This window comes from Mercurialis annua, linkage group LG1-X (assembly GCF_937616625.2).
Source record: "Mercurialis annua linkage group LG1-X, ddMerAnnu1.2, whole genome shotgun sequence".
NCBI classification, from domain to species: domain Eukaryota; kingdom Viridiplantae; phylum Streptophyta; class Magnoliopsida; order Malpighiales; family Euphorbiaceae; genus Mercurialis; species Mercurialis annua.
In genome coordinates this window covers 45,439,375-45,511,273 of record NC_065570.1, presented here as the reverse complement: position 1 = coordinate 45,511,273, position 71,899 = coordinate 45,439,375, and the positions used below count along the sequence as shown (strand labels likewise).

Genomic DNA, 71,899 nt, shown 5'->3' with positions numbered 1-71,899 from the left:
CTGATACATCTATTTCCATAGAGGCTGTTGACTCAACGTCAGCATGTGACATGGACATATGGGAGGATGCTATTGGAGTGGAGGAATTATAGAGAATTTTGAATGAGGACATAATTAGTACTGGAAATAGCCATAGCTCTGTATCTGAATCGACAGCTACACCAGCTTATCTGGGATTTAAGGTAAAAGAGTTCTTAGTTGAGGTGGACCATCTAAAGAGGGTTCAACAACAAATAAGACACTCGTCGAGTCAATCGTGGGAATACGTGAGCAAGTGGGAGATGCAGGAGAACCAAAGTCTTGATAGGCTGAGGGATTATATGGATAAATATACAAGAGAGGATTTGAACGTAGAGGCATACACTATCGAGTTTATGTGTATATGCGAGGAAGTACCTGAGCTTGTTCATGATGGTGAGGAAGTTGCGATTAGGTATGTTAGAGGTTTTCTGGCTGGACGTGCGAAGCAAATTGAGCACAAATTGAGAAGGAATAACATACCCCTCCAGCCATTCTATTATACCAAACCTGAAAAACTTATTGCTACATTTCCTAGGGTAGGAAACTCTGGACTCGCGAGGCAGTACAACCCCTATTTTGTTCCGCGAGGGGGAAAGGAAATGAAAATTGAAATTCTGCAGAGGGCATGGTAAAGGCCCGATGATTTGTGAAGGCGTTTCAGTCTCGACGATCATCGTCAAGTAATGTTTAGTTATGTGTTAATGTTTAAGTTAGTATGTTTATGTGTTTTCAATATTCGCGTTAGAATTGAAAAACATAAACTACAGATATAAATCATATCCTTAAACAAAAAGAAATACACATACCAGTAAACATTAAAAAGAGTATATGATAAACGAGAAATGAACATGTTAGGGATGTTAAGAAACGTACATCCTTAAATAGAAATCAATAACTATTGATAATCAACCAAATGATGTGAAGAAATAATAATCCTAATGTGAGGATAAAGTATTAGGATTAAGAAACTTGAAATGTTACGGAGAAGTAGTTTAAAAGAAGCTTACAGAGTGAGTATATAGTTTTGTTTTAAAAGAAGGTATTATTGTGCTCAAATGCATCATGAATGCGCATTGCAACGATCACTAAAGAAAAAGAAATATCTGAATTCCATATACTTATACAAAATGATTTTGTTAGGACATGCATCATGTATATTAGTATATCAAAGAGAAAGTGGATTGTATAGCAATTCTTTGGGGATGAGAGATGTCATCACTCTGAGCTACAATTGTACAAAAGTCTTGAAATATGAATTGTTAGATTCACAGCTTGAAGAGATGAATTTAAAGAAAATCCAGCTGGTACACACATATATTTATATATGTGATTGAATATGTGTGTATATGCACATATGTTTGAAACAATTGGTTTGTGAAACCATTTATTTATAAAACAAAAATTTTATAAAATAAATTGTTTGGGACAATTTGTTTTACAGAAGGAACTGTATTTGTGTTAAATGTAAACATAACTGAACGAAAACTTTGTAATAAATTCAAGGTAGGATAAAAGATAGTGGAGATAAGATGTTGTGATTTTTACTGTTCATAACAAACAATAAAGATCCGGATTCTAGTGTTTCATTCCGAAACATTAGAAATCAATAAGGATTGAGATGAATAGGAAGTGAGAATTTATATTCTTACTCTGAGATAGACTGAGATGTAAGTCTAGTGATGGACTTTTGTGATAAATAAAAGTTCAAGAGTAGATAATAGAAGCTTACCACGATTAAGATAAGAGAGAGTAGGATCTAATTGAACACAACTCGGTTAGTTTGACTTCAAGTAATTGTCGGTGAACAAAGTCATACGCATGTGTTTAATTAAAATAGACCTGAGATTGGTTTTACAGACAAAGCAGATGTAAGTAATGGACATATCTCTTGAATCCAAACGAGTGGTTAGATGAACCGAAACTCATAAATCTGAGAGGAGTAAACCTCAGCATTTAAACAATAAACAACAATGGATTAATTAAAAGATAGATGATGAGAAAGAACTCTTATGTTCTCAGAACCAAGTAGTTACACTACTAGTTCTGATTTGAATAAAGAGGTTATTGATTGTGTTAACGACTGACAGACTTTGTGAAGTCGTGTCAAACAAAGTATTCATTAATAAATAATTATCAAACTATCTAATGTATAAACAATATACTTAAATAGTATAATAAACCTTGGACTAACATAAGATAGAAATGTTATCAAGGTGAGGAGGAGGTGAAAATAGTGAACCGAAGGAGTAAGTTTCAGATGTTATCTGGAAACTAACAGAGTGTAGTAAAACCTTAATAACTAGTGATCGAACTGTTAGATCGGTTTGATATTGGGATATGATAGTCCCAGGACGGTTATCTAAGTTTTAACCGTTGCGATCGACGAAAGGAGAGATAGATGATGCTCGAAGATGGAGTTGTTGTTGTGAAACTTGTGTGAATTTTTGGCAGTGATACAAAAATGCAAGTGATCACGATAATAAGTGTAAATTTTAATTAGCTTGGAATTGTCAACATAAGCTCCATATATGTATAAAAAGAATTTGAAAACTGTATTGAGACAGTAATTTCAAAAGATAAAATTCCGAGGATCGAGCCTTATGACTGTGAAGTTTAGGCTGAAAGGTAACAAAATATACATATAGTGTACATGTATTTTGACTGTCGGGCCAAAAATGCGTAAAGCATGGTCAACTAAAAGTGAAAATTATTTAATAAACATTTGTTTCTAACGTGAAATGTTTTGAAAGTGGATCTCAAGTTGATAGTTAGTTAATTAAACCCGATAGTAACAGCTATAGTACAGTTATGAAAACTGTTAGCTGTGAACAAGGAGGCTATGTATTTGGAAAAGAAGTTAAGAAGTCAAGTTAACATTGGAAAATACCAAAAATTAGTAATGGAAATATAGTTTTGCGGTGATCTGTAAAGAAAGTTAAAAGGTGTCCTATGGTGAAATAGTTAGATTATAACCACACCCACACCTATATAACCACATTCCGGTAAGAGAGAAGATCAATTACCCAATCGGTAACAGGAAGTTACTATAGATTGAGGAGGAGGTAAAGGACATTCTATACAAGGTATAGAAATGTAAGGAAAGTAAAAGATGAGTGGTTAGTTTATGAAACATTAATCATAAAATATACTAAAAGCCATCTCAATAACTAGATGAGTCGTAAGGTTGAGAAGAAAACCTAAAGAAAGGAAAGTAAAATAAATTAAAATAAGTAAGAAAGCAATGAAAATTGTTTAAAATCTTTGAATTACCTGAAGTGGGTAACAAAGATACAGTTTTCAATAATTAAGAAAACAAGTTGGATTGTGTTTTGCGATAAGATAGATGGGTTATGATTTATATCGCATAATAAAGTAAAAACCAACCAACTGGTGATTTAAATGTATAACAAAGATGATGTTAAAGATAAATGAAAATGTGTGACAAAAGTAGTATACGAAGAGTGGTGTTATTGAAAACTAGTGGAGATAACCTATTTTTACGATAACCATGGAATAAGTTAAATGCACTACTAAAATGTTTGCTTTTAGCGACGGATTTTTCCGTCGCTAAAAGCATGAAATCCGTCGGGAAAACGTTTCCTTGACGGATTTCCCGACGGATTCAATCCGTCGGCAAAATCCTCGTCGTTAAATTTTTGGCGACGGACCAAAAAATTTGGCGACGGATTTTTCAGAAATTGCCGACGGATTTTAGCGACGGATTTAAATCCGTCGCTAATTACCGACAGATTTTAGCGACAGATTTAAATCCGTCACTAATTACCAAAAAAAAAAATTAAATCGTAAATTAAATTATTATTATTTAATCGGTCACACACCCGTCACACTAAGTCAACCTCCGTCCCCCACCCGTCCCCGTCGCCCTCGGTTACCCATCCGTTGCCTCCATCACCCACTCGCAATTTTTACAAACTTCTCAGTAGGTCACCCATCCTTCCCACTGCTCCCACTCATTGCTCTTTAACTTTGAAGTTCTCCCGCGCGTATCTCTACCTGAACCAGCTCAGCTTCTTGTTATATATATATATGTATATTTATATTTAAATGTAACTAAAAATGACAAATACTTCCTCCCACATTTTAATATAATTATTTTTTATAATTAATAGTTATTTTAAATAATTATTAATGAATAAATAAATAACAATATTTTCAATATATATATTTATGTTATATTTAAATAATATTATATATAATTAAAAAAATAATTATTATTTTTTCTTTAATAATTATTTTTCTAAATAATTTTTTGATAAAAAAATTATTTAATTTAATAATTTTTTTACGATTTTTTTTATTTTTTGGTAATTAGTGACGGATTTAAATCCGTCGGTAATTAGCGACGGATTTAAATCCGTCGCTAAAAACAGATTTTACGACGGATTTGAAATCCGTCGCTAAATACATCAAAAATAATTGGCGGGAGTGTTCACGCCAAATTTAGCGACGGATTTTCCGTCGCTAAAGTTGGCGGGAACACTCCCGCCAATTTAAATAACAATTTAGCGACGGATTTCAAATCCGTCGGTAAAAAAAAATTAGCGACGGATTTTGAATCCGTCGCTAAAATCCGTCGGTAAAACACAGTTTTTTTAGTAGTGATGGTGCCAACTTAAACTTACACACTTGGATCGCTTGGCAAAAGAGAAACAATAGAGATTAGTCCTTGGAATGCGTTGCAGGACGCTAAGCTAAGGAGTAAAAGGTATTCTATACAAGTTATAGGATCAAGAGCAGTATACAAAGTGGATAATCTGTTTGTAGAACGGGAGATCAGATAGATGATAAGAGTAACATTGTAAGTTAATAAGCTGAAAAGCTTAAGTAACAAAAGTGAGATTAAGTTCACAGTTAGTGCTGTTCGTAGAGGAAAGTACTACGGAAGAAAGAGTAGTAGGAAAACAGTAAGAAGAAAGATATGATTGATGATGCCAGTCAGGATGACGTTATGTTTTGCAAAGCATAAATTGAGATTAAGTGTAATTGAAGTTTGGATTATAAGTGAAAAGTAAGTATATGTAAATTCGAGGACGAATTTATATAAGGGGGGAGAAAATGTAATAACCCGGAAATTTAAGGGATAAAATATAGCCACATGTCTAATATTTTATTAGATAGGAGTAGGTAAATTAAATTTAAAAATAAATTTAATTTACAAGTGTCCCTAAATTTATATTATGGCTATAGGATTGCAAATTTAAATTATTAGAATTTAAATTTGATTAACTGCGTAGTTAACGAGGACAATATGGATTTATAAATTGAATGTATAATAATTCATAAGTACCTAGCGAATAATTTTGGTGCAATATTCGCGAAATATTTTAGAAAGGTTATCGCGAAAATTTGGTAAAATTTGGAAGCATAAATTTTATCAACCGCAGTCAATGCAGATTTAATAAATCAAAAATGATTTATTAAGAATAAAGTATAAGTCGGATGGGAATAAAAATTATATTTTTATTCTTATTATATTTTATTTTATTTTTGGTAAACTTTTCACGAAATTCGGAAATCGTTTTCGTTTGGGCTACAAACGACTAGTTTAGAAGTTGGTTTAATGCGTGATTGAACTAGTACTAAAGCGCACTTTAGCCATTAAGTATATATAACATTCTTATGTTAAGAAATAGAGGCAGAGCCTCATTTCTTTCTTCAGAAAGAAAATAATTGAACTGCTAAGCTCTGAAGACTTCGGCGATTAGGTTTCCGCGCCGCTTCGTCCGTTTCTTCAACGATTACTCAAGTAATCGAGGTAGTATACCCGTATTAAACGTTTATTTTGATATTTTTGATATATTTCGAATATATATTCGTTTATAAATGGTTACCATATCGAATCGATATACGTACTGTTTTTACGTTATGAATGTGAATATGGATAGATTGGATTGTGCATACGTGTTAGGGGCGGAAAAGCGGGGTTAAAGCACGTCGGAAATCCCGGGAAATCAATTTTCCCGCGGCTGTGCACGCGGGTGCACGAACGTGCACCATTTGGAGGTGCACGAACGTGCACCATCGAGGGTGCACGACCGTACACCAATGTGGGGTGCACGAACGTGCACAATCGTGCACCATGCCGAGACACCGATAGGAGAGGACTTTTCGCGGCTTTTTGCCCTATGAACTTGACGTAGTTTCGTCGAATTAAAACGTTTAAAAACGATAACTTATTTTGGAAGAAAGTGAAAAGAGTTTTATAACCTAAACCTAAAGAATTTTAAAAGGAGATATTAAAAGTAAAGTTAAACGTTTATAACAGACTTTAAAAGAGTTAAAGTCGACGTTTAAACGGTTTTAAAGATTTAGCAAATGGTGTTGCTAAATACATAGTATATGATTGAGAATTGTTTTGACAATTAGGTCTATACTATAAATGGTTTTCTTTAGGCATCGTGATACCTAAAATAACTTCAAGAGAGAAGTTTGAACGTTTTCTCAAAACAAAAATTTATAATATGGTTTTAATAGAAAAGAGACCATAAGTGTTACGTGTTTATATGATTATATGTTTAACCTAGAACTTGGTTTATGGACCTAGAAATTTTAAAGGAAACATATATTGATGTGTTTTATCCTGTTTGCTTTGTGAGTTTAGTCCGACCAGCTAGCCAACAGTCTGACCTCAACCACAGGATTAAGTTCCAAACTTAGCAGTGTTTATGAGTTCATTTGTTTACTTTTGAATATTAGTATTCAATTACTTTTAAATCCAGAAATCGCACTAAGTATGAAACTTAGCCAAGGAAGATCCATTGAAACGAGCTATCTATTGGGCAACAATAGAACTGTGTGATCATTGTGTTAATGAACTAGATGAGAGGTAAATATTATAAGCATATATGTTGAGATTGGGTTGTTAAGCCAGATTCTTGTAAAGCGGCTTAAACCTAACGGGTAGTTCTGAGGTGGCAGTGACTTAGGTTCCGTCCCAACAACCCTATACAGAGTTAAGATGGCTGTGATACACAAGTATACAATCCATCCTGTATCAAACAAGAGTTGAGCATATGCATTATATATGATAGCATTATAACGTAACAGGACTAGGGTTTCATTTGGATCGAGGACTGGTAATATTTTTATATACTGATATTTTATCTATATGCGATTTTGGTATTTAATTGTAAACCTATCTACTCACTCACAAATATTTAAATTTCTGACTCCGTTGTTATTTATCACTTTCAGGTACCTGGATATCAGGTCTGATCGAGCTTCCACCCTTTTCTATCAGGGAAGCGTATTTTGTGAATATGTAAATAACACTTTAAACTCTTAAATGCTGCAATAGTGTATATAGGTGTGCTATGCCTGTGGCCATGTCAGGGTTCCTCTGTAAATATACTCTGATAGGAACCTGACTTTGTCTAACTCTACTAGGTGGCTACCTAATAGGCATATGGCATTTCTACGGTTAGGCCAAGCTTCGTGTCTTTGGTGTGCAGAGACACTGTGATAATTTTGGTGGCCTTACGTTTGTGTGCCTGCTGTGCATATTTTAAATATGTTTGATATAACGCTTTGAAAGGGAAAGTGTTCGATATATTTTATTAAACATATTGTTCGGATGCGTGGTTTGGGATAGGGCTGCCTGTGAGGCAAGGCACGTGAGCTAAGTCCTTGGACCACCGCACCGGTTTTCAGAAATGCGTGTGGGTCAGAATAACTAGGGTTATTCAACCAGCATTTCTGAAAACGTGATTTCGCTATATGAATATTTTTAAAATTATTCTTATGATTAAACGAAAAAATGTTTTAATGGTTTTTTCTGAAAACGGGTCGTACGCGAGGTACGATCTAGATTTATATTTTCAAAAAACTTATAGAGGTTTTAGGCTGGCTACGGGTTTCGGAACAACCATTCCCATTCCCTAGCGCCGGCCGACTCGAGTTTTGGGGTGGAAATCGGGTCCTGACACAGATGCTCCAAATGCAGACTCCTCAGACGCTCTTGCAGTTTCAGACGCTTCATAAGCTCTAGCAATTTTAGACGCTCTAGACGATCTAAAAGAATTTTTCAAAATTATTTTTGAATGTATGAGTATTACGTATCCCCAAGCATTGTGATCATAGACTTACATCTAGGCTCCAAAATCCAACCATTAAAAGTCTCTGCCAGGTTGTTGTCAGCCACATCACATTTGATTGACGTGTCAAAGTAGACCTTGCTCCAGGTCTCTATTTCATAGCCTAAGTCATCATTGACTATGTTGTTCCCCAAGGTTCCCAGGTGTTTTAATCTCAAATTCAAATCTAACCTTGTACTGGCCTTCGCACAGCTCCAAAAAGCCTTCTTTCTCTCATCAGCCCTCCATTTCTTGGCCCGGTTTGCATACACATTGCTGGCACATCTTTTGTATGCTGCCTGGGGAAGTATGTCTTTTAGTGCACTCTCAAGATCCTGCATCAGAATACATAACTAAAAAATAGCAAAAAAAGACCTGTAATTGTAACTTAAACAACACAAAAAAAGGTTCACTTTACATTTTGTATATCTAATATGACTACATAGCCTTCTCCATATTCAAGTTGTAGGTCATACGGAATCATCCTCAGAAACCAACTCCAATTGTCTTTATTCTCAACAAGAACCCCTCCTCCCCAAAAAAAGTATTGGAAACATTTGATTGTTTCCATCCTTACCCACAGCAATCAATAACTGCCCCTTACATATTCCTTCTAAAAAACACCAATCTATGCCTATGACCTTTCTGCTACCCTCAAGCAAATCCCTTTTGCAAGAAGAAAAGCACACATAAAACCTATGGAATTCCTGTTTACCTTCAGGATTTTTAGAGGTGGATTTCACAAAACATGTTGTGCCTGGGTTGGTATGGCAAATGACCTCACCATAGTCATTCAGAGTTGCATAGTCCTCCCTATAAAAGCCCATCAACTCAGCTATAATTTTTTGTCTTTGCATGTATGCACACATTCAAACTCACACTCTGTTTCAGCTCACTCCTAATAATGGACTTGAAGTCCTTCAGTTTGATGCAATGTAAGTTGGTGACCATTGTTTTGTACCTCTTGGCTAAGAAGTTACTGTCACAAAATTTCACCTTGTTGCTTCTAGTACACCTATGTTCAGGTTGGTAGCTTTTAATGGTCCAGTTTTGGTCTGAATTGTGAGGGCTCACTTGCATCACCCATGGACAGCCCACTATGACCTGTGACAATGGCACATTACCACTAGGTTTACCTTCCCCCTCTTTGCTGGGTTGTTTGTCCTAAGCTAGGAATTTTGTGTGATCTACACAAACATACAATGTTGTTTCATTGTAATCTAGAAGTTGTTTCCAGAATCCTAAAACACATCTGTCATTTTCAAACTTAAATAAATCTATCATATTGGACTTACATATCCCTTTTTCTATCTCAAAATAATGAAGATATGACAAAATATTGAAGAATGACAGTTTATCTAAGCTAAATGCGGGATCACCTATCTCCTCTTCCCCACCCTTATAAGCTAATATACCCTCTTTCAATTCTATTCTACTCCCATAACATAACACAAGTTTTACAATCTTGGCATCCAACCTGCCAGAACCTAAATAGAAAAGCAAAATAAATAAATAAGTGGTTCTAAGTGGTCTTGTACATAAAAAAAGCAAGTGAGAACATGGTAGTACACATAAAGGTTCACTAACCCAACCAACAAAAAAAATAACAATAATAAAAACCTAACAGCATGGGAACCATTTACAGGAATTGAAAAATGTGTCATTCTCAAACTTAGTTAACTATGTACATCACGTTCCAAAATTTAATCAATATACCCAACAATACATCCAACAATATCAGACAACTTTTGGCAGCAATTTAGGACAAATAAGAAATTGAGTTTACCAACAGTCAAATAATTAATTTTGGCAGCAATTTAGGGACAAGTTACAAATTACAATAATGTCAAACAAGAGAAAACATTCAACTAACCTGGTCCGACCACAACTTCTTCTTTTTGTTTTCCCTTCGCAGAAATTGGGGTAGTTTTTTTCCTAGCCGACTTTTTCTTCATCTTCGGGTCGTTATTCTGCTCCTCCTCGTTACATAGTGAGTAGACCTTGATGTCTTCAATCTCAATTGGGGACATGTTGCCTTCAATTTGAATTGGGGACTGTCAGTTTAGGGTTAGATTTAGGGGAAGTAGAAAATGCTCGATGAATTGGGGGGATTGAGAAAAAGATGTTTAAGTTGTCAAATTTTACATTCTACCCTAAGTTAAATGAGATGGCTGATGTGGCAGGATGAGTTGGCTGGCAAGATGAGTTGGCTTATTTGTTGTGAGGTGGACGAATGAAGACGTTGAGGATTCGCAGTGACCAATACGTGCAAGACACTAGCCAACTTCTATCAATGGAGGGATCACGGGCTGCTGAGTTAAGTAGTGCAGAGGTTTATAATAGGGGTGATGAAGTGCGGGGACCTCCGATGCAAAAAATAAGAAGTGCAGGAACATGGCTATGTATTATGTCTTATTTGTTTTTGAAACATAATTACCTCGCTACCCATATTTTGGACCCCTTTTCATTTAATACCTTTTTAATTTACCAAAATAACCTTGTTTAATTTTTTAATTTAAAAAATATTTTTTTACTTTTTTATGTTTTGTCTTTTTTATAGATTTTTTTATTTATTTGTATTTTGTGGTGGTGATTTTCTGGTTTTTTTTCTATGGTGTTTTAATAGTGTGTTTATGGTGTTTTTAGTGTAAATACACCATAAAACACCATAAAACACCATAAAACATAAATCAATTCGTTGTGTATGAAATCAATAGCAAAACACCATAAAATACCATAAAAACATCATAAACACACCACAAAACCATCATAAAAATATAAACCAATTCGTTGTATACGAAATTAGTAGTATCAAAATAAGAGAACAATTATATAAAATAAAAAAAGAACAATTATATTAACAAGAGAACCATAGATCTATAGTAATCTGTGTACAAAATATTTAAGCAATCACAAAAAACCTAAAGTAATCTTTACAATCACAAAAATCTAAATGGCGGAAGAACGACGATGATGAAACCACCAGAAGAAAAACGAAAAAACCAACAAAAGAAAGACAACAACGATGAAACCACCAGAAGAAAGACGACGACGATGAAATCACCGGAAACAAACGACAACTATGAGATAACCGGAAATAAAACAACGACGTTGCGGTCGTAGATCTGAAAGGCGATGGTTATTTTTATGTTCGTAAATGTGAAAGGAAAAAAAAAGATGAATTTAAGAGAAATAGAGAAAAAAAGAAGAAAGAGATTGGAGAAGAATGAGAAAAAGATGCGACGACTGTGTGAGGAAAATGAAAGAGAATGAAAAAAATCCTAATTAAAAAAAAATTAATTTTAAAAAAGTGGATATCAAATAAAACTACATAAATATGTTCTAAATTATTGTAATTATTTTTTAAATAGAATATTTTATAAATAGTCCATCAAAAGTTTTATTCTTTCATTTTTTTCTTTAAACTTTTTCATTTTGAGTAGACAAATTCATTTAAAAATTGATGGAGTCTGCCTTCTGAACCGGTGAGTGAACCTGCAAAACAGGGTAGAAGCTAACCGGACGGTGGTTGTCCGATTAACTCTCCGATGCTAAAGTCAGTCTAGAGCTTTGAGCAGCGTTTTGAGTATGTGAATGTCATTCTGATTCTAGGCATACCTCGTGCTCCTTTTATAGTAGTCGAATATACCTAGTAGAGTTGTATTAGGCAGGTGAATCCTACTTTGTAGGGATTCGGCCGTATCGTAGGGATTCTCCTGATTTGTCGAGATCTACCTTAATCTGATAAGAGTCCTATTTAGGAACGTCTTCCTAAATAGTCTTATCTTCCTAAAGTAGAGCTTATCCTTCCATATGTAGTGTTTGTGTCCAAATAGGACAATGTTTCCATATTCAGTCGTTTACCCGAATCCCGGACCTGACGCGCTCTTGGCGGATCATGTGGGATTCGGTCTTTATTAGTGTATTACCGAATCTTAGAGATTCGGCATCTCCTCCGTATCTTTCGGTCTTCAGGGGGAGTCCGGCGTCGCCTGAGAGTGGATCCCCTGCAACTCGGCTCCATTATACTTTCAGTAGGATTCGGTATCCATCATTAGCCCCCCCGCAAGTGAGCTGAAGTAGTTTGGCATTTATGCCTTAGTGGATTTTAGCTCTTTTGGAGCTGAGTTCTTTTATACGGGCGAGTCGTTTCGTATTCCGGGCGAGTCGTTTCATATGTTTGTGGACGGCGTTTCATCTTTAGTAAGATTCTGCGTTGCCACGTGTTGGCATTTAATGATTAAACGGTTAATGATTCAAAAGCGTTTTGTATTTAATCTCTTCGCATTTCTTCTTTTCCCTCTTACTTTGCTTTTCGAATTTACTCTCATTTCTTGTAGCTATTTCCTTTTCGTTCTTCGTTTGATTATTTGATTCTTCGTGACTTGTTTTCTCCAGATTTTTCAGGTATGTCTTCTTTCGTTGTTTGGATATTAATATGGCTTTCTTCTTTGTATATTCTCCATGCTTTGTGTTTTGGAAATTTCTTCTGTACTTGTTGTTCTTTGATGTGTTCTTCAACGTGTTCTTCAATATATTTTTTGTTTGATCCTTATTTTGTGTTTATGTTTGTGATTCCCTGTTCTAGGATGCCTCTTAGTCGAGTGGAAGATGCTTGCGCTGCTATGGCTTTTACCCGATCGAAGCTTCGTAGGGATGAAGTCTTAGATATTTATTTTAAGTATAGTTTTCCTTTTGATTATAGGGTAATATTACCCGGTGCCGATATGGCTGCGTCTGATTCTCCCGGATCTTCTTGTAGGGCGGTTCTTTTTGAAGAGCAATTTGCTGCTGGTCTTAGGTTTCCTTTGGATCCATTTTTAGTAGAAGTGTGTAGGGATTTAAAGGTTGCTCTAGGGCAACTTTACCCTGGTACGATTAGAGTAGTGCTCGCCTTTTCGGAGGCATGTAGGCTCCGGGGCTGTGCCCCTTCTCTCAAAGTGTTATATCATTTTGTAGATTTTAGGAAGTGTGATGGCTGCTTCGTTTTCGCCCTTGGTAGAGAAGGGCGATCTCGTATTTATCTTCCTTGTCTAACCAGTCGCTGGCGAAGGCGTTTCTTTATTGTCTATCATAAATTTGCTTTTCTTCATTTTTCGGATGGTTTTTCTTCTCATCCAGTTCGGAGCTGTTCTTCTCCTTTAAGTTTATCCGAGTCAAAACTTGCTTTTGACATATCTTCTTGTAGTATTGTGTCTCGTCCCATTTTAGATGTCTTGGTTAATAGTCATCTTCGGAGTCGATGGTTTCCTTTGGAGGATCCTCCTCGAGGCTTGGCGGATCTTTGCTACTCTTTTGTTCAAGGTATATTAATTTGCTTAAGTTCTTTTTAATGTTTCTTTTGTAGGATGTCTTCTTCTTCTGACGATTTCCTTTCCGGATTTCAAGTAGATTTGGACGTTCCGATGGGTGGTCCTGACGTTCCTGTTGCCAACGTTATTCCTGGCGACATTGTCGTGGATGGAGCTCCTGTTGATATCCCCCTAGCTTCCGCCGAGGTAGCGTTGCCTGAGGTTATTGTTATAAATGATGATGATGGTGATGACTCGGCTGTTCCAGTCGGCGACGAGGCGATTCCGTCACTACTTCCCCCTCTAGCATCATCTATCGTTTCGGGGGGAGTTGGGGGTGTGGCCTCAGAGGGGCCTGTTGTTGCTGATTCGGGAGAGATTTCTCTAGGTCGAGACCCGGATTCTCCGTCTAGAAAAAGACGTCGAGTTGTCGATGATTCTCCACCGAGGGAGAGTTTTCCTGGAAGCTCTTCTTCTGCTCCAGACTTGGTTCAATGGGTCGAAGGTCAGGATCCTGCCAGTTTGCTGAATCCGAGAGTGCTAGCGGAATATATCCGGACTTTGGCGATTCCTGATGATGTCACGTGGTTCTGTGGTAGGCCGGGTCAGGAGCTTTCCGATCTGGCTTGTTTTCATGGTTTCTCTGTAAGTGCTTTCTTTCTTGAGTATAATATGTTTTTTGTATTCAGTTGCTTTCTTATTTGTTTATTTCTGGTGTGTAGGCCCTTCAATCTGTTCTGGTATTGAACGACCGCCGACAGTGTGCCGAGGAGGAGGTCGAGCGTCTGTCTGCTCTTTTGGCGACTTCCGAGTCTGAAAGGGCGAAATTGAAGGCCTCTTTGGAAGAGCATGATTCCCTTCTGGCGCAACTCAAGGCGCAGGATGCGATTAATGATCGCCAAGTGAAAGTGATTGAGAAAAAGACCGATGACTTGACTCAAGAGATTGAGGAGCTCATTCGGATCAATTCCCTTGTTGGTGGGGAGAGGGATAGTCTTAGATCGGAGGTTGAAGGTCTTCACATCCGTCTGCTAGATACGAAGGCTTTTTACTCTGCTCTGATAAGCGAGTATCGCCTTGCGATTGGGAAGAAGCTTCTGGAGCAGAATCCCAATATTGATCTTTCTGGGGTTAACGGGTTGGATCCCCAGGCCATCGCCCGTGATCTCCTCGTCAAGATTTCTAAAGACCGTGTCTAGTAGTTTTCTTTTGATTGTATTTGCTGATGTATTAATTTTGCTTTTTGTAATTCGCAATTTATGAATATATTTTCTTCGTTTTTCTTCGAAATGTGCTTTTGCCTTATCTTTATGTACTTGTCTTGCCTCGAGGGTTATTCTAAACCCTGTTCTTGGCGTTGCTTTTTGTAGAGTTAATCTAAACTCTTTTTATTTTTGTTTTTGTTTCGAGTTAATCTAAACTCTTTTTTGGCGATTTGCCTTTTCTGAGTTAATCTAAACTCATTTTTAGCCTTTCGTGGCGATCTGCCTGGTTCGGCTATTTTGCTTTGAGTTAATTTAAACTCATTTTCTTGGCTCTTAGACTTTCGTGGCGATTTGCCTGGTTCGGCGATTTTGCTTTGAGTTAATTTAAACTCATTTTCTTGGCTTTTAGCTTTTCTTGAGTTTGATCTTTAATTTATTTTTTCTTCTTTCGTCTTTGATTTAATCATTCGTGGCTGTTCTTGATTTTTATTTCTTTATTGGTTCGTCTGGCTAATCAGATGGTAGCGAAATTGAATTTTTATTGATAAAAAGATGGCATACAAAGCATTAAAGATAGATTTGACGCCATCTGGTAAGACGGAGAGTCGTTACCGATGATGGGTCGTTTTTCATTCCTATTCTTCCTTCTTTTCGGTCTTGTTTTCTTGGAGATCCACCACTGACTCATCATAGCACTTCTTGGCTATTCCTTGGTCTCCTCTCAGCGTCACTACTCCCTTTTCAGTCGGTACCTTCATTGCCAGTGCTCTGATGCTGGTTACCGCTGCCGAGTCATGGAGGAAAGGTCTTCCTAGGATGGCATTATATGTCAATTCCATGTCCACTATGTTAAATAGTGACATGATTTTCTTGTTCATTCCTCTTTCTGGGCCGATTATTACTTCCAAGGTGACTGCTCCCAGCGGGGTGATGGAGGGTCCACCGAGTCCTGATAGCGGAATTGGGACTCGGCGTAACCTTGACGCTGTTCCTCCCAACATTTTGTATGCTGCATTTGTCATGAGGTTTACTGCACTTCCTTCGTCGATAAGGATCCGCTCCATGTTCCAATTTTCAATGATAGTAGTCACTACCAAAGCATCGCTGTGAGGTGCTTTGACGTGTTCATAGTCTTCTACATCGAAGATCACTGGCGGCATGTGAGTTTCTCGTATGTTCATTACTTCCTTCCTCTGCTTCCTCCTGATCGTGGAGCTACTATGCCCTCCACCATTAATCATGTGTATGGTTCCCAGAATTTTGGATGGGCGCTCGTCTTCTTTTGGCTTGTCTTCTCTGTTTCTTTTTTCTCCCTTGTCATTGCTCTTCTCTTTTCGGGCCACAAATTTCCTCAGTTCGCCTGTGTCGATCATTCTTTCGATCTCGACTTTTAAGTCTCTGCAGCTATCCGTTTCGTGTCCGTAATCGTCGTGAAATTTGCAGTACTTTCTGGTGTCTCTTGCTTCTGCTTTCATTTTGGGTGGCCATACCACGTTTTTGATGTTTTCTTTGATCCACATGAGGACATTAGTTCGGCTGGTGTTTAATGGAGTGAAGTTATTCTCATCATCTCTGGGATCGTATCTCGATTCATATCTTGTCTGGGGGGCGAATCGTCTGCTTTCTTCGGGTCTTCCTCTCCTGTCATCAGGTTTGGACTTGGTTTTTTCTCTGGATCTCTCTTTTGATTCTTTTCCTTTTGCTTCCTTTCCGCGAATCGCCCTTCGCCCTTCGTCTAACTCGAAGTATTTCTGAGCTATGCCCATTAAGTTCGAGAAAGTTGTGGGTTTATTGACTAGCAGCTTGTCCACCAGCTTTCCGAATCGCGTCCCGTCTCGCAATGCTTCTGTTGCCATGTCGACGTTCAGGTTGTCTATCTTCATAGCTTGCTTGTTGAATCGTTCGATGTAGCTTCGCAGGGTTTCTCCTTCTTCTTGGATACAGGCTCTTAGGATACTGGTAGTGGTTTTAGCTGGGATGTTTGTGAGATATCTGTTGAGGAATTCTGTTGAAAGCGAAGCGAAGCTTTTGATCGAGCCTGGTTTTAATTTGTTATACCATCTCTGGGCTGTGCCCGTGAGCGTGGTAGGGAAAACCCTGCAAAGGATGGCGTCCGATACGCTGAGTAGCCCCATGGTCGCTGTGAACCTAGAGGTATGGTCTCGGGGGTCTCCTTCCCCATTGAAAATTGGCAAGGTCGGCAGCTTCATGCTGTGCGGGATGGTTTCCTCCATGATCTCGGGCGAGAGGGGTGATCCTTTCAACCTGAGGTCCTCTATGTCCAATTCTTCAGATTTTAGTTTTTTGAGCGCTTTGGCGATCTTCTCTTCTAAATCTTCTTCCACCACATATGTGGCTTTGCTTTTTTGGGGTGTCTCTGACGATTCGCCCTCTCCTTCTTGGTGTTTTTTCTTATTTTGTTCTTTCCCTGCATCTCTTTCTTGTCGCTTACTCCTTGGTGGGGCGTCTTCTTTTTCCTTCTCCCTTCGTTCGTCTCTTTTCGTATTCAGACCGCTTCGGGCGTCCTCCTGGTTGTGCTCATTTCTGGGTGCCTCCGGTGATTCCTCGTTAGATTTTTCTCTGTCAGGACTTTCCTCTTCGCTGGTTTCCTTTCCTCGCTGGTTTCTTGCTTCGTTCCTTTCTTCGTTTCCTCTGGTCCGAGGTTCCTTGCTTTTGTTGTTTTCTGCCCTTGTCTCCCGTCGGCCTGGGTTTGCATTTCCTGTTCTTTCTCTTCTTCTGGGAGCTGTAGGGCTGAAGTTTTCCCTTAGCATTTTCATAGTTTCTTCGTGCCTGTCGTTTGTTCTTTTGGCCTCATTAGCCAATCTGTCAAGATTTGCCTGTACAGATTCTAGTATCTTTTTCAGCATTTCGCTGTGTGGATCTTGTGCCGCTGCATTTGGTGCTTGTTCTTCAGTGCTTAGGTTGAAAGCAATTGGGATGCTTCCTCTTATTGGATTAGTTTGGTACTGGGGTGTTGAGAAAGAGAGCCCTCCGGTGTTGCTTTTTTCCCCGGAGTTGAGAAGCCCGTCTTCCGTCACGTTGATTATCTCCGGAGTGCTCTTTGGGTCCATTGGTTGTTTGTCTTTCAGGTTTACTCTTTCAGAAGTCATCTTCTTCAATGAGATTTGTTTTTGAGTTCAGAAAAGCTCCTTCTTTTGAAGTTTAGTTAAGCTTTTCCCACAGACGGCGCCAATTGATGGAGTCTGCCTTCTGAACCGGTGAGTGAACCTGCAAAACAGGGTAGAAGCTAACCGGATGGTGGTTGTCCGATTAACTCTCCGATGCTAAAGTCAGTCTAGAGCTTTGAGCAGCGTTTTGAGTATGTGAATGTCATTCTGATTCTAGGCATACCTCGTGCTCCTTTTATAGTAGTCGAATATACCTAGTAGAGTTGTATTAGGCAGGTGAATCCTACTTTGTAGGGATTCGGCCGTATCGTAGGGATTCTCCTGATTTGTCGAGATCTACCTTAATCTGATAAGAGTCCTATTTAGGAACGTCTTCCTAAATAGTCTTATCTTCCTAAAGTAGAGCTTATCCTTCCATATGTAGTGTTTGTGTCCAAATAGGACAATGTTTCCATATTCAGTCGTTTACCCGAATCCCGGACCTGACGCGCTCTTGGCGGATCATGTGGGATTCGGTCTTTATTAGTGTATTACCGAATCTTAGAGATTCGGCATCTCCTCCGTATCTTTCGGTCTTCAGGGGGAGTCCGGCGTCGCCTGAGAGTGGATCCCCTGCAACTCGGCTCCATTATACTTTCAGTAGGATTCGGTATCCATCAGACGATACCTTCATTGCGGTCGTAGATCTGAAAGGCGATGGTTATTTTTATGTTCGTAAATGTGAAAGGAAAAAAAAAAGATGAATTTAAGAGAAATAGAGAAAAAAAGAAGAAAGAGATTGGAGAAGAATGAGAAAAGGATGCGACGACTGTGTGAGGAAAATGAAAGAGAATGAAAAAAATCCTAATTAAAAAAAAATTAATTTTAAAAAAGTGGATATCAAATAAAACTACATAAATATGTTCTAAATTATTGTAATTATTTTTTAAATAGAATATTTTATAAATAGTCCATCAAAAGTTTTATTCTTTCATTTTTTTCTTTAAACTTTTTCATTTTGAGTAGACAAATTCATTTAAAAATGAAGGCAAAACCTATTTTAAAATTTTTGTACTTTTTATTTTTTTTATTTCATCTCTAAACGTTTTTGTTTTTTTACTTGATTTTTATACTTTCAAAAATAATTTTATACAATTTTTTTATTAATAAAAATACAAAAGTGTGAGGGATCAAGTAAAATTATTTTTAAAAGTACAAGAATTAAATAAAAAAACAAAAAAAATTAATAAAATTATTTGCGAATGTATGAGTATCAAATATAATAAGAAAAACAACCAGAGATGAAGTAAAAAAAAAACGACCTTTAGATAGGTTAAATAAGAAATGAAAAACTTAATTACTCAATAAACCCCTACCTTGTATTTTTTTCATTTATATTCTGATTTATGACAAAGTTCAATTGTACCTTTTTAGTTTTTACCCAAATAATATAGGAATATTTGCACTCTATACCATAATAAGGTAAAATATTTACAAATATGTTATCTTATATTTTCTCTTTACAAGAGTATTTTCCATATTTCTAAATATACCATCTTATTTCTTTTATTACTAAAAATACATTCTCTCTTCTTTATTCTTCAAAACCCTAATTTCTTTTTTTCTTTTCTTCTTCCATTAATCTCCACAACCCATTATCAAACTTTATTTTTCAAAGCACACAACCACCATCCTTCTACCGCCGCCGCCGGTCGTCCCCTCCACGCCGCCGCCGCTGTGCCTTCACGTCCACGCCGCCGCCGCTGTACACTCCACGTGTTATTCCCTCTCGCCCAAGCCGCCGTCGTTGTTCCCTCTCGCCCAAGCCGCCGCCGCTGCCCCTCCACGACCACGCCGTAGCCGCTATCTCCTCCACTCCGCCGCCATTTGAGTGTAATATTTTAAAATTATATTTATATGTATAGATCTAGTATTTTATATGTGTAGATCTATAACTTGTGTGTATAAATTTATGATTTGTGTGTATAGATTTAGGATTTATTATTGTATGTATAGATCTATTCAGTTTGTTTTTTGATTTTCAGTTTGGCTTCATCTTCATCTTCTCCGTTTTTCAGATTTGATATTTTCATTCTCAGATCTATTTTTTTTAAAAAAAACGTATATAATTCGTATATAATACGAATTATATACGGATTATATACAAAATTAATGAATTACATATAGATTATATACGTATTATATACCAAACATATATAAAATCTGGAAAATTGAATTTTATATAAAACATGTATTTTCGTAATTATTTTTAAAAAAATTGTACTTTTGTAATTATTTTTTGTATTTCTGTTAAGAAAAAATATATGTTGCATTTTTGTAAATATTTTCGTTTTCCCAGTATTTGTAAAAAAAACTCAATAATATAATTGAACTATTTTTATTTGAAAAATGGTTCAAAATAATCCTTCAAAAAATAATAATAATCCTTTATTTTTAAATTAATTTTTCTATTAATTATTAGAAGATATTTGAATAATTTTAAAGTTATTTTTTTATGTATTCTTTCAAAATAAAAAAATATATGATGTAATTCTTTTATTTAGTTGGTTTTAGTGATTTTATCTTTAAATTAATTATATTATCAATTATACTCTTCATCTGTAAAAGTGAAACATAAACTCAAGGGTATAATTGAACTTTTTTTTGAGTCAGGTTATAAATTAAAAAAAGTACAAGTTGAGATTTTTTTAATAATAAAGGCTTAATCACTTAAAACTCCCTCGCCTTTTACCCGTTTTGCAATTATATCCTGACGTAGGAAATTTTTCAATTATACCTTAATTTAGCTTTTTATATTTCAATTGTACCCCAAAACATTAAATTGACCTCTTTTTACTTAGAAAATAGTTTAAATAATCTTTAATTTTTTATATTATTAATAATATTAGAGCCTAATTGAAATATATGCTAAAAATGAAGAATTATTTTAATTTTTTTTGGTACAATTAAAATACAAAATGACAAATTAGGGTAAAATTAAAAAAATTACTACGTCGGAGTATAATTGCAAAAAGGGATAAAGGTGAGGGGTTTTGAGTGATTATGCCATAATTAAACCAAAATGAAATGGAAATTGTAGACTCATTTACTCCAATCTATATTCTAATAAGTCAATAACCTTTGGGTCGTTCATTTTTGTTTTTATTATATTTCTCACTCTCTTTCTCTTTTCTCGAAAAAGAAAAAAGAAAAAAAACTCTTCTTCTTCCTTGCTTGAGTAAACCCTCACTAACACTTCCAATCAATCCAACAAATTCACTTTCTGCAATAACCCTTTTCATTTCTTCGACATTTTCCCAAAACCCATCTCAAAAAACCCACAATAATGGATCGAAAGCTGGTCTCTTCACCCGTTTTATGGAAACTTTCTGATCTGCTAGTCAACGAGTCAGTTCCATTTCTGGGGTTAGAAGATCAGCTAGAGAGCATCGAAAGCAAGCTACGAGATATTGTGAATTCCGAGTACTTTGACTGCAAGAGAGACGTTGCTTATGACATTGAAGAAGCCATTGATTTCTTGCTGCATACAGCTGAAAAGAAGAGCCAAAGAGGTACCCTTTTGTGTTATTTGCTTGCTTTGGTTGATTCCATTGATCAGAATAAACTGCGTAAGAAGTTGGATCGTATTAGGCTTGAAATTTTTAGAGCAACTGATAAAGTGAGTCGAAAAAAAGGGATGGACCCTTGGTCTAGTAGCTCAAGTAGCTCTGCGTCGGGTTCGAGACGGCAGGTTGATGTTGGTGAGAGTATTATGAGTCCTGTTATTAGGAAAGTTATTGCCTTGGCTAGTCAAGAACAGATTAGTGCCTCTGTTAGGAGACAAGCTAGGTGGGTTCGAGATGAAATGAGATTGTTGCATATTTATGTTAAGGATTTGGAGTCGAAAGAGCTTAGGGGGGAAGAGATGGCTTGGATGGAAGAAGTGAACTTGTTTTCGCGATCGGCGGATGATGTTATTGGGTTGTTCTTGTGTGAGAAGGGGAAATCGGATTGTGGCCGAAAAGGGTCTTTTGAGATTAAGTCGCAGAGGAAGATTCGGAAGGAGATGGATCAAATGAAGATTAAACTTCAGGAGATTATCAAAAGGTTTGGTAAACTTCCGCACCAAATGTATATGCCGCCTCCTAGGTTTCCGCCAAATTTACCTCATCCTCCTCCAATTCCGTTTCAACCGAATTTCCCTGGTAGGTTTGTTCCTAATATACCAGGAGATGCTACTTCGTTGTCTTCTTTTGATGATGACGACTTTGATGAATTTGATGAAATAGATGATGGAACACCCCCATCTTCTGGTAATGATGAACAAAACCAGCAAGCTGATTTTAATAGCTTTGATAGCAATGCTGCTGCTGCTTCATCATCGTCCTCTTCTGCTGGTAGGGCTGAAATTCCTGATACAACTGGTTTTGATAGCAATTTGAATGATATTATGGGATTGTTGCTTAGAGATGATACAAATTGCCTTACAGCTTCAGTTCTAGGAATGGAAGGCATTGGCAAGACGAAGCTTGTTAAGTCAGTCTATGATAATCCTGTTATTAGAGATCATTTCCCTCATCGTGTTTGGGTTAATTGGGTGCGTGACTCGAATATTAACCGCGTCATGGAACAGATAGTGGGTGCCCGATATTTGAATGTTAGGCTTTTTAATGGAGATTGGGATGACTATTTGTGCAAGTTGAGGATAATGCTGAATGATTTCTTGATGGATAAGAAGTATCTCATTGTTATTGACGGGGTATCATCCAAAGTCTTGTGGAATCAACTTGGGGCTGCTTTTGACGGCCTGTCAGGTGGGACGAGAGTCATTTTTATTGCTTCCAAGTTAGGAATAACTCCTGAAAGCAATGAGAGAAACTTCACTTACAGATTGCAGTTATGGAGTGATGATGAGAGTTGGGCTTTGTTTGTTCGTTCTCTGAATGCTAACATTCCCATAGAGCTTCTAGAATTGAAGAAGGGGGAAATCCTAAGAATTTCCGGTGGATTGCCCAAGGCAATTGTCAAACTTGCAGAACTTTTAGCCAGGGAAAATTTATTTGCGGAGGACTGGTCAAGGGTGCTTGAGAAGTTCAATAAAGATGAAGGACCTTGGTTGGGAACTTTGCAGGAGATGAACAAGAGTTTGCCATTGTATCTGAGGAGATGTCTCTTTTATCTGCGATTGTTTCCGGATCATTTTGAAGTCCCTGTGAGAAGATTAATTGGATTATGGGTTGCGGAAGGTTATGGGAAGAACGATACAGAGTCTCCAGAGCATGTTTCAGAGAAATGCTTAATAGAATTGGTTAGCAGGAACATAATTCAAGTGACTAAGAAGAAGATGAATGGAAAATTTAAAACATGTCGCCTGCCTGATGCTCTACGAGTTCACTGGCTGTTAAAATCCAAGGAAGCTAATTTTCTTCAACATAATGGCCATATCGGTGACAACTTGTCTTCAAGCACCTGTGCAATGCACCGTCTAGTCGACCATCTTGACCATAGGCATGCCAGCTTTGATCATATCCATGGAGACAGCACATCACCCTCATCTTTGTACTCTTGTTATAGAGAAACAGTTTCTTTTCTATCTTTTGATACTCGAGAAGGAAGCAGACCCGGGGAAGATGTAGGGAATTTTATTCAACGATGCATCTCTAGTAAGTGTTTTAGTGCTCTATGGGTTCTCGATCTTGAGCATGTTTACAAACCAAAATTGCCGAAGGCATTAGGTCAACTAACACGATTGAGGTACTTTGGCTTGAGGTCTACTTACCTGGAGATGCTTCCATTGTTCATCAACAAATTGCTGAAGCTCCAAACACTAGATTTGAAGCACACACATGTCAATACGCTCCCTAATTCAATCTGGACGATGGAGGAACTGCGACACTTATTCCTTGACGAGAGTTCGTGTTGCAAATTTGTGCCTCGACCAAAAGGAAGCTGCTTAGAGAATTTACAAACGTTATGGGGTGCATTTGTAGATGAATGTAGCCCAGTGAAAGATGGTCTGGACACATTTCTGGACATCAAAAAATTGGGTCTGACATGCAAAATATCTGAGCCATCTCAGAATGAGGAAATGTCTTCACAACTGGATGCTGTTGCAAATTGGGTTCAAAACCTAAATCATCTTCAGTTTTTGAAGTTGAAATCATTTAATGAATCGAGTGAGCCTGCGGACATACGCTTACAGTCTTTATCAGGGCACATGGATCTCTCCAGCGTACATTTGTTTGGAAACTTGGTGAATCAAAATGTTGTTTCCGAGCTCCCACAAAACCTCAAGGTCCTTACTTTATCAGCATCTGGGCTGGCGGAAGACCCAATGCAGATGTTGTCCCGACTTCCTAACCTGATAAACTTGAGATTATTCCCCGGGTCCTTCACAGGACAGAAAATGGTTTGCAATTCCAGAGGATTTCCTAAGCTCCAAGTTCTCAAGTTAGCGGAGCTTCATGCGCTAGACGAATGGAGCATAGAGGAAGGCGCACTGCCTAGTCTAAAATGTTTGGAGATCAAATCTTGTCAACATTTGGAGATGCTACCTGATGGGTTGCAGCATGTTAAGACTCTCTGCAAACTGAAATTAACAAATGTGCCTGTGTTGTCAGCAAGAATTAAGGATAATGAGGGCGAGGATTGCGATAAAGTTGCTCATGTGCTCAATGTCTATGTCGAGAACTGCTGATGCAAAAGATTCTACCAATAACAGAAAGTATGTATGACTCTTACCTCTTGTCCTTTCAATAAATAGTGTTTTATTTCTGTTTATGCTGCTAATGATTATTTGTGTTCGATATGTAGGTATCTGTCTTTCCAATTCGTGATTTGGATCTATTTATTGGCAGTAGTTTGATGCACGTGGAGTACTCGACTTCTTTTTTTGTATTATCATGTATATAGGAATTATTATCTGCTAGATGATATAACCGTATATATAACACTGACAGCGCCTTTGATATGGCGAAAGCTGGTGGTAAGACGAGGTTTGATGAACTTTTTTGGGTGTCAATTTTAATTTACGAGCATTACTGCTTCTTTACTTAAGTTCTCATTTCGATCATTACGATCAACTACAAGCTGTGGCTATTGTCGTGTCATTTTGGATGTCGCTGCTCTCCGGTCTTTTGTCGTTTGATGTCGCAGATATTTGTCCTTGCCTATGTTACTCTTTTTGCTGTAACTCTACTCTACCACTGTAATGACATAATGAGTTGATAGCTATGACCTTTACAATATCATATCAAAATCAGATTTGGTTCACTAGCAACATTTCAGTTATTATTGTTAAAGATTCTCTTTTTAGTCTTCATTTGCTATGATGTTGGTTCTCCTGAAAATATCAACATTAAGGTTGCTGTTGCTAATGAGTCGCTGTTTACAAATTTGTCACTGAACTCTGCTAGTTTCTATGCAGTACTGAATAAAAATAACACCCTTGATTGTTTTTAAATTTTTTTATAGCACAATTTTTCAAAAGAAATCATATAGCATAAATTGCATGAGTGAGGTCAGGTTATACATTAAAGACTATACCATAATAATCAAATTCAATGTGGTCATTTAAGCTGTGAAATCCCAATTATGAATTTAACTTTGATGGAGAATTAATAATTGTATTAGTAATAAGAATATTATGGGAGAAATTAGTCAAAAGAACACTGAATTCATATGGGTAAATTTAAATTAGTCAAAAAAACACTGAATTCATAATTAAATTTAATTTTTTTAGCAAGTAAATTAAGATTAAAAAAAAGCAAGTGAGTTAATTATTCAAATATATTTTCTTTTTTTACATTGAAATTTTAGAAAAATAAAATAAAATTAGAGCCCCCAGAAAAAGGGAGCGCATGAGATAGGTGAAAGTGGGAAGTACGTCAGGCTGCCACCTGACACCTGTTGATCAGTTGGATTTGATTAACAGCTGTTTATTTGCAGACCAATCTTGCTTTGCTTTATTAATAATAAGATAAAATAATTCACATTTTAAAAACAATAAAATAAGACAATTATTTCTCATTTTTCATTGACAATAAAATAAGACAATTTAATTGTCCAAAGCTGTCAATACTTGTCTCAATAAATCAAAAATAATTTAATAAATTAGAGTGGGATCTAATGCCTCTTATTTATCAGGGTTCTTGAAGAATCACATAATTCTTGACTTCCCCCTTTCTTCTCTTTGAATTAAAGGTTAGAGCTTGATGTCTTATTTTGTTTTCCATTTCTATATTATTTTGGTTAATATAATTGGAATTTTGTTTCTATCAATTTATGTTTGTCTGTTTTTTTTTTATGTTTGGAAGCTTCTTCTTTGTGGGTTTGTTCCTAAATTGAGAATTTTTACACTTTATATCCACGCCTGTGTTTTATTTGGTTGAAAGTTTGAAGCTTTAATTAGGAAATTTGGTAGCTTGTTGAAGTATTTGCAGGCTTTGTTTGATTATTTTTGTGTGGGTTTTTGTGTTGTGGCGGATTCTTTGGTTATTTTTATTTCGCTGCTTGATTTTGGTGGCAATATATGATTGATTTGAATATGTTTAATCCTTTTAGCTGAAAAAGCTTAAGGTTTTGGAAATTTTATGTAGGAGAGATTGTTTCTTTGCAGTCTAAAGCTGATTACATAAGCATATTATGTGCTCAGCAAATGTTTATTTCTTGATGGTCAGCACTTAGCACTCTACTTTGAGCTCAAACCCACCCTTGAACTTTCTTTTACTTCAAGTGATTTGGAGATTAGGGATAAATAGCAATTGGTTTTTCTTTCCTTCTTGTATGCTGTAATGAGTGTCGAAAGAGCAATAAATTGGCTATGTTTCTACATTTAGATTTTGATCGGTGCAATGCTGCTGTTTTTTCATCATTCATGGTATGAGCTTTTGATTTAGAAAGACGACGTTTTCACTATTAGCAAGTCCTGTGATGAATCTATGGTATGACAAATTGCACAAATACAATGATCTGTGTACCTAAGACTAATAGAGGTACTCTATATTTGAATGGGATGAATAATGTTTATCTGGAGCTATATGAATGGGGTAAGTTCCCCATGAAACTGTGAAGCTTATATTCCATTTTCATTTCTTGTTGTTCTTTTATGCTCAATAAATCTGGTTCTTAACTCAACCAGATAAGGTCCAACGTTTTACTATTTAAAATCTGCTAGCATGATTTTGCGACTCATTTCGTTCTTTCTTTTCATTCTTTTCGGAACTCTTTGTTGTTTGAATGGGTGAGTTGTGTGGAATAGGGACGCCGTTTTATGTGATATAATGCTAACGAACAATGGAGCATCCTCTTTTGCACTATGTGATGGTATGAATCGGGTGCATAGTTTAGCTATTCTGCATTTAGTGCATTTTCTTTTTCTCATATGTTGTTGCCATTTTTTTTATATTTGTTTGTGGAATGTCGTGCTGATTGCACGTCATGGTGGGTATAACAAAAGCAGACAGAAACCATATATGCTGTCTCTTGTTGCTTGTGTAATTTTATGTAGACGGCGAGATTCATGTGTGTGTTGCCTCTTGTTGCTTTTATTCTTACTGCATCATGCTTTTCTTCTTCGCCTTACAGGAACACATGTCTGTCGTTGGTAACAGAAGTGAGCATAAATATGTAGAGAAGATTAAATCTGAGGGAGCGGTACGCCTACTTGAACCGGATAATTGTCCAAATGGTTGGGCTTGTCCGCCTGGAGATATATTCAAGGTAAGAGGTCCAGACTATTTGACAACAAAGGTTAAAATTCAGGCTGGAGACTATGTTCTAAAGCCGATTGGATTTGACTGGATTAAAGGTTCTGCAAAGATTGCGGAGGTTTTAAAAAATCCAAATAGCCGTGTGAGAAAGGTTATTGATGACGAGTTTCAGACAGGTGATAAGCCTTTTATTTGGGCATTCAATCTACAAGTTCCTAGTAAGGATAATTATAGTGCTGTAGCTTATTTTGTTGCCACCGAACCATTTCCAGAGGGATCTTTGATTGACCAGTTCTTGAAAGGGGATGACGTGTTCAGAAATTCAAGGCTTAAGCTTATTGCAAACATTGTCAAAGGCCCCTGGATTGTTAGAAAGGCTGTTGGGGAGCAGGCTGTGTGCATAATTGGGCGTGCCCTTACCTGTAAATACTGTGTAACGGAGAATTTTTTCGAAGTAGATGTAGATATTGGATCATCTGTGGTTGCCAGTGCAATAGTTCATCTCGCATTTGGTTACATCACAATGCTGACTGTAGACATAGCCTTTCTCATTGAGGGTCAAACGGAGTCTGAGCTGCCAGAAAAACTCTTAGGCGCTTTCAGATTTTCTGATCTGAACCCTGCTTCTGCTCATTCATTTGAGTCGTCATCTTACGAAAGTTCCGATAGTTTACAAACATCATTACCAACGCGATTTTGGAAGTCTCTTGGACAGGGATTTTCCCAGCTTCTTCATCCTGGTGCTCAAGACAGTCCTACCGCTATCATGGCCCATGCTAATGGAAATTCCAAGCATGAAGATGATAATGAAGTTGTCAAGAAATGGTAAGAGTTGCCAGTCATGATTATTTTGGCAACGGTAAATAATTTGAATTTCAGTTTACATATGCTACTTTGAATATTGTACTACATGAAAAGCTTTTGACATATTCTGTGTTAAGTCCTGGTATGATGATTCATACGAAAATGCTCCATTTGTTAGATGCTTTGTTGTACAGAAACAATGAAACGGAAAATGCTGAAATGGAAAATGGCAAAATCACAGTTTTTATAAGGCTAAGTTATAAATATAAAGTTTCGGAAATTCATAAGCGTTTACAGGCAACATTATGTTAGTTGCTTTTGTCATCTTGAAATATAGTATAACTGGTTTTCTGTAATGCCTCATTAGCTGCATCATTTTGGCGTAAGAAAAATCCGTAATTTTTCATTTGGTCGGAAAATGGAACAATCACTGATTGGCTTTTCTGTTATGCCTCGTTACAAACCTAAGCAAGTAAAAATGCAATTTAGCTCAAGTTAGCTTTAGGATAATCTTAATGATAGGAAAGCATATGCATTAGCAATTAGCACAGCTAAAAGTCCATGTTTGGCATTTACATTTTTTTCCTGCTTTGCAAGAGATTCGGAAGTATTGCTGCCCATGATTAAGATTCCAGATAACAAACAGTAGTTCGAGTTTATGAGCATGTACTTGTGCATTCATTTTTTAATGTTTTCTTTACCTAGATTTTTTTTCTGAACTGTTTATGTCTTGGAATTAAGTTTGCTTGTTGCTGAATTATGTTAACATCAAAAGGTTTTAAAACCAAAGTTTTGTTATTTTCAGAAAACAGATGAATTGGCTGCTCTTGTTGGATTGTAAAAACATCGCCTTGCTACTGTGAATCATCCAATGTTCGTAGCATCTGTGCTGCTCGATCTGTAGCAAATCTCATTTGATATTTGCAGTTGGTAGATGATTGTATTGGCAGTGAACTAGTTCTTATATGTTTTGTTGGCAGGATAGAAAATGTATCGATAGGTCGTTGATTTAATAATTATCTCTGTGTCTATATAATTGAATCATTGATGAATTAACAGCAGTGCACTGCTATATTTGAAAACTGAGGTTTATTGTTTCAAGTAGTGCAGTGTTGCTTGATTTGGATATCAGGGACTAAATTGGACATTTTTATACAGAAATTTGTATATTAGTATTTATTCAGGAATGTCTGACCAAATTCTGACTTTTAATGGAAATTTGGCATACTTATATTTGAATAGAAAAAAAAACCTGTTTTTTTTTCTTTTTTCAGTTTCAAATAGTAATATACTAATCTAACTCTCGTGGTGCAACTATTTTAATGACGTGTTATAATGTGATAGGTTAGTTCACGGATGACGTGGTAGACTGAGTCTATCTAAAAATCTCTGGTAGTTGCAAATAGCTGATACGTGAGTATTAAAAAATTGCTGGATATACTTTCCTGAAGTTTGTAATTATTATCCCATTATTCAATTATTACATTCACCTTGATGATGGGATTTACTGCTATGCAATCAATAAATATTTTTATTTCTTTTCTCAAATCAAACCGATTACATTTTGTTAACCATGCCATGTCTCATTTCAAGCTTTCTATGAACTTGTAAACTTCTACATAGTGCAGGCCTATTTTTTGTAACCTAAAGAGTTGATTACAAAATAAAACACTTTTTATTTTAGACTTATATACATACATAATGGGGATTGAATTGAATCAGTTTGCTGATTGATATAAATATTATTCCTTCTAATCCAAAATACAGCTTGTAATATATAATCAAACCGATTAACAGTAAAAAAACCGCGGTTTATTTGCCAAATTTATGTGGATGTGAATTGAGATGTAATCAACTTTCATGAAAAAGATAGATTGGCATAGTTAAGTATGGTGATTCATGCTCTATATATATTTAGCAACTTTTAGGCTTGGATTCCTCACAATATTTAATACATTTCTTCCAATGATTTTTGATTTTTCTGTTTTATTTCATGACATGATAATTATGGACAATCTATGGGATATGTATCACCGCATTGAAGATTATAAATCAACAAAGAAATTAGGGTTAACTTGTTTCCAAGAAATAGTTTACCAGTTTTAAGCAGCTTTACAAACCTCAAAAACTTTAGCAGAATCTCAAACCTAAAATAAGCTCTTATTCCTTGGACAATCCATAGATTTTAATGTCAAAAAACAAAAAAAGAACAAGAATGTTTAAGTTTTTTGTATCCTTTGTTCGGTTTAATTTTATGCTAGGATTCATTTCATATGCATATGAATTTATTTAATACATTATGTGATATAAATAATGAGCAATTCTACAAAACTTAACAAATAAGGTTATTAGATGAATTTTAAAGTAAACCAAACACAATTTATAAATGAATTTTCCGCTACTTTGTGAAATTCATTTGAATCAGACGCACCATTGAGGAAAATAGCTCGTTTCTTATTGCAACCAGAGTTAAACTCATTTGTTCCTAGAAAGGTTTTATCTCATGAGCAGAAGATCCTATCTCACATCACCAAAACTATTCTACATTTGCATCTAAGCTTTATGTTTGCTCGGATTATGATCTTTAAATCATATGGTGCATTTAAGATAAATAATTTCAGTACGCATCATCCTAATTGCTAAAGGACATTAAATTTTCTCGTAGCAATCAGTACTCGTATGATCGTATCTCCTTGAAACTGAACATAAGCAGCAAATTTACTCATTGCCTTGAGGTTAGTTAAGCTATTAATCATAATGATCATATATATTATGAAGAATCATATGCATGACCTAAATTATCCCAACTCCGCCTGTTGTTTTTTCTTCTCCATGGTTGGTCAAGTACTAAAAAAAAGTAGTAGTATTTCTTGTTACATCACTAGGGTTTGGATTAGTTTTTTTAGTAGGTATCCATAATTCTCTCATCACTTGAACCACATTGTTTCAGATACATAGATAACACGACCCTTTCCCAGAATCCTTTCAGGTTGCGAAACCCATCAAATCTAATAAATAAAAAGTCATCGACATACACAAGATAATTAAATCTGAAAAGTAGTTGCAAATGTATAGATAGAGCTACATATGTAGAAATTTGTATTTGAAAAGTAAAGGAACACAAATAAATTGTTATAAATTCACTTTATATCACTTCCTGAAATCTGTTTGACGACGAACTAGCTATTTGACATCAAAATGATGAGATGCAATAAAGATCAAAGAATTAGCAAAGGGAAATAAAGAACACACCAGACATGTAACTTACCAACTACAGGGGTATGGTCATGGCTGATAACCTCACAAACAGTTTTAGCAATGCACTTTAAGAAATAATTGGCAATGCACCTAGAGAATGTTAAGCCTGTTTTAAGAAATAAAATATATCTTACATTAAACAACTTCAACACCTGTAAGTGGTGATGCACTCATCTGCAAGGTTCTGCCATTCCCAAGAAATCGCACAGAAGGCAATGAAGGATCACTAACAGATTCAATTTCAAGAAAGTTAAAATCATAGGCACCAGAGCGCTTTAAACTGAAGACAAAGATGAGCAGAATCCATCCCAACATGGAGATTGCCCAGAAATTGTTCATCCCATGAATCAGATTCCATGCAATAGCATACCCAATAATAATGCCTGATAAATGACCGAGGAAACTTGCTTGTGGGACTATAATCGACGTAAAGATCAATGACTCAAAAGGTGCAAAACTGATGGGAAGCGAAAGTAATCCAAAAAGATTCAACTTTGAGGAAGGTTGCTTCACCGAAAGTATTGTCATCCACCCAAAAACAACACAAGAATAGCCAACAGCAGTCACTCTCCGAAAGTAGTCCACTTTGAACCTCTGTATCAATATATGGTACATTCCCAATACCAACAACCCAGATAAAACGACTAGCACAAGCGTGTAATGAAGATAATACGCAGCACCAAGGCCCATGTGTCCCAACTGTTCTACTACCCCAAGACTCCACAAAGCACTCATATTGAAAATAAGATGAAGAACACTAATATGCGAAAAAGCTGAAGTAATTATCCTCCAATAATGCCCTTCAACGGCAGTTTCATAGCTTATCCCCACATGTGAGTACCCGATGTTTTTCTTCTGAATATAAAACCAAATGGCACTGCATATCCCTATTATACAACTAGTAGCCGGTTTTTCGACAATCTCGTAAATTAATGGCTTCCCCATCTGTAACAACACCACCTTTACCTTCTCACTCTAAAATGTTCCCTACCTATCTAATGTTCTAATTGAAGCTCAACTATCTGAACAACTCTATACTGAAATTACAATAGAAACTGACAAAACATACACTACAGCTCCATTGATGCCTAAACAAATTCTGGGTTTTCTTTAAAAACCAAGACTTCAATTCAAAATGGGAAAACCGAACCCAAATCTTACCAAATTCAAGAGACTCGGATCAAAGTAACCTCAAAAACCTAACTTTGCTCAAGAATCAAATTAAAGAAAATTCAATTTTAGATAGATTTCAGATTTGTACTCATAGAATCGAGGGAAACAAATCAAATTGTGGTAATTAATTACGGTTTGAATGATGAAGAAAAATTGGAAACTAGGGTTAGGAGGAAATGTGCAGTCTTACCTTGAAGCTCCAAATCAGAACGTTGTCGTTTTGTTTTGGTTGTTAGCTTCGTGGTTTATCTGGTAGTTTCTGTACCGTGGTTATGCTTTGATTTTGTACTGCACCAACTTGAATCCCAACAACTGTTCACGTCTGTAGTAATATTACTGAACTGGTCCTTCTTCTTTTTATTGTAACAAACTCACCCTTCATGTTTTCCTCTTGTCTCATTTTGTCACATGTTTATATGGGTGTGCAGAAATCTAATTGTCTGAAATAACCGAACCAAACCGAGCCGAGTCAAAGTTTAAGGATTGGGTCGGTCATTTCGACAAGATAATGTAGTTTGGTTTTAGGTGTGGGGTTTATTTGATACTATTTGATAGTAGTAAATAATTTGGTTTTGTTTCTCTCTCTCTCATAGGGCTGAGCAGAAATCGAACCAGACCGAAAAACCGAACCGAACCGCACCATAATTCAGTATGGTGTTTGGTTATTCGGTTAGTTTGGTTTGATTTGGATTAAAATTATTAAAAGTATGGAGTTTGGTTTATGGTTTGGTTTTGGTGGTTCAGAAACCGAACCGACCGAAAAACCGATAACACCGAACCTTCAAAACGACGTCGTTTTGAAGGCACGTGTCACACGTGTGAAGCAAACCCTAGGGAGCCTCTGAAATGACACCGTTTCGCATATCCCTTATATACCCTCCTTAACATTTTACCCTCAGTCTCTCAAACCCTAGCAGCCACTCGAATGTTCTCTCATTTATCTGATGCTCTCTCTCTCACTAAAACCTAACTCTCTCCCTTCTCTCTAGATTCAACCCTTTTCCAGAGATTGAAACCCTAAATTTCTCTACTACTTCGTTATGATTTTCTCTAGATTAAACAATACAAAAGTCATTAATGATTTCCCTTACTCGTTTATGCGTTCTTGATTCGATTGAGATCCAACCTAGCCTTCGTTTTCATGTTTAATCAATCCTCTGCTTCTATAATAGTGAGTTTGGTTTATTGTTCTATATGTTTCTCTTTCGTTTCTGAGTTACTAGAAGTTGATTAATGATTCTGATGATGATCGTTTCTTATTCTTCCCTTGCATGTTGTTTTTGTATTTGAAAAATTGAGGCTTGATGCAAAAGGTGGAAGCCTGAGTGAAAAAAAGGTATGAAATTGATGGTTTCTGGGTTTAAAGATCTGTATTTATTTCTTATGTTATTTTCTTTATTTGATGGTTTCTTTCTTCTAATTTTCATGTTTATTTTGAAAAAATGGAGCCTTGCTGGTGGAAGCCCTAATCTGGATCTTAATCGATTCAAACAAGGTAATCTCTTTTCTATTGGATATGTATTATTTCAAGTTCTTGAGACTTGATAGTCTCTTTTACATTTGTGCTTCACTGTTTGATGGTTTTCTGTCTATACTTTGGTTTTCATGTTTCATTTTGGATGTGGAGGCTTGGTGGAAGCCCTGAACTTGATCTTTGCGTTCATAGATTCATTTAAAGGTAATTTTTTGATAATTCTTTGTTTGTTAATCTTTGTGTTTCTGACTGTTTTCATTTGAGTTTGATTTCACTGATTGTTTTGCCCTGTTTGTGTCTGTGATCAGTGGAAGCATAAACTATACCTGGGTCCCTTAGTCACTATCTGCTTTCAAATTTGAAGCTTGGTGGTTGCATCTGTAATCCTTGGTAAGTTATCAAATTCTCACTTCTGATCTTTTTTTTATTTTGTTTATTCTTTTACATTTTGTTTGTTCTTTGGGGTTGTTAATAATTTTGTTTCTTCTTTTGCAGATGGCTGATTCTGGGCAACTTGGGGTTGCTGCCACTGCTTCTGATGATCCCCTGTATGGCCTGCTTGATCCATTGCCATTCATTAGAGAGGAGAAGGAGCAGCAACCTCTTGGTCTTGGTGATAATGCTTCACCTCATCCCAATCAGCAGCAGGAGAAGGATGCAACTGAGACTGCCACTGCCACTGGCAATAAGCCAGTGGATAAAAAGAGGAAGCAGATAGTGGTAAGATCTAAGGTTTGGGATCACTTTGAACGTATTGTTGATGAAAATTCTGGAAAATTGCTTATGGCTAAGTGTTTGTATTGTGCTAGAGTCTATCATTCTGACACTAAATTGAATGGAACTTCAACACTTAGAGCACATAACATTGCATGTTTAAAAAACCCACACAGTAAAGACACTAGACAAGCCCTACTTACTTTGCAACCTGTTGTGAAATGTGAAGAGGGGAATGAGGGTCAGGGGCAGTTAGGAACCTAGAAATTTTCACAGGAAGCTATTAGAAATGCTGTTGCTTACATGATAATAGTTGATGAACTCCCTTTTAGATTTGTAGAGGGAATGGGGTTTAAAAGATTGATGAATGTTGCATGACCTAGGTATAACATCCCATCTAGATGGACTGTTAATAGAGATTGTTACCAAATGTATTTAGATGAGAAGTTGAAGTTGAAAACAATTTTAAAAAACCAAAGTCAAAGAGTCTCTATAACCACTGACACTTGGATTAGCATTCAAAGAGTCTATTACATGTGTGTCACATGTCATTGGATTGACAATGAGTGGAAGCTGCATAAGAGAATTCTGTCCCTTGTCCCTGTTTGTGGTCATAAAGGTGATTATACTAGTAAGACTTTGGAAAATTGTTTGCTTGCTTGGGGTTTGAAAAACATTTTCACTGTGACAATGGATAATGCTGGAAATAATATACTGCAATTGCTGCTTTTAAGAAGAAAATGATTTCATGGGGCACTGATGTATCTAAATGTCAGTATTTGCATATGAGATGTATTGCACATGTAATTAATCTGGTGGTTTCTGATGGCTTAAAAGAAATGAATGCATCTGTTAAAAAGATTAGGGATTGCATTAGATATATTAGAAACAGTCCCTCTAGGCTTAAACAATTCAATGATCTTGCCCATGAGGCTAAACTTGGTACTAAAAAGTCTCTATGTCTTGATGTTGCCACTAGATGGAATTCCACATATTTGATGCTAGACACTGCTTGTTTGTTTAAGTCTGTGTTTGATTCTTATGAGGAGGTGAATGAATCTTTTAGGAATGACATGATTGAAAATATTCCTAATATTCTTGATTGGCAAACTGCAAAAAAATTTGCTACTTGTTTGTCTTACTTTTACATCACCACTCTTCGCATATCTGGCTCATTATATGTGACCTCAAACATGCATTTTTTGGAGATATGTGATTTGTCAATTATGTTGGATGAAATGATTGTTAGTGAGGATGTAGAGATAAAACATATGGGTAAAAAAATGAGAGAAAAGTTCAATAAGTATTGGGGTGATCCCCTTAAGATAAACAAACTGATTTTCTTCTCTTATGTACTTGACCCAACTTCCAAGTTCAATGATTTGCTGTTTTCCTTAGCAATTTGTTTGGCCAAGATCATGGTAAAGTTCTATTTGAAAATGTTAAATCTGAATTGAATGCCTTGTTTGATGAGTACCAAAATGCATACTTGTCTGGTGTTAGTGGGTCTGGCTTTCAATTTAGTTCTAGTCAGCCAATAGAGGGACTTGTTTCTAATCAAATGCCAATTCTGACTATGCCCCCACCTGCTAAGAGGCATACTTCTTTAACGAAAACCAAATTTGCTGAGCATAATAAGGGGCATGCTGAAACTGGGCCAAGGAAATCTGAGCTGGAAACTTATTTGAATGAGGCCCCTGTTGAGAGTGATGAGGATTTTAATATCCTTAAGTGGTGGAAGCTTAATGCTGGAAGATTTCCAATCCTTTCGAGGATGGCTCGAGATATCCTTGCTGTCCCAATTTCTACAGTAGCCTCTGAATCTGCATTCAACACTTCTGGCAGAGTGCTTGACTGTTTTAGGAGTTCATTAACTCCAAGAATTGTGGAAGCCTTAGTATGCACTCAAGACTGGCTCAGAGCTGAAAATATCCCTCTTGTCATTGAAGAATGTCTTGATGAGCTTGAGCCTTTTGAACAAGGTTATGAATTCTTACTCTTCTATTTATTTTGATTTTTTGCTACTAACTTAGTTTGGTTGCTAATTTTAAATGTTTTTTTGATCCAGATTTGCCAAAATGAAGTGCCTATTCAATTTGGTTTTTTGGTGGAAGCAAACTGTTGTAGTGTTGCTGATTTGTGCCTGAATATTTGGTCCCTACACTGAGTTAACAATTTTTGCCATTTCTGAAGTATATTTATGGTCCCTGACCCTTCTGAAGTACATTTTTTGATCCCTGACCCTTCTGAAGCACATTCTTGATCCCATTCTGAGGATGAGGACTTAATGCAATCTGAACAAGGTGAAAGCCTTATACTTTTCTTTGTTTATTAACTGTTTTCTACACTTTCTTCTACACTTTTCAAACTTTCTACACTTTTCAAGCTTTCTACACTTTCTACACTTTTTCATACTTTCTGTTTTTAATAAATCATTAAAAACTTCAACTCTTTAAATTTGAACTTATGAATCTGTTTTGTTGAAGTTTGAACTAATAAATATAGTTTTGAGTTTGAACTTGTCATTTTGTTTGAGGTTTGAACTACTGGCTTTAGTTTTGAGTTTGAACTTGTGATTTTGTTTGAGTTTGAACTTGTGATTTTATTTGAACTTAGAACATGTTTGAACTTGAAACTACTGCTTCTGTTAGTTTGAACTTTGAACTAATGAACTTGTTTGAACTTTTAACATTTGCATTAGTTTGAACTTGTTTTTGGGCAATGATGATGCTTCCACCTAATCAATCACATAAGGCCTTCTGATTTGCATGATGAGGCTAATTGCAACCGTGCAAATTGGATCGTCTTATTTTGATTTGAAAATCTTATTTCTGAGCCCCTTTTTATCTAATATTTTTAGTTTTTTGCATTGATTACACTTCTGTTATTTTGTTAAGTAAATAAACTTGAAAAGAACAGTTTTTTTTTTAAATTTCAGTTGCTGCTGCTGATTGCCTATTCCTGATGCCTTCAGTTGATCAATCTGATTTTTGGATGCTACATTTTACAAGTATGAAACTGATGATTTTTATATCAGTTTACATTTTTTTGCATATAAGTTAACTTCTAACTTTTATTAATTCAGGACACAAATCTTTTGTAATAGTTAGACCTATTATTTTTGCATATAAGTTTGAATGTTTAGCTTGTATAATTGTATTAAAACAAGGTTCAATTTCAGGATACAAAGTGTATCCATGATTCCATATAGTATTTTATATATTGTATGTGATTTAGTATGTGTAATTTGCCAATTTGTAATTTTAATTCTGTTTATCAATCATTTGATATGTAAATTGTAATAGAATAGATTATCTTTTTTGTATTTGTATAATTGTATATAAATTGTAAGGTCTTGTAATTTAATCAGTTTAAATGTCTTTTAAAACTGATTTTTTGTTAAATTTTTTGTTAAGTTGATTTGAAATTGGGCTTTTGTTAAAATTTGGGCTTTTGCAAATGGGCTTCGGTACAAGCCCAAACCGATTAATTAAACCGAATCCGAACCGAACCGAAAGAAATTTTCGGTGAAAATTAATTTCGGTTTTTGATAAATATTAGCACGGTTCGGTCCCCAATATTAATAAGTTTGAAACCGACGGTTTCTACATTTTCAAAATCGAACCGAACCGAACCGACCGATGCTCTGCCCTACTCTCTCAAACCTCTATGACTTCCTCTCTTCCTTCCATACACTAATATTACTCCAAATACTACCTAAATCAATAGGTGTTCGTGCTTCTCTTCTTCCATTTCTATGATTTTATACTTCGCTTAAACTAAATTAATGGATGCTTCTACTTCTCTTTTTATGGTCTCAGTGAGTTTTGTAGAAAATTAAAAAAAATGATGTTTATTGAATGGCCAAATAATTAAAAAACGCCATTTTTTTTTTTTTTTTTACAGAAGTCCAAACCTTTCAATTTCATCCAATTTGTCATAAAACGCGTGCTCCTCCTATTCCGAGGAGCAGATTTGATCCTCCTCTTCCGAGGAATAGCAGCTCCTCAAGCGAGGAGCAAATCTGCTCCTTGTTTTTGGAGCAACAGCTCCTCAGGAGGAGCTGCTGCTTGTCGGAAGAGGAAGCAGATGCGCTCCTTCGTTTCTCGAAAAAAAATTAAAGATAATTGGCGCATAAAATTTTAACATTTTAATTAGTTCGGTTGATTTAATCGAGTTTCGAAGACGGAAAACGAGGGAAGCGATCAGATAATGGTTGCCGGAAACAACGAAAAACAGAGGAATCGCCGTCAAAAATGAAGGAATCGCCGGTGGAGAAGGAATCGCCAGTTTCTTTTTTTTTTCTTTAACTGTTGCTGCTACTGGATTAGGAAGAGAATGCTGCGTTTTATTTAGGTTAAACTTTAGCGACGAATTGCTAAAATTGAACTTAAATGAAACGCAGAGTTTCATTTAAACAAGTAGCGACAGATTGGTAAATCCGTCGCTAATTTTAGCTCGGATACCTAATTCTGTTGGTAAATGTTTACATGAAACACATCGTTTCGATCAGTTCATGATTCAACGACGGAATTGTGTACCCGTCGCTAATTTTGGCACAAAAAAACACCGCCAAGTCTTCCCGCCAACCAATTAGCGACGGAATAGGGACTCCGTCGCTAAAATTGGCACAAAAAATCAGCGCCAAGGCTTCTCGCCAAGCTCCCGCCAAATTAGTGACGCAATAGCGACGGAGTATCCGTCGCTACATATTTTTAGCGATGGAACCACATTCCGTTGCTAAATTCGTCGCAAATTCGATAAAATAGCGACAAATATATGATCCGTCGCCAAGGTCTGTCGCGAATTGCCAGTTTTCTAGTAGTGAGGGAGTATTTCATAATAGATTTAGGATTAGGAAAAACTATATTAAAAGAGATTAATCCGAATTAAAACTTGATGGCTAAGAAAAACATGCATAAAAGTCAATTTTGATGCCCGAAAGTGTTTAAAAAATCTCATTATGAGTTGATTATGGTCAATTTTACTCCGTAAAACTTGCAAATTACCCAATAAAATTTTAAAATATTGCAATTATTCCAATTTCTGGACTTAAACTGCAATCTCTTTGAATTTTTATGGGCTATTGACGGCTAATTATATTTTAACCCTTCAAGTTTGTAGATGTGCACTGATTGCGCCTGCTTGAATTCCAGCAAGCAAATCGATAGCTCGTCATCCAGAAAAATTTCTCTGAAAATCATCATTAGATGTTTCAGTCCCTTATCACTTTTTACTTGTCTGAAAAATTGATTTCTACACCCCGCCCCACCTTTAACCCCTTTTGCAATTACACCTTGACGTATGTAGAAAAATCTTCAATTTTACCCTAATCTGTCTCTTTGTGTTTCAGTTATACCCCAAAGCATTAACTTGACCTCTTTTTATTGGAAAAGGTTTAAAATGGTCCTTCATTTTTAGCCTATATTTCATTTAGACGCTAATGTTATTAATAATATAAAAAATCCTTATTCCTCACTAAAACCAACAACTAATAACTACTCTTTTATTAAATTTATATTAATTATCAATAAATTTTTAAAATAAAAAATCGCTAAAAACCCTAACGAAGTCGATTTATAAAAAAAATTAAAAATGCTTCACCGAAAAAAGAAAAATGAAAAGCGACGTCTGTTTTTTGAGGAAGAACGACCTACATCTGGGTTTGTTCTTCCTCGAAGAACAGAACACGATGGTCTGTTCTTCAAAGAAGAACACACCTCGATGGCGGCGGCTTTTCGGTTGATGGCGGCGAGTTCGTAAATTGAAGGAGTACAGTTGTGGGGTCAGAAGCGGTTTTTATTTATTTAATTTATTAACATTTAAAAATGCAATTAATTATTCATTTGAGACTTATTTGAACGTTTTTAAAAATGAATGACTTATTTGTATTTTTTCAAATAGAAACAAATATTATATTGCCCTTTATTTAGTTTTTAATTCAATTTTCATATTTAGAGTAATTAAATTGTCAAAAAAAAATTCAGTTTGGGATACAATTGAAACACAAAGAGGTAAATTAGGATAAATTTGAAGATTTTCATATGTTAGGATATAATTGTAAAAGAGGTTAAAGATGTGGGGTCTTTAGTGATTAAGCCAATATTTTTAGGGGCTTCTTACATATATGCTTGATATGAAAAATTAATAAGTGTTATTATTTCACAATCATTATAAAATTTCATTTCTTATTAACTGTAAATTTGTTTATCTTTTAAATTTTAGATTCTTCTTCTTCAATTGTTCCCTGTGAAAAATATATAATTTATTTTTTCATATTTTCTCTCCATTCTTTAAATTCCAATTACTCCAAATAATCTAAAAACAATTATCATACCTCCCATTAATGACATGTCATTTATATTTAATAACTTCATTTACATTGTCATGACATTATTTATTTTAAAATATTTGATTTTTTTATATATAAACACTTGTCTTTTATATTTAATTTTTTAATTTTTTGAATTTTTTTCTATTTAATATTTATTCTTATTTTATTAAATCGTTAATTTTACACTTGTCAATAATATAATATTTTTTAGCTTTTGTTATTTTAAATATTTTTTATTTTATTTAATTAAAAATTCTTTATTAAATAAAAAATATAAATAATATTTTCAAAAATCATTTTTCATTCAGATTGACCTATAATGTTAGTTAGTAATAACAACTAATAAAATAGAGTAAATAATATTTCATTCAACGAGCAATCAATGAGCAATAATAAAGCAATCAACAAGCAACTAACGAGCAACTAACGAGCACTGAGCAACCAAAAAACAACCAATAAGAAACAAAAAAAATGTTTTAAATGACAAATGGTTTTGCTTTTGATATAATAATGACACCTATTCCAAATATCTTTGTCTTTGCCTGCAAATTTGAATTCGTCTACTAAAAAATTAATCACAATAAAAAAAACTAAAAGAATTTTGAAGATAAAAAACACAAATGGATGATCAAAATCTTCTTAAAATTAAATCTTTTATTATAAAAACTATAAAAATTAATATAACACTTGCTAATATCAAGAGGCTATTCAAGTTCACTTATAAAGAATACATCTAGTTCAACTGATTTGTATATTTCACTTTTATCAAAATAAATTTTATGTTAATTTAATAATTATAGAAAAGAAAATTAAGGTCAATAAATTATAGCAAACAACATAAATTAAGGAGTTAGCAAGTCGGATATGATAAATTAGTGCGGTGGCTATCACAGTCGATCTTGAACTTTAATGGTGTTGAAGAAAAGAGCACTTCTTCTCATGAGAACATTTTTGTTTAGATTTTGAAAATGTCTGAAAAGAGAAAGAAAAAGACGGGTGTATACATTTACAGAAAAAATTGAAAAAAACGAAATTTGGACATCTGCTAATTAAAAGAAAAGAGATGAAGTTATATATATATATATATATATATATATATATATAATCCATAAAGAAGCTACTAATGAAAATATAAAATGCCGTATTTTTATAAAGTGAAATGGCTCCGGATCTCGAACGCAATTTTAATTTTGTTATAAAAAAAATCAAATTGACAAATCGTGTGGTATTTATATTTTGATGGTAGGCTTGGCTCCTCGGATAACATCGTATGGTCAAAGAATTTCCGCACTGTTGATGACTTTTTTGTCGGAAGATTTGGTGATTAGAAGAAGATGACCTTTATAGAGAGTGGCATGCTTTTTGAAAATTTTCTATAAAAATTATAATTGAAATCTAAATCAAATGATAAAAAAAATAAAAAACCAACTTGATTAATGATTACCAAAGTAAAAAGATGAACCAATTTTATTAGGAAAGAAGAAAGAAGGGCTAAGAAGACTAATGAAGAGAAAAGCGTATTTTTGAAAATATAAATTGAAATTGTACGCACGCTTGCCAATGCAACTTTTAGAGGAGTGTTTTTGAAAAGATTAGAGAAAAAAGAGTATAGGAGGTAATTTTCTCTATCTTTAATACTCTAGAATGACATAGTGATGGAGGAAGTAACAATAAAGTACTCCTATCAAATAAAAATAAAATGTAAAACCTCTTGACATTCCACGATTTAAAAAGGGCACTATAACAAATTAAAAAAAGTGCGAAATTCTTAAAATTGTAGTACAATTTTTAAACATAAATAAAATAAAAATAATTAAAGCTGTCTTACTTTAGAAGTAGTCGCTAATAAGTAACAACGAATGTTTATCTCAATATTTAGTGACTTCCAATGAAAGATCGCTGAGTAACTATTAAGTTGCGCTTTAGAAACTGAAACAACAATTTGTATGATGCCTATTTTAGAGTTCTGTTGACATATAAATATAAGCTTTTCTCCATTCTCTCATTACAATTTCTCTCAGTTTATACCTTTTCTTTGAGTGTGAAAAAAGGTATGGAGAAATCCTTGGAAATTAAACTGAGGCCGGGTGATGAATCAATGGTAAGTTCATCCTTGTTCAGTTATACCTCTCTTTTTCTTGAATTCCATCCATTTTAAATATATTTCATTGTTTGTTTTTTCTTTTAGAATGAGAGAGCAGTCTTGGAGAAGAAAAAGACGGTCGAACTGCTGTTAAAGCTGACAGAGCAACTAAAGGTACGTAAAACATTCTTCATTCATTATGTATTTGACATGAACTGTAGATAGAAACACTTGCAAGCAGACTCTTGAACTGATAAAATCAAACTTGATGCTAAATAGGCTTTGTTAGAGATGATGAGGACACGGATGAATGAGGATGACGATGAAGACATGGATGTCAAGACAATAATGGATGAGCTTGTGCAGCAGTTGAAGGTTAAGGAAGAAGAATTCGATAGTTTGGAATCTCTTAATCAAACTCTTGTTATCAAGGAGCGCAGGAATTATGATGTAGTGCAAGAAGCTTGTGAGGAATTACTACGTGTGAGTATCAACATAAAATGTCTAACCCTAACAATTTTTAATCATTTGGAACATATTGAAATCAGTTAGTAAGTCTAAAATTTGCTGGTTCTTAGGGTTTAAGTGAGGATCCTAGCGCCCATATCGACATCAAGAGAATGGGGCAGCTTAATGGTACCGCATTCCATGGTGCATATCAGAGTTCACTTCCCTCAGCTCAAGCTTCATCCAGAAGCTTCCCAGATTCATGAAGACTCAACTCCATCATGCTCCTCGTGTTACAGCTGGTTACAGCTGTATTTCAGCTCATAAGGAACTCGTGTGTTCTTTGTATCAGAATCTAGTCTAGTCAGCATTAGTTAGTTAGATTCTTTTCTGCTTTCTCAGATTAGTATAAATAGGAGTAGCATTTGGTAAAGAGTCTGTAATCAACATTTCTATTTTGGTGATTAATAAAGTTGATATTTTCTCTATTCTAATATGGTATCAGAACATAAACTCTATCACTTTCTCGAGAAACTGATTTGATTCTTTTCTTTTCTCAGATTTCTTTCATGAATCAGTAGAAACTTTTATCATATTCTTGTTCCCTGATTCATTGCAATCATGGTGATGTTCTTGTTTTTCTAATCTCACATCTTCTACAGAAAACGGTTATTTTCCATTTTCTTGTATTTTCTTAGCATCCAAACAGGATTTGCAGAACATTTTTTCTCAAATATAAATCAACTTCTACCTAAAGAGTTACACTCCAGTCCCTATTACCTTCACTCTAATGAAAAATCCTTCGTTAGTACTTGTTTCTCCACCTCTGAGTGGATCAAACTATTATGCTTGATCAAGAGCTATGCGCATGGCTCTGCTTTCAAAGAACAAGATGAAATTTGTTGATGGTTCTATAGTCACTCCAACTACTGATGATCGGTTGTATCCAATATGGAAAAGATGCAATACAAGGGTGCTTTCATGGCTGGTAAACTCTTTAACTCCTACAATTTCTCAAAGTGTCATATCTTTTGATTCTGCCTTGGAGATATGGAATGATCTCAAGGACATGTTTTCTCAAGGAGATTATGTGAGGATTTCTGATCTTCAGCAAGAAATATACTCACTTAAACAAGGTTCTCTCTCAGTTACAGAATTTTATACTAAACTGAAGGTTGTATGGGATGAGTTTGTTCATTTAAGGCCCTTGCCTACTTGTTCATGCAATGATAAATGCAACTGTGGAGGTTATATGAGGATGAAAACATATTATGAAAATGATTATACACTTTGTTTTGTTAGAGGTCTAAATGAGAACTTTGCAAGTTTAAAGTCTCAAATGCTTAAGAAGGATCCCTTGCCCAAGATCAATAAAGTGTTTGGACTAGCTATTCAACAGGAGAGACAAGCTGATGTTTCTGACATAGCTAATCCAATTGATTCAGCTGTTTTTTTTATAGCAATGCAAGACCAAATCATTTCAATCAAAATTTTAATGCTAGAGGACCAGGTACTTTTAACAGTCAAAGGAGGTTCTATCCAAACAGGTTCAATAATGCTAGCAAATTACCAGAATGTGTTTATTGTGGAGGTTTTGGTCATACCATTGAGAAGTGTTTCAAGAAACATGGATACCCTCCAGGACATCCAGCTCTAAAACCTCCAGGAAAGCAGATTACTGGATCTGCAAATATGGCAGAAGGTCAATTATATGCTGATTCATTTGAACAACAACATCAGCAAGATTATCAGACTTATGACCAGGCTTATGATCAAAATGATAACATGATGAACATGATGAACATGCAGAATGATGAAAGCATGATGCAAACTCAAATGCAGAATCAAAATCAGATGATGAATATGTCCTTCACACAGGATCAGTATATGAAAATCATGGCTATGATTCAACCTGAAGCTTCTAGCTCTCAAGCTTCTAATCATGTCTCCAAAGTCAATGCATTGACATCTCATTTTGACACTGCCATGAAACCAGGTATTATAGCTTGCACCTCATTTGTCTCTAATGTGATAAAAGATAAGTCTATATGGATTCTAGACTCTGGTGCAACTGACCATATCATTGTAATACCCCACATTTTTAAAAGTACCAATTATAGGTGCCACGAGGCGTGAAAATATAGAAGTTATAAATCAAGAACGTCGAAATTAAATTTATAAATTGGATTTTTAGCGGGACTAAGAAGAAATCAATAAAGTAAAATAAAATTAAATGGAATGTCCCGAGTTAATAAATTTTACGATAAATTTCGTAAAATAAAATAAAGGAGCTAAGATTAAATTTATAAATTTGGACAAAAGTATTTTATTAAGCGGAATTTGAATATCGGAAAAAGAAAAATGATATAAATAAATTATTTGGATCCGGATAAATAAATAATGCGATTGAATCCATTATTTATCAATAAAGAATAACCGTCAAGGTTCCGCGTAATTATGAAAACGACTTGGATTAAATTGGAGCAACTGAAATTTAAAGATTTAAGTGCAAGCGGTGCATATTTCAAACACCTATATGGTTATTTTTCTCCTCATTTCAATCAAATGAGGACACCTATTATCCCACCTCTTCATTTACTCTTGCATATCAACAATTAGATGGAACAAATAAACCAAAACCCTCATCCTTTCAAGATTGTCGAAGCTATCTTCTTCAACCTCCATCATGCTCTTTTGAGCACTTCTCACGGCAGCGAGCATATCTTGGAATTCCAACACTTGTTTTCAAGGATTCAAGCTCGGTTGGAGAGTCGACTCATATACGGACAAGGTATAATTTATGGTTTTAGAATTGGATGTGTTTTGAATTAGTTTGTGGAGATTAAATATTGGATTTTCTGTTTTGGATTAAGTGTGTTATTGGTGAGTTTGAGAGTTGGAATTAGTTGGCTTTGAGTTTAAAAATGGAAGAATCTTGCTAAGCCTCGAGAGCACATCGGAGTCGGACTCCGACGGCTGGAAACTGCTCCGGAGAGCAGCAATTGCTGCTCACCAAGAGCAGCAAAAATTCTGCTCACAAGCAGAATTCTGCCGAAGGCAGAATTCTGCCAAGAGCAGAATTCAGCTCTGCTCTTGCGAGCAGAGCTGAGCAGCTCTTAGAGGGCTGCAATCGCAGCCCTCGGCCGTCGTAGGGAGCGTAATTTTGACACTAAGACAGCCCCTATTCGAATGGTAATTGGTTCGGATTAATAAGAGTTTGTTTAAAAGTTTCGCGACGAATAGTTACGACAATTTTAAGTTGACGTTGAAGCGTTTTTAAGAGATAATTCTAAAAGCAAGAAAAATGTATAAAAGATACATATTTAAAGTTAAAATGAAGTTGGTTATATGATAATAAGAATGGTGTTTAAGTCTAGTGTTAGAATTTTAATATAAGTGAAAAATTATAAGTTAAAACAAGGATTAGTACATAGCGAGGAGCTAACTTTGAGAGAGGATTGCGAGCTGACGAAATGTCGGAATGAGTCGGTTTTGGTGTCATTGTGTTCGTTATGGAACAAAGAACAAAAATGTGGGACAGCCGCTGCCACAACAGTGGCATGATAGCTGCAGATTTGACTGCAAACAGCAGCCCTTAGGGCTGTTTTGCTGTCAATAAATCAGCCCGGGGAGGCAACTTCGGAGCTAATTTCCGACACCTTCGAGTTTGATTTTGAGTCCGAGGTCTAAATGAAAGTTGTAAAGAATGTCATGGACTATAGGAATATTAAATTTGTTTTGGATTATAACCAGTTTACGTGCTCTGTTTCTTAGCCCGAAACAGCAGCCATGGTGGAATGTTTTGCGGCCAAATATGACAGTTTTAGGGAACCAACTTCGGGACAAATTTTCAACACCTTAGGACTATTATTTCAGTCTAGAACCTAAAGGAAAATTGTAGATGGGATTACGGACTATAAGAGTGTTAAGTTTGTTTGGTACTTGGGCTATTTTACGGGAACGTTTTAATAGTTCAAAGTCGACTAGTTAAGCTAGTTTTGGAAAAACTAGATTTGAGTTAACAAAATGTTAACTCGTTAATGATTTGATTATTAATTTGACATTTTGAGTTAAAGTTGATAATAAAATATGAAAAAGGGAATTATTAAATTAATTATCGATTATCTCGATAATTAATTTAATTTAGCAAAATTGGATAACTAATAAATAACATTTGGACTAATGTTATTTATTACACGAAGTTATATTTTTAAAAGATTGTCGATTTATTCCGAGACAATAGAAATAAATTTATTCGCTAAGTATTATATAGCAAGAACGCCTTCGGATTAGAATTCATTTTAATTGAGTCTAGTTATCGTATTTGTGTAGACCCAGCGAGTCAACTACCGACGGGACCTGGAACTCGAGGAGCGTGACATAGCGTTATCCGGTTTGGAAACTAGGAATAGCAAGTGGTGAGTTTATATTAATACTGTCGATTTTTAATACTTGCATTATTTTACCAAATGCTTTATTTAAATTGTTTTATTGCATTTAAATGTTTTAAAACCCTTATATAGATCCGATGAAACGAGCTATCTATTGGGCAACAATAGAACTGTGTGTACACCAGTCATAATAAACTGAATATACATAAAATACAAACGAATATTCAGTAAGATATGAAGCCATAAAGAATATCCTTTAATATCGACTGATGCTAGTAACTCGGTTGAACTATCTCGGGACTGCATCAGAAAATGATTAATGCTAGTAACTCGGTTGAACTATCTCGGGACTGCATTAATCGAGATACAAGGTAACTCGGTTGAACTATCTCGGGACCTGTATCTCTCCCATTTAACTCGGTTGAACTATCTCGGGACTTGGGCCAATAACTAAGCTTTGAATTGTATCGGTATGATCGTAATCGGAAGAACATAATGAATAATAAATGTAATGAATAAGAAACATAATGAACTTAGGGTTTCATTCGGTTCCGTATTTGGATACATAAAAATATGTTTTGTTTTTATTAATTGTCTGCAGTATTATATGAACTCACTCAGCGTCGTCTGACCCCCCAATAGTGTTTTATTTCAGGTGATAGTATTTTGAAGGCAAGGACTTCCATTCTTGTTCCGGAAGTCTGCAATATTTTAAGTATATGTATTGAAGTATGCTTCAAATCCTAGCGCTGCAGTAGTCAGTAGATGTCAGTATAAAAATAATATTTTGTGTCAAACGATATTTTGCTATTAACTCTGAGATGATAAATGTATGTTCATAGTTTATATAAATCACGCTTTTTATTCGTGTTATTTCCTTACCAATTATCCATGAATGGAATTGGTTATGAATTGGCATAAGTTGAAACAGGACAATGCTAAATGCGAGATATCGCTTTATAAGACCCTGATTTCTAATATCGTTTCGCATCGGTTTTCAGAAAGTAATTTAGATATTTTGAAATCTATATAATTGTATTGTATAAAGAAATTTTCTGAAAACATTTTACATATTGATATATGTTTGAATTGCGAAAAATTTCTACTCGTTTTTAGGCTTGCTACGGGTTTCGGAGCTACCACTCCCACTCCCTAGCGCCGGTCTCGACCCTCGATTTTGGGTCGTGACAATCATATTCTCTACTTCCTATTATGACACACACACAGACATACCTAATTCTTCTGTTAAACCTCCTAATGGGATTCAATTACCCATTACACATATAGGTATTGTCAAATTAAGTTCTGCATTGGTTCTCATAAATGTCCTGTGTGTACCATCCTTTACTTTCAACTTGATCTCAACCAACAAACTAACCAAAACCTTATCATGTTGTTTTCGTTTTCAACCAACCCATTATTTCATTCAGGATATTCAATCTTGGAAGATGATTGGAATAGCTGAAGAGAAAAATGGCCTCTATCAACTTCACACTTCCCAACATAATCCAATTGTTTTCAATGCTGCAGTCTCTATTCCATCACAGTCTGATATTTGGCATCTTAGATTGGGTCATCCTTCTTTGTCCAGAATAAAAGTTTTGAATAGAATAGATTCTACTATTCAGAGTACTTGTAAAGACTTTTGTGATATCTGTTCTATTTCAAAGCAAAAGAAACTTAACTTTCCTTTGAGTAATTCTGTTTCAAAGAATTCTTTTGATCTTGTTCATATGGATATATGGGGTCCATTAGCCACTCCATCTATGCATGGTCATCACTATTTCCTCACAATAGCAGATGAACATAGCAGATACACCTGGCTATTTCCTATGAAAACAAAGTCTGAGACCAGACAGATAATAGAAAATTTCTATGCTTTCATCGAAACACAATTTTCTATTAAAATAAAGACACTAAGAATAGATAATGGAGTTGAATTTCAAATGCACTAAGAATAGATAATGGAGTTGAATTTCAAATGTCTTCTTTTTATAATTCCAAAGGCATTCACCATCAAACTTCTTGTGTGTACACCCCAGAGCAAAACAGTATTGTTGAACGTAAACATCAACATATACTCAATGTAGCTCGTGCCTTAAGGTTTCAAGCAAATTTGTCTTTAAAATTCTGGTCAGACTGTGTGATTCATGCAGTGTATCTTATCAATCGCCTACCTACTCCTGTACTCCATGAACAAACGCCATTTCAATGTCTATTCAAAACTGAACCTTCATTCCATAACCTTAAAGTTTTTGGTTGTTTATGCTATGTTTCCACAATTTCAAACCACAGGACCAAATTTGATCCTAGAGCTCAATCTTGCATATTCATTGGTTTTTCTTCTGGTACTAAAGGATACAAAGTTTATAATCTCCAAACTCATCAAATTAGCATCTCCAGGAATGTTGTATTTCATGAGTTTGTCTTTCCTTTTACCAAACCATCTTTCACAAACAATTCTGTTCCTACCCTTTCCAACCAACCTCAGTATGACTCAGTCTCAGATGTCTCACATCCTGTTCCTGATTGCAGTATTGACAACAATTCCCCTTCACCACCAACACCCATTCCCGATCTTAGAAAAAGCACTAGAACAATATCTTCCCCTTCCAAATATAAAGACTTTATTTGTTCTTCCAAGAAAACTCAGTCTCATTCCACCCCACACTCCATTTCATCTGTCTTTTCTTATCATCATCTTTCACCTACCTATAGAGCTTTTGCTAGCAACATTACACACACACAGGAACCTAAGAACTATAAGGAAGCAATAGAATATGCTGAATGGAAGACAACAATGCAGTCTGAGATTGAAGCATCAGAGCATAACAATACTTGGAGAATTACCACTTTACCTCCTAGCAAGCAACCTATAGGTTGTAAGTGGATTTACAAATTGAAGTATAAGCCTGATGGTACTGTTGACAGGCATAAAGCCAGATTAGTGGCTAAGGGTTACACACAGAAGTCAGGGGTTAATTTTCTAGACACATTTTCACCTGTTGCAAAGATGACAACAGTGAGAACACTTTTAGCTGTTGCATCTGCTAAGAAGTGGCATTTGCATCAATTGGATGTCAATAATGCATTTCTCAATGGAGATTTGCAAGAGGAAGTGTACATGAAGCTACCTGATGGTTTTCACAGTGATGTTCCTAATGCAGTTTGCAAATTGACAAAGTCCTTATATGGATTAAAACAGGCTAGTCGCCAATGGAACATCAAATTAACTTCAGCATTGATTGAAAGGGGTTTTGAGGCCTCTCCTGCAGATTCTTCTTTGTTCACACTTCACATTAAAGGAGATTACATTGCCCTGCTTGTTTATGTTGATGACATTATCTTAGCAAGCACCACTATGCCACTAATACAGTCTATCAAGGAATACTTGAATCAGAAATTTCAGATCAAGGATCTTGGTTCTCTCAAATATTTCCTTGGGTTAGAGGTAGCAAGGTCTTCTTCAGGAATCACTCTCTGTCAACATAAGTATGCACTGGATATTCTCAAAGATACAGGTTTTTTGGGCTGCAAACCTGTCTCATCTCCTATGCTTCCTGCTACTAAACTCACAAAAATTGGTAGTAATGTTCTTTCTGACATCACTATGTATAGAAGACTTGTTGGAAGGCTTCTATATTTGACTACCACTCGTCCATATTTGAGCTATTCAGTACAACAATTATCTCAGTTTCTAGAAGCTCCCACTGATCTTCAATTGTCTGCTGCACATAGAATACTGAGATACATAAAAGCTGCTCCAGGTCAGGATTGTTCTTTCCAACTCAGAACTCTCTCCAGCTTCAAGCTTTTAGTGATTCAGATTGGGCTGTATGCCCAGATACTAGAAAGTCCATTACTGGTTACTGTAATTTTCTTGGTTCAGCATTGATTTCTTGGAAATTAAAAAAGCATCAGATAGTCTCTAGATCCTCATCTGAAGCAGAGTATAGGGAATTGGCTTCAGTTACTTGTGAGACTCAATGATTGACTTATCTTCTTAACGATCTAGGGATCTCCATCACAGAGCCAGTTAATACTTTCTGTGACAATCAATCTGCTATTCAAATTGCAGAAAATCCTGTGTTTCATGAGCGTACCAAGTATATAGAGCTTGATTGTCATTTTGTTAGACAACAATTACAAGCAGGTTTAATCCGCCTTCTTCCAGTTCGCAGCTCAGCTCAACTTGCTGATTTTCTGACTAAAGCTCTTCCAGCTCCAGCTTTATCCTTGGTATTATCCAAGCTGGGCATAATTAATATTTATGCTCCAGCTTGAGGGGGGCTATCAGAGTTCACTTCCCTCAGCTCAAGCTTCATCCAGAAGCTTCCCAGATTCATGAAGACTCAACTCCATCATGCTCCTCGTGTTACAGCTGTATTTCAGCTATAAGGAACTCGTGTGTTCTTTGTATTAGAATCTAGTCTAGTCAGCATTAGTTAGTTAGGTTCTTTTCTGCTTTCTCAGATTAGTATAAATAGGAGTAGCATTTGGTAAAGAGTCTGTAATCAACATTTCTATTTTGGTGATTAATAAAGTTGATATTTTCTCTATTCTAATAGTGCAGCCAAGAGAAAATACCCTTATGAAGACACTGGTCTGAAAGCAATAGAGCTAGGCTCTCTATTGAATGAGTACCTGAGAGACTCCAACTGGCATCCTTTTAAAGTCGTCACTCATGAAGATGGAAATGCTGAGGTATTTGCTTATCTTCCATGCCATTTTACTAGTTATTTGTTGTTCATGATGTTCAATCTGGTTATGTAGGAGATAATCGATGAAGATGATGAAAAACTGAAGACTCTGAGGACTGAATTTGGTGATGAAGTTTGTGTTGCTGTGATACAAGCCTTTAGAGAAATAAACCAGTACGATCCGAGCGGAAGATGCGTAGTATCAGAGATTTGGAATTATAAGGAAAATAGAAAGGCATCGCTTAAGGAAGGAATAGCAAGTCTATTGATGCAAGTGAAGCAACAGAAACATAGCAAAAACTCCAGTATGTCTTAGTTTTTGCATTTACTACATTTCTAATGATATTGTGTTATTAAGTGTTTTAGTAGGACCATTTCAATCAAAACTTATGGTTGGTCTAGTCTATAAAGAGTCGAGAACAAAAGTTCTACGGACTATGGACAAGTACAAACTGGTTCGGTTTTGAAAACACTGGTGTCATTCCTATTCTTTTCTTATTTGTCTTTTGAGTAAATTTAATGCTCGGATCATCTATAAATTTTGGTTTTTCTTGTGTTTTAATCTCATATTACAGGTTGAAAGTTATTATGAAGAAGTTTTGAATATTATCATGAGCCATCATCAATTATGAGAGTGGAAGATAAAATGGTTTCTTGTGGGAAGAAATTTAGCAACTCCATTTGCTCTAATCTTGTATGATGACAAGTTTTTTTTTGTATGAATACACTATCATTTACCTTTAGTTTTGTTGCTACTGTCAGTTCTTATTTAATTAATTTTCTCTTGTTAAGTTATTTTCCTATGGCATACTTCAAAGGTGCATAAAACCAAAATCGTTAAATAGAACACATAAATTTTGTTTGTTTGAAATTATAAAACTTTTTACCTTTTTAATTCAGTTCGGTCTTTTAGTTATAAAATTATTTCAATTTAATTTTGACACAAATTAAATCAAAAAAATCAAACAGAACAAAACTTGTTTTATTGAATTTGACTAATTTGATAACGTCTTTTTATGTATTTCACACGTGGCTTGTAGTTTGATTCGTCAAACAATAATAATATATTATATTTATATTTAATTAATAATTATTTCTGCATTTACAAATAGTATTTAAAGTATAAAATATCACATAATAATTAAAATGGTAGTTAATTAGGAATAATTTATTTTATTCATTAAGAACATAAATAAAAAATAATTAAAATAGTAATTTATTAAAAGAATTCTAGATATATAAATAAGAATTAAAATAGTATAATTAAATATTAAAATAGTTTATTTTACTCTACATAATTATCTTAATATAGTGTTATAAGTAGTTTATTTTAGTTACTAGTCTAACTTTAATATTTTTTTAATAATTTTTTTAGTTAGTATAAACTTAAAAGGCATTAACATAGATGTGCTTTATTTTATTTATAAAGAGTATAAATATAGTAATTTGTTAAAAGTAGCTTACTTTAGATAATTAAACAATAATTATAATAGTAATAATTAAATATTTAAAATAGTTTATTAGTTAGTACTCCAAATAAATATTTTAACATATTAGTTTATTTTAGTTAGTATTCTAACTCTAATAATTATTTTAATAGTTTCTTAATTAGTAATTATTTTAAAAAGTATAAAGGGTATTTATGTAAATATGCATATTCCCCCATCCATGTTTTTAGAATATTACTAGTTTTTTTGCCACGTGTTATACACGTTATTGATATTTATATGACCTGTTAGATATATTAAATATTAATATAATTATAAATGTAATATTAGTTTTTGATAAGTTCATATTTCATATTTTATAAGTTGAGTTTTTAAAAATTCAGTAAATAAATATTTTTTATTTTTTATTGGGATTTCTTTCATTAGTTTGTTTTGGATTCCATGTTTATGTCATTTACGCTTGGATCAAATAAATAAAGTCATAACCTCTAATTTTCTGCCTATTACCAGCGTGTCCTTATTATTAGGATAGCTTCTTAGCTTAGGGAATACAATTAAAATGAACAAAGGATTTTTTTATCGTCTCAATTAAATACAAAATATCAAAAAAGTTCAAAACTGAAAAACTATATAATATTTACCCTCAAAACTAGCTCAAAAATTCCCATATGACATCTTAATTGGAGAGTGAATTTCTAATTAATTATAATTTATTTTAATTAATTATATTTAAACATTAATTAATTATAATTAAACTCAAAATAATCTAGAGGCCATTTTGAACATTTTTCTAAAATTGTTTTCAATTTTTTTTTTCAATTCCGGCGAGGACGATTCTCCTTGCCGTAGAAAAGGAGTTTCTGCTCCTCCTCGGAGCTTTGCTCCTCGCCAAATGGACGGACCCATCTGGGTCTGTTCATCAAGAAAATGATGAACAGACCCACGAGTCTGTTCATCACTTTCATAAGGTGACAAGGTCCATTCTATCAGACAATGGAAAACTGGGCCAACTTTTGCATTTTTTGCAAACGACAAGTACAAAAACTGGAGGCATCAAGCCACTAATACCAGAAAGCAGAGGCATCAATTAAGCTGGCAATACTAGAACCACGACGTCAAGCTACTGCTGTTAGAATCAGGAGGCATTAGGCCACCAATATCAGAAACCAGGCATCAAGCTTCTAATACTAAAACTGGGGCGTCAGGCCACTGCCACCATAAAAATCATAAGGCGCCAAGCCTCCACTATCAAATCCAGGCATCATGCGACCAATACCAAAAACATGAGGCATCAAGATTCCACCATTAGAATTAGAAGGCATCACCACTACTACCAAAACCAGGGCGTCAGACCACTACTACTATACACAGGCATCAGGCCACTGTTACTAGAGTCAGAAGGCGTCAAACCACTACAGAGCAAAACCCAAAATGTAACAAGGCCGATTACATTAGAAATAAAAAAATCGGGCCAATTTTCACAAAATCAGAAAGATAGAAAATACATATAGAATGCAAAACCACTATAGAATACAACAACCAGTAAATCAAGACATACAATGTTCAACAATACGAACAAAGTATCCAAACTACGATATCATAGGCATCATACAAGCGAGAAAGAAGTCCTAACTACGATTAGGGTCCCAATCATGATGCAATAACATTGTATCTCCGCCATCGCTCTCCGAGAGCATGTCCTCATCCAGATCTACATCCCCATGCATTACCGCGCTCAGCCTGCACGATGCCATACGTAGATCCAACGACTCCACGATCAGTCGAAATTCCAGATTCAATTGTAAATTGGATCTGGTTCGGTTTTGAAAACAAAGGTGTCCTTTGCAGTTTTTTCCTATTCTTTTCTTATTTGTCCTTTGAGTCCATTTAATGCTTGGTTCATCTATAATTTTTTGTTTTGCTTGTGTTTTAATCTCACATTACAGGTTGAAAGTCTTTATGAAGAAGTTTTGAATATCATCATGAGCCATCAATTGTGAGAGTGGAAGATAAAATAGTTTCTTGTGGGAAGCAATTTTAGCAACACCTTTTGCTTTAATCCTTGTATGATGCCAAGTTTTTTTGTATGAATGCACTATCATTTACCTTTAGTTTTATTATTGCTACTCGTTTAATTAATTTTCTCTTGTTAAGTTATATATTTGCCTATCACATACTTCAAAGGTGCATAGAACCAAAACCGGTAAATAGAAAACATAAATTTTGTTTGTTTGAAATTATAAGACTTTTATCTTTTTAATTCGGTTCGGTTATTTAGTCAATGTTGTTAAAATCGGACCGGAAATCAAACCAGCTTTGTAGAGGGTTCATGGTTCAACCGGGTACGATCAGATTTTTTATTTTTTAATAATTATAAATTATTTAAAAAGTATATAATTTAAAATTTATAAACGAAAAATATGATAAAATATATAAATAAAACTATTTTTTTTAATTTTTTTTATGTGAAATGTAATTAAAAAATCAATATTTAAAAGTGTATAGAATTATTTTATATAAGAGAAAAAAATGATTTTAACAAATGAAAAATATCAAAAAGTTATACTCTCTCCGTCCCAATAAAGTTGTCCATTTTGAAAAAAAAATTGTGGTAATTTCCTGAAATACATGTTTTAGTAAATTATTTACACTTTTTCCTGCCAAGTTTTTATTTTCTTTTATGACTTTTTTTTGTTTACAAAATTATACCTTTTTTTTATTCTTTAATTTCATGACTACCTTATTCGGTTTCCAATTTTGGTTTTTTTAGTTCGGTCGACCGAACCGACCGATTGCACAACCCTATTTTTCAGTTTTTAATAATTTACTTTTTTTATAGATTTTTTTTTCTAGAATTGTTTTATAGTGTAACAATAGTGTTTTCCTGGTGTTCTTATAGTGTAAGATTAGTGTATATATAGTGTATTTATAGTATATTTATGGCATTTTGTACAGTTTTGTGTGGTCTACATCATGAAACACTGCAAATACACCATAAATACTGCAAATACACACTGTAAAGGCACTATAGATATACTAAAAAACGGCAAAAATACACTATAAATACACCAAAAATACACTAAAACATAAATATATTATAAAATTACTACAAATGTACCATAAATCAATTTGTTCTTTACAAAATCAGTAGGAATATACAAATCTATGAATAAGAGAAATATAAAATAAATAATTATGAATAATAGAATAATTTTATAAACAAAAAATTATACATCTATATTAATTTATTTACAAAATATTTAAATCGTTACAAAAAACCTAAAAAATTACACAAATCTAAAAATGAGTCGAGAAATCCATAGCGCGAACGAAAGAGACGAACAGACTAGCGCGAACGGAAAAGACGAACGGAAAAATGACCGGAAACGACGAGAAATCCATCGGAAGTAGACGAACGGAAGCGCGAACGGAAAAGACGAACGGAAAAGTAACCGGAGGAGACAAACTGAAAATCAAACGAAAAAAAAGAAGAAAATAAGAGAGAACTTTGAGAGAGAAGAGAGAGAAAAAAGAGTAGCTATGTAAAAGTTAACCTAAAATGAGATGAGACTTCTTTATATAGTGGGTATTTTTGGTAAATAAGTTAACTTATTAGGTAGCGTAGGAAATAAGGAAAAGATGGGCCAAAATGGTGTAAATACTTTGCCAAAAATAAGTATTTGCGGTGTTACATGGTGTAGACTACAAAAATACTACAAAATGCAAAAAACAGGTATTCGCAGTGTTTCACAGTGATTTTTTTATACTTTCAACTTGAAATCTCAACGATGCGTTTTCTTGATAGTGTTTGGTGGAACACTAAAACAAAAATCTACATGGCTGCCTCGTTTTGCCGTATTAAAATTGCAATATGCAGTTTATAGGATAATTTATCAAGGGCTTCAGTTCAAACAGTTGCTCTATGTTTCACACCTGACAATTCTACTTCTTTATCAAATAATGCAGCTGGTGCTGATGATGGACGTGCTTTACCTGTTGGTTGGATTTCTTCATCTCATTCAGCTGCTGGTCAGGTTTTTTCAACTCATTCAGCTGCTAGTCGCGTTTCTTCAGTCCATTCAACAGCTGTTTCCTCTTCTGTACCTAGGATATGCTGTGAATTTTGCTGCTTCTGTTCAGGTACATCGTGACGTTCTTCCTGCGGCAGCTGTGCGAATGGTTTTTAGAGGGGATTCTGTTGCTTTTGATCTGATATACTCATTACCGGTAGTCAATAATGGTCATAATAATTTGGAAAAATTAGTTTATGTTGAAGATGGAATGAGTATTTTGGATAATAGTATCGAGGGACAACCTTTTTTATAAGTTTGGAATTCAGAAGCACCACCACGTGTTAAGTTCTTTATTTGGTTGGCTTTACATAATAGAGTTTTGTCGCTAGCACGTCGTACGATTATCACGATTGATAACTCTTTATATATTCTTTGTGGTGAGGTGAAGACGCAAGACCACATTTTTATTCACTGTGATTTTGTTAGAGGTATTTGGTGCGACATTCTGAATGAATTTGATATGGTTTAGATTTTTCCTTTCTCGTTTGTGGATTTCATAACTCAATGGAAGAATGCTATTCCCCGAGGTCCCTATTCGCATTTATGGAGGATTTTGTGGTTTCTAGTTGTTTGGGATATTTGGAAATGCAGGAATAAGATAGTTTTTAAGAAAAAGACCCAGCTCAAAGAAGAAATTATTTTTAACTTCTTTTCAAAAGCGGTCTTTCTATTAAAGTTTTGTAATAGGAGTTTTCTTATTCGGGTTTGGATTTTTTTAGGAATCCTTATTGTATTCTTTTCGGACCGTGATGTTCTTTGCCTTTCTCTTACCTGTAGCCTTTAGCATGTCTCTTTGAGTGTGCCGCTTCTTGTGCAAAAAATTTAGAACTGGATTTTCGCTTTCTCTTATGGCTTAATATACATATTATTCATTAAAGAAAATCTTATAATATCCCTTTAATTTTTTTTATGAATAGTATGTATGTTAAAAGCCACAAAAGTGGCAAAACTTAAAATCAAATCTTTCACACATGAAGTGGCACGTTCAAGACGGCACACTAGAGGCTACGACTCCGAGACAAGGCAGAAACATCACAATCCTGAAAAAAGATACAAGCGGGATTTCTAAATAAATCTAATCCCGAATAAGCTGTTGGGTTTTATTGGTTCATAACGCAGCGGAATTTCAAAAATTTATCTAAAAACCCAAACCAAGATCCATGTAATTCGAATTAAACAGAACAATTACTTACTTGTATGTCGAATTCAACAGCAATGTAGGAAGGAAGGAGGTGGTTCACTTTGGTGATACCTGGCCTCGGATCAGAAACGCCTCCAAAAGAACGCGTCCTCTACGAGTATCCACACGAACAGACCTTAGCCAAAACTAGTGCTTGTGTGCTAGCACTATTGCTTCACAAGCAATTTCGAATTTTAGTGATTTAGTGAATAATGAATTTCGTGATCCTCAAACCAACTGCTTAATGAGTATTTATAGTGATAAATAACACTAGGGTTTGAGACAAATTCGAATTTCAATCTCATTGCAATTCTACAAGTTTATGTTTATCAAAAACTCCTTTTTGATAATTATCCATATATATTAATTACTATATTTATTATCTTCCAAAAATAATAAATTAAGGAAAACACTTATCCTTAAATTTCGAATTAATATATATATTTATTAATATATATATATTACGAATTATATATATATATATATATATATATATATATATATATAATTAATCACTTAATCACATTGGGCTTGTACAACCCATAACTGTTTTGGGCCTGTTCTTAGTGTGCGACCCTGTAGGTTCATATAACGTTGGCAGTAGGCTCGAAATCCCTATTTCAGCCCACAAGTCATAAGTGGCCTCTAGCAAGACATTATGACTACCCAAGTTATATGAATATCGATAATCCGATTTAACCATTTACAATAATATTTTAATCCCTTTATCTCTCGATATCCAGATTGAATATAAGGCATAGTTATGTCATCCTTATAACATTCAATCATTAGTTTCTTGACTCTAAGTAGACTGAAAATGACAACTTCTTATCAATTAGCATGGCCATGCATTTACTTCAGTCTATCTTCTTCAAGGGGCCCATAGATATCTTACTCAAATAAATGAGGGACAAATTCCTTCTCAGTCACTCACATTTCTCACATAGTTACTTTCATATCCAATGACAATCTATTCCATTATCCTGTTAAAGATAATGTAAGACTGTATCAAAATATGAAATAACTATGTAGAAATCCATGATGATTTCAAGGTCAAAGGATTATACTAATAGAACTGTAATGAGAATTACTTATGACAGTGATCTATGTAGTATTCTCACAGTGGGTCATCCAGTGCCTTATTTCTCAAATAGCACCTATGATTTGACTTAATATCTCATATACATGATTAGTAAAACATAATCATCAGTCAACATCATACTAGTCTCAATGTTCTATTAAGACTAGGGATAGATGGTATATAATTCTTTTATTAAACCTAAGGGTTCTACTATCAAGTCACATACTCGATGACCTTAGAAAGAATTAACCATTCAAGTATTTTAATCATTAATATAAAATGATAAAAACTGCCAATCAATAAATAATAAAATGATAAAGTCAAAACATGGTCAAACATGATTGACCTAGTGCATATCACTAACAATCTCCCACTTGCACTAGGCCCAATCTACATTAAATCTAATTCCCATGGACCTAGTATGACTCTCATGCTTAGGCTGTGGAAGAGCCTTAGTTAGCGGATCAGCAACATTATCATTTGTCGAAACTCTGCATATCTTCACGTCTCCTCTCTCAATGATTTCTCGAATGAGATGATAACGTCTAAGTATGTGTTTGGATCGCTGATGTGATCTGGGCTCCTTTGCTTGTGCTATGGCCCCATTGTTATCACATAACAAGTTCACTGGATCGGATATACTAGGAACAACTCCTAATCCAGTTATGAACTTTTTGATCCAAACAGCCTCCTTAGCTGCGTCTGAAGCAGCTATATACTCGGCTTCTGTTGTAGAATCAGCAACGGTGTCCTGCTTCGAGCTCTTCCAGCTGAAAGCACCTCCATTCAAACAAAACACATATCCTGACTGTGATTTATAATCATCAATGTCAGTTTGGAAGCTAGCGTCTGTGTAACCCTTTACAATCAGCTCATCTTCCTGACCACCATATAGCAAGAATGCATCCTTGGTTCTTCTCAAGTACTTAAGGATGTTCTTAACTGCTGCCCAGTGACTTTCACCTGGATTTGACTGGTATCTGCTCGTTGTACTCAAAGCATACGAGACATCAGGTCGAGTGCACAACATTGCATACATGATAGATCCAATAGCAGAAGCATATGGAATCTTACTCATGCGGTCTTGCTCATCCTGTGTCTTAGGACACTGAGTCTTGCTGAGACTGATGCCATGTGACATTGGCAAGAATCCTCTCTTGGAGTCTTGCATACTAAACCTGTTTAATACCTTATCAACATAAGTGCTTTGACTTAGGCCAATGAGTCTTCTAGATCTATCTCTATAGATCTTGATGCCTAATATATAAGCAGCATCGCCCAAGTCTTTCATTGAAAAACACTTCCCTAACCATGATTTAACATTTTGCAGTATGGGAATGTCGTTTCCAATGAGTAGTATGTCATCAACATAAAGCACTAAGAAAACAATCGCGCTCCCACTAACCTTCTTGTATACACAAGGTTCATCTTCATTCTTGATGAATCCAAACTCTTTGATTGCTTCATCAAAACGAAGATTCCAACTCCGAGAAGCTTGCTTTAATCCATAAATGGATTTTTGAAGCTTGCAAACCTTTCCAGAATTCTCTGGACTGGCAAAACCCTCAGGTTGTGTCATGTACACATCCTCAAGTAAGTTTCCATTAAGAAACGCTGTTTTGACATCCATTTGCCATATCTCATAGTCATAATATGCAGCTATGGCAAGGAGAATTCGAATGGATTTGAGCATAGCAACTGGTGAAAAGGTTTCATCATAGTCTATACCATGTATTTGTCTGAAACCTTTTGCAACTAGTCTTGCTTTATAGGTATGCACATTGCCATCCATGTCAGTCTTCATTTTGAAGACCCATTTGCACCCAATGGTTTTTACACCATCTGTTGGGTCAATCAAGGTCCAAACTTGATTATCATACATGGATTGCATTTCAGATCTCATGGCTTCGAGCCATTTTTCAGAGTCAGGACTATTTATGGCCTCTTGATAGGATGTGGGTTCTTCTTGATCCACAATCATCACATCATTGTTCTCAGTAATGAGAAATCCATATCTCATAGGATTATGACGTGTCCTATCAGACCTCCTTTGGCCTTGTGGTACTTGTACTGGTTCAGCAATTGCTTGTTGATTCTTTTGAGGTTCCATACTTGGTACAATGCTATTTTGTGGTTCTTGAATTTCTTCAAGTTGTACTGTACTCCCACTGGTTCCTTTGGAAATAAATTCCTTTTCCAAAAAGATACCATTTCGAGCAACAAACACTTTGTTCTCATAAGCATTGTAGAAGTAATATCCTTTAGTTTCTTTAGGATATCCTACAAAAAGGCATTTGTCAGATTTGGGTGCTAATTTATCTGAAATTAGTCGCTTCACATAAGCTTGACATCCCCAAATCTTAAGAAAAGACAAACTAGGAGTTTTTCCAGTCCATATCTCATATGGTGTCTTTTCAACTGCCTTTGATGGAACTCTATTCAAAATGAATGCAGCGGTTTCTAAAGCATAACCCCAAAATGAGATTGGAAGATCAGTTTGACTCATCATTGATCGAACCATATCCAATAGAGTTCGATTTCTCCGTTCAGACACACCATTCCATTGTGGTGTTCCAGGTGGAGTCAATTGAGAAACGATCCCACAATCTCTTAGATGATCTACAAATTCTTGGCTTAAATATTCACCACCTCGATCAGATCTTAGTGTTTTAATATTTTTACCAAGTTGATTTTGTACTTCATTCTTAAATATTTTGAACTTTTCAAAAGATTCAGATTTATGTTTCATCAGATAAACATAACCATATCTACTGAGATCATCAGTAAAAGTAATGAAGTACTGAAATCCACCTCTAGCATTTGTACTTAATGGACCACATACATCTGTATGTATAAGGCCCAATAAGTTTTTAGCTCTTTCACCTTGTCCAATAAAAGGTGTTTTTGTCATTTTGCCCATTAGACAAGATTCACATGTTTCAAATGATTCATAATCAAATGAATTCAAAAGTCCATCTCTTTGAAGTTTTGATATGCGTTTCTCATTTATATGGCCTAAACGACAATGCCAGAGATAAGTAGAGTTTAAATCATTTGACTTAAACTTCTTAGCATTAATGTTATAGACTGATTTTTCATTAGTGTCGTCAACATTTAAAATATAAAGACCACTACTGCGTGGAGCATATCCATAAAGAATGTTATTATGCGAAATACTGCATTTATTATTCCTAATAATAAATTCAAAACCATCCTTGTCCAAACAAGAAACAGAAATAATATTCCTACACATGGTAGGTACATAATAACAATTGTTCAAAGATAAAATAAGTCCACTAGGCAAAGATAACTCATAAGTCCCTACAGCTAAAGCAGCAACTCTTGCTCCATTGCCAACTCGTAGGTCCACTTCGCCTTTTGTCAAACTTCTACTCCTTTTGAGACCCTGCACATTAGTACAAATGTGAGATCCAGATCCAGTATCTAATACCCATGAATCAGAAGTAGAAAGATTAATTTCTATAACATGAATACCTGAAGTGGTAGTCTCACTACCCTTGTTCTTCTTCAGATCATCCAGATATTTCTTGCAATTCCTTTTCCAATGTCCACGTTCCTTGCAGAAAAAGCAAGTTCCTTCCTTTGGCGGTTTTGCTTTGGGTTCATCCTTGGTCTTGGGCTTGGACTTGGGCTTAGACTTTTTGAAAGCCTTTCCCTTGCCCTTACCAGACCTTTTCATACCCTTTCCCTTGTTGACCATAAGAACATCCTTAATCTCATTCTTGATGTTCTTTTCAGCAGTTTGAAGCATCCCATGCAACTCTGTGGTGGTCTTCTCCATATTATGCATATTGAAGTTCATGATGAAACCATCATAAGCCTCAGGCAAAGATTGGAGAATAATGTCTGTAGCCAACTCTTGGGCAATTGGGAGACCGAGCCTGTCCAAATGTTCAAGATGACCCTTCATCTTCAAAACATGAGGACTAACTGAGCCGCTAGTAGTCAACTTGCAAGAAAGCAAATCCTTGATGGTATTGAACCTTTCAATTCTTGCTCTCTCTTGGAACATTTCCATGAGATCAGTAATCATGGTGTTCGCATCCAATTCCATCATTTGCTTTTGGAGTTCATTCTCCATGCATCCAAGCATAATGCAAGTGACATCAGTAGAGTCATTGAGATGCTTCGTATAAGCATCCCTTTGAGCTCTAGTAGCAGCAGGAGCTGGTTCCTCAGGGAGGGGTTGATCAAGGATATATTCCTTTCTTTCTTGCCTAAGAACAATTCTTAGTTTTCTGCACCAGTCCAGAAAGTTAATGCCATTGAGCTTATCCTTCTCAAGGATTGATCGCACTGATGAAGTAGGTGTAGTGTTTGTAGCCATCTCTACAACAATAAATATACAAGTAGCATTTAATAAAAGGCACAATAAAATTCCCACAACATATATCCATAATTCATATAAAAACCCTTAATGTTAATTTCAACAATTGAAAAATAATAGTGGGACAAGATCCATATTTCACCCTACTTCAAGTAAGCTTTGGCTTATCACTTTAAGTGTGGTTTATTTAGGTAGGTAACACTTTACCAATTACATCTCATGCAATTCTTGAACATAGAATATTAACATCACATGTAGTCTTGATATTCTATCTTATACCCTAGGTTCAAAACTATTTTGATAACCTAGTTAAGTCTAACCAAATCAAACATATGGATATCACTTTTATCCAACTTATCTTACATAGATGACTTTATACATCATGCTTTGGCATAGCCTATACATAGCAATCTAAGTTTTGATAAGTGTTATTACAATGGGAGGTATATTGAAGACTTAATATTAAATAAGGGTTTGTTATTTATCCTATTTAGTTATCCTATCTTATCACATATAAAATAATCATGCAAAGCATATAACCAATAAGATAAACATTAAAAACATATTATTTCACTATTTTAAATCATATTTAACAACAATCATATAAATATGTTATTCATGATAATTTAAATCATATTTAAAATTTATCATTAAAGTATTAAAATAAAATACATGACAAAAACACGCCGGCTTAAAAGGATAACGGTCCTTAATGGGGTGTATCAGCGGGGTCCAAGGGGCGCGGCCCCTTGGCGGGGTCTGGGGGCAGCGCCCCTAGCGGGGTCCAAGGGGCAGCGCCCCTGGCGGGGCCCGAGAAATTTTTCTCACATGTTACTCTTAACAGAATTAAAATTTCTTTATCCGAAATCAATAATCTTAACTGATTACGGTTTATTTTAATATGTTCAAAACAGATTAAAATAACCCCAAAACCCTAATTACTGCATCTTAAAAACTGTTCAGAAACAATTTATTTAACACTTAAATAACAACAGTTTCATTAATTCGGCTCATAGCAGAATTAAATACAGTTTTATAAATTATGTTCATAACATAATTAAACACAGTTTTATCAATAGAATCAAAACAGTTTCACAAACAGTTTACTAATCCTATTCAAAACAGAATTACTAATAGAATCAAAACAGTTTCACAAACAGTTTACTAATCCTATTCAAAACAGAATTACTAATAGAATTAAAACCAGTTTCACAAACAGTTTACTAATCCTATTCAAAAACAGTTTTCCTAATGGAATTAAAACAGTTTCATAAACAGTTTACTAATCCTTATTCAAAAACAGTTTTATTATTCTGTTTCCCCTTTTCTTATTAATTCGTATGAACATTAATACTACGAAACCTTTAATCAAATTAAAACGTAATATTAATTTAGAACAGTATATTCGAAGTTTTAATCACATTAAACAATTAATCAAATTAATTCTTCATACTATTTTTCATACAATTAATCACATAAACGTTTTATTTATAATTACAACGAATTATAATTCCTTTAAAACAATTTCGAAAAACAACCCCTTTTTCAAAACATAACATACAATAAGCATATATCACATATATACTCAGAATCTAATTAATCAAATTACAAGCAGCTCCGATACCACTGTTGGATTTTATTGGTTCATAACGCAGCGGAATTTCAAAAATTTATCTAAAAACCCAAACCAAGATCCATGTAATTCGAATTAAACAGAACAATTACTTACTTGTATGTCGAATTCAACAGCAATGTAGGAAGGAAGGAGGTGGTTCACTTTGGTGATACCTGGCCTCGGATCAGAAACGCCTCCAAAAGAACGCGTCCTCTACGAGTATCCACACGAACAGACCTTAGCCAAAACTAGTGCTTGTGTGCTAGCACTATTGCTTCACAAGCAATTTCGAATTTTAGTGATTTAGTGAATAATGAATTTCGTGATCCTCAAACCAACTGCTTAATGAGTATTTATAGTGATAAATAACACTAGGGTTTGAGACAAATTCGAATTTCAATCTCATTGCAATTCTACAAGTTTATGTTTATCAAAAACTCCTTTTTGATAATTATCCATATATATTAATTACTATATTTATTATCTTCCAAAAATAATAAATTAAGGAAAACACTTATCCTTAAATTTCGAATTAATATATATATTTATTAATATATATATATATTACGAATTATATATATATATATATATATATATATATATATAATTAATCACTTAATCACATTGGGCTTGTACAACCCATAACTGTTTTGGGCCTGTTCTTAGTGTGCGACCCTGTAGGTTCATATAACGTTGGCAGTAGGCTCGAAATCCCTATTTCAGCCCACAAGTCATAAGTGGCCTCTAGCAAGACATTATGACTACCCAAGTTATATGAATATCGATAATCCGATTTAACCATTTACAATAATATTTTAATCCCTTTATCTCTCGATATCCAGATTGAATATAAGGCATAGTTATGTCATCCTTATAACATTCAATCATTAGTTTCTTGACTCTAAGTAGACTGAAAATGACAACTTCTTATCAATTAGCATGGCCATGCATTTACTTCAGTCTATCTTCTTCAAGGGGCCCATAGATATCTTACTCAAATAAATGAGGGACAAATTCCTTCTCAGTCACTCACATTTCTCACATAGTTACTTTCATATCCAATGACAATCTATTCCATTATCCTGTTAAAGATAATGTAAGACTGTATCAAAATATGAAATAACTATGTAGAAATCCATGATGATTTCAAGGTCAAAGGATTATACTAATAGAACTGTAATGAGAATTACTTATGACAGTGATCTATGTAGTATTCTCACAGTGGGTCATCCAGTGCCTTATTTCTCAAATAGCACCTATGATTTGACTTAATATCTCATATACATGATTAGTAAAACATAATCATCAGTCAACATCATACTAGTCTCAATGTTCTATTAAGACTAGGGATAGATGGTATATAATTCTTTTATTAAACCTAAGGGTTCTACTATCAAGTCACATACTCGATGACCTTAGAAAGAATTAACCATTCAAGTATTTTAATCATTAATATAAAATGATAAAAACTGCCAATCAATAAATAATAAAATGATAAAGTCAAAACATGGTCAAACATGATTGACCTAGTGCATATCACTAACATAAGCAAACTCCTTATTACAAACTTTAAACAGAAACACCGAATAAGAAAAACTTTTGAAAATAACAAACTCAAAATTCTTCTCCATATACTGAAAAATCCTTTCATTCCTACTCTTCCATATTTCCCATACTATTATAAACTAAAGAAGTCTCCAAAGTCTCGAGTACAGCCCCTTAGCAACAATTTGAAACCATTGTAGCATGAAATCATAAAAACAATAAGGAAGACACCATGATACCTCAATCTTCTGGAGAACGTTTGTCCAAATATTCCTAGCAAATATACAGTGAATGAAGATATGATCTTGCATTTCCAATTCACCACATAATGAACAAAGCGAATTATCCATAGATGTAATAGAACGATAAGCAAGAAAAGCTAATGAGGGAACTCTATTATGAACGACTAACCACATGAAGAACTTAACACAGGGAGGAGCTAGAGATCGCCAAACTCGAAGAAAATTATTGTTATTCATATCTGAAATACTTGTTTCAGTTGCTAAAGGATTCGAACGAACAACATCTTGCATGACCACTGCAGTTCTGGCTTCATTCCCATGCACGTCCACTGTTACTGTTCACAACCACTTCCTCAACCTCTGGTAAGCCCGAGCTCTCCTCTAACATATCAGGATTCCTCTCAAGTCTGACCGGACTTGCTGCTGAACTCAGGTCTGTTGCAGAAACCGGACCTGTTGTTGAAGAAGCGATTAAAACAGCAGCGGCTGCCACTCCCACCGCACCATCAGCAAAACCCAATTCAGCTCCAACAAATGCGTTCACCAAATCTGAACCAGCTCCCACAACCACACCTCCGAAACCGTAACCACTAACAGTCCTCGCCAGCCCTCTCAGTTGATCCCTTCCCCTATCTGATCTAGCAATATTATCCATATTTCCACCTGAAAACTTGGATAATAATTTACAAAAAGAGGATGAAGAATAATTACCCGTTTTATCATTCCAAGTCACCATATCCATTCTATCAACGCGAGGAATTATTAAATTGAAAGCAGTTTGTAAATCACGAAACAGAATTAATTCACCGCTTCTTAATCTTCGTCTCCATCGCCAACCTTCATTCCAAATGACATTAATAGAAACCTGTTTTTGATTGAGAGGTGAAAAAGTCTAGGATAAATTTCCGAAGCCAAGCCCACACCCATCCAATTGTCGTTCCACGAAGAGATAGAGTTACCCGTTCCAACTTTAAAAATCAAATTAGCAACAAAAGTGTGCCAAACAGATTTATCATGACAGCAAGCTCGTTTTATACCCTTCCAGATAAACGACATCTTATTAACATCTCCGAACATCAAGGAATCCCAATCTGCAACTTTAGAACAACTAGAGATGACACATAACCTTAGAGAATTAGCATTTGCTATTCTAAGTTTCCAAACTCATTTCAGTAACAAACTTCTATTTATGCTCTGCAAATTATAAAGACCCAAACCACCACTCTTATAATCTTTGCAAATTACCCTCCATGATACTTTACTTAGAACACGCGAACTAACATCTCCTTTCCACAGAAAGCAAATCATATAAAATTCAAGTAAAGTTTGCACTGACCTCGGCATATTGAAAATCGACATAAAGTAGACTGGAACACTGAATAGGACAGATTTAATAAGAACTAATCTGCCTGCAGGAGAAAGAATCGACCCTTTCCATAAAGCCAACTTAGATTTAAAACGCTCCACAACATGATCACACGAACTAACAGAAAGACGTCTATTGGCTAACGGCAGACCCATATATTTAATTGGGAATGATTCAACTCGACAACCCACTAACTGTGCAGCTGACAAAAGATCAATCTCACTAATATTTATTCCCATTATGGAGCTCTTATGAAAATTAATATTGAGTCTTGAAATCAACTCAAAACACCTTAGGATACGAATCAAATTTTGCAACTTCTCCGTGTCATATGGAATATACAAAATGGTGTCGTCCGCAAACTGAAGCATCAAGATAGGGTCTTGGTCATCAGAGTAGGAGAAACCACAAGTAAGGCCCAATTCCATGGAACGGTCCAAAAGGCACTTAAGACCCTCAACTGCAATAACGAAAAAATAAGGAGATATAGGGTCTCCTTGACGAACTCCTCTCTGAAGGCTAATAGGGTCGACTGGAATGCCATTAACAAGAACTCACGTTGTAGCAGAGGAGAAGCAACAAGACATCCAATTCAGCCATTTCTTAGGAAACTTCATACAACCCATCACCGAAATCAAATAGTTCCACTCAATACTATCAAAAGCCTTGTGAAAGTCTAACTTAAGAACAAGCAATTTCTCTCTTTGCCTAGATGCTAAATGAATGAATTCATTAGCAATCATAGAATATTCCTGAATACTTCTTCCTTTAAGAAAAGCGTGTTGATTCTCCGAAATCACATTAGGAAGAATAGGGGCAAGTCTTCCAGAGATCGTTTTTGAAAGCAATCTAAAGAAACCATTCACCAAACTGATCGGACGGTAATCTTTAATATTAGCAGAGCCTGCCACTTTAGGAATCAACACCATGAAAGAGGTATTAATACCCTTAGGTAGAACATTAAATCTGAAAAAATCAGAAAAGAACTCCAAGAAAATATCTTTCATAAAAGGCCATGCTCTCCTATAGAAATAGAAGTTGAAACCATCAGGACCCGGAGCTTTTCTCTTCCCACAATTACGAACAGCCTCAAGAATTTCTTCTTCAAGAAACGGCATGACCAGCGAATTTGCTCCCTCTTCCGTCAAGCTGCCGAAGTTCAGCCTAGAAAGATCAAAACCACAACTCTCCCCTTTGCTGTAAAGGTTTTTATAGAACTCCCTAGTATGCTCTTTGATGTCATTAGGTTCAGAATAAATGGTATCATCCATTTGAATCGAGGAAATAAGGTTATTCTTATAGTGAACGGAAGCTATGCTGTGAAATATTTTCGTATTTTTATCACCTTCAACACTCCATTTAACCCTTGATTTCTGAACCCAAAGAGACTCAAGTCTCTTTTCAGCTGTCCACAGTTCCTCTCTGAGCTTGGACAGCTCATGAATATCTTCTTCTAAACTAGTTCCGGCATCACCTGCTATCTCCTTAATTTGAATATTTTCAGTAAGTACTCTGATTTTCTTAGATTGCTCTCCAAAAACATCAGAGTTCCATCCTTTAATACGAAGTCTAAGTTCTTTCAATATCTGAATGAGATTAGAAGAATTAGAACAAATATCCACCCAACTCTTTTTAGCAAAATCCGCAAATTCCTCATGATCCCACCACGCGTCAAAAGATCTGAACGGCTTAGGTCCCCAATCTATTTTGTTAGCCGATCGAAAACATATTGGGATATGGTCTGACTGGCCTCTAGGGAAAACTGATAAGGACGTGCCAGGCCATAACACACTGGCAGAAGCGGAAACTAAACATCTATCAATACGTGATCTAGAATGCGAGTTTTGCCAAGTAAATGACCTCCCCTGCAACGGTAAATCAAGCAACTCGGCACTATTCACAAAATCACGGAATGCAACCATAGAAGGAGTAAACCCTGAACCATTCATTCTATCCTCCGGAGAAAAAGTTTCATTGAAGTCCCCACTTATGAAGATAGTACCAGAGAAGCATAAAAATCCACCAATATCCCTCCAAAAAGCCATCCTCTCTGAAGCCACATTGCTCGCGTAAACCAAAATGTGTCTACAAGGAATAGAATAAAACATAATATCCAAAACAATACATCGCTCACCTTTAGAAACATAGACGTTTCGCATTAGGATGGAATTCCAAATGAGAAGCAAACCCCCAGAA

The 71,899-nt window shown here is 35.1% G+C and overlaps 6 protein-coding genes and 1 long non-coding RNA gene across 12 annotated transcripts; 6 read left to right on the top strand and 1 right to left on the bottom strand.

Moving 5' to 3' along the window:
• Positions 1-13,157: 13,157 nt before the first annotated feature.
• On the top strand, positions 13,158-14,695 carry LOC126665044 (uncharacterized). The gene is made up of 2 exons (XM_050357719.1): positions 13,158-14,050; positions 14,128-14,695. Exons 1-2 carry the CDS (start codon positions 13,463-13,465, stop codon positions 14,602-14,604), a joined length of 1,065 nt encoding a protein of 354 aa, XP_050213676.1. The 5' UTR covers positions 13,158-13,462; the 3' UTR covers positions 14,605-14,695.
• Positions 14,696-20,874: 6,179 nt separating this feature from the next.
• Positions 20,875-24,996, top strand: LOC126664252 (probable disease resistance protein RF9). 2 transcript variants are annotated; one of them, XM_050356549.2, is made up of 2 exons: positions 20,875-24,441; positions 24,531-24,996. In XM_050356549.2, exon 1 carries the CDS (start codon positions 21,064-21,066, stop codon positions 24,412-24,414), a length of 3,351 nt encoding a protein of 1,116 aa, XP_050212506.1. In that variant the 5' UTR covers positions 20,875-21,063; the 3' UTR covers positions 24,415-24,441; positions 24,531-24,996. The 2 variants fall into 2 exon arrangements, with proteins under 2 accessions (XP_050212506.1, XP_050212507.1); XM_050356550.2 differs by having other exon boundaries at positions 20,875-24,445.
• Positions 24,997-25,711: 715 nt separating this feature from the next.
• Positions 25,712-29,414, top strand: LOC126664253 (protein ENHANCED DISEASE RESISTANCE 2). Of its 5 annotated transcripts, none has more exons than XM_050356555.2 (3): positions 26,026-27,041; positions 27,303-27,603; positions 27,700-28,481. In XM_050356555.2, the coding sequence occupies exons 1-3, from the start codon at positions 27,012-27,014 to the stop codon at positions 28,254-28,256; spliced, it is 888 nt and encodes a 295-aa protein (XP_050212512.1). In that variant the 5' UTR covers positions 26,026-27,011; the 3' UTR covers positions 28,257-28,481. The 5 variants fall into 5 exon arrangements, with proteins under 5 accessions (XP_050212511.1, XP_050212512.1, XP_050212509.1 ...); XM_050356552.2 differs by adding an exon at positions 29,037-29,414 and having other exon boundaries at positions 26,035-27,041; positions 27,303-28,286; XM_050356553.2 differs by adding an exon at positions 29,037-29,414 and having other exon boundaries at positions 26,039-27,041; positions 27,303-28,252.
• Positions 29,415-31,457: 2,043 nt separating this feature from the next.
• LOC126664254 (RHOMBOID-like protein 13) lies at positions 31,458-32,960 on the bottom strand. Its single transcript, XM_050356556.2, has one exon. It carries the CDS (start codon positions 32,432-32,434, stop codon positions 31,625-31,627), a length of 810 nt encoding a protein of 269 aa, XP_050212513.1. The 5' UTR covers positions 32,435-32,960; the 3' UTR covers positions 31,458-31,624.
• Positions 32,961-35,590: 2,630 nt separating this feature from the next.
• Positions 35,591-38,051, top strand: LOC126671195 (zinc finger BED domain-containing protein RICESLEEPER 2-like). The gene is made up of 4 exons (XM_050364932.1): positions 35,591-36,153; positions 36,249-36,832; positions 37,789-37,860; positions 37,936-38,051. The coding sequence occupies exons 1-4, from the start codon at positions 35,591-35,593 to the stop codon at positions 38,049-38,051; spliced, it is 1,335 nt and encodes a 444-aa protein (XP_050220889.1).
• A 6,525-nt stretch (positions 38,052-44,576) lies between these two features.
• Positions 44,577-45,850, top strand: LOC126671188 (uncharacterized). Its single transcript, XM_050364924.1, has 2 exons — positions 44,577-45,246; positions 45,306-45,850. Exons 1-2 carry the CDS (start codon positions 44,577-44,579, stop codon positions 45,848-45,850), a joined length of 1,215 nt encoding a protein of 404 aa, XP_050220881.1.
• A 444-nt stretch (positions 45,851-46,294) lies between these two features.
• LOC126664255 (uncharacterized) lies at positions 46,295-48,969 on the top strand. Its single transcript, XR_007637385.2, has 3 exons — positions 46,295-46,505; positions 48,047-48,132; positions 48,748-48,969. It is a non-coding gene; the product is annotated as an uncharacterized LOC126664255 (long non-coding RNA).
• The last annotated feature ends 22,930 nt before the right edge of the window (positions 48,970-71,899 follow it).

Bases quoted from the DNA above. Each gene is read 5' to 3' on its own strand.
- LOC126665044 (XM_050357719.1), top strand. From the start codon at position 13,463: ATGTCTTCTTCTTCTGACGATTTCCTTTCCGGATTTCAAGTAGATTTG. The intron at 14,051-14,127 runs GTAAGTGCTTTC...TCTGGTGTGTAG, and splicing joins CTTGTTTTCATGGTTTCTCT to GCCCTTCAATCTGTTCTGGT.
- LOC126664252 (XM_050356549.2), top strand. From the start codon at position 21,064: ATGGATCGAAAGCTGGTCTCTTCACCCGTTTTATGGAAACTTTCTGAT.
- LOC126664253 (XM_050356552.2), top strand. From the start codon at position 27,012: ATGGAGCATCCTCTTTTGCACTATGTGATG. The intron at 27,042-27,302 runs GTATGAATCGGG...TTCGCCTTACAG, and splicing joins CTCTTTTGCACTATGTGATG to GAACACATGTCTGTCGTTGG.
- LOC126664254 (XM_050356556.2), bottom strand. From the start codon at position 32,434: ATGGGGAAGCCATTAATTTACGAGATTGTCGAAAAACCGGCTACTAGT.
- LOC126671195 (XM_050364932.1), top strand. From the start codon at position 35,591: ATGATTTCATGGGGCACTGATGTATCTAAATGTCAGTATTTGCATATG. The intron at 36,154-36,248 runs GTATTGGGGTGA...TGTTTTCCTTAG, and splicing joins ATGAGAGAAAAGTTCAATAA to CAATTTGTTTGGCCAAGATC. The intron at 36,833-37,788 runs GTTATGAATTCT...TTTAAATTTCAG, and splicing joins GCTTGAGCCTTTTGAACAAG to TTGCTGCTGCTGATTGCCTA.
- LOC126671188 (XM_050364924.1), top strand. From the start codon at position 44,577: ATGCGCATGGCTCTGCTTTCAAAGAACAAGATGAAATTTGTTGATGGT. The intron at 45,247-45,305 runs GTTCTATCCAAA...TTTATTGTGGAG, and splicing joins ACTTTTAACAGTCAAAGGAG to GTTTTGGTCATACCATTGAG.